The 70903-nt window shown below is 46.1% G+C and overlaps 5 protein-coding genes across 7 annotated transcripts; all 5 read left to right on the top strand.

Annotated features, from left to right (window-relative positions):
• Positions 1-8937: 8937 nt before the first annotated feature.
• Positions 8938-12674, top strand: LOC136467729 (F-box/kelch-repeat protein At1g74510-like). 3 transcript variants are annotated; one of them, XM_066466499.1, is made up of 2 exons: positions 8938-9392; positions 10967-12674. In XM_066466499.1, exon 2 carries the CDS (start codon positions 11047-11049, stop codon positions 12322-12324), a length of 1278 nt encoding a protein of 425 aa, XP_066322596.1. In that variant the 5' UTR covers positions 8938-9392; positions 10967-11046; the 3' UTR covers positions 12325-12674. The 3 variants fall into 3 exon arrangements, with proteins under 3 accessions (XP_066322596.1, XP_066322598.1, XP_066322599.1); XM_066466501.1 differs by having other exon boundaries at positions 8938-9722; XM_066466502.1 differs by lacking the exon at positions 8938-9392 and adding an exon at positions 9714-9850.
• A 4950-nt stretch (positions 12675-17624) lies between these two features.
• Positions 17625-22435, top strand: LOC136464454 (RINT1-like protein MAG2). The gene is made up of 4 exons (XM_066463404.1): positions 17625-18001; positions 18096-18200; positions 20204-20301; positions 20382-22435. Exons 1-4 carry the CDS (start codon positions 17713-17715, stop codon positions 22254-22256), a joined length of 2367 nt encoding a protein of 788 aa, XP_066319501.1. The 5' UTR covers positions 17625-17712; the 3' UTR covers positions 22257-22435.
• A 17156-nt stretch (positions 22436-39591) lies between these two features.
• On the top strand, positions 39592-41124 carry LOC136464453 (transcription factor ILI5-like). The gene is made up of 2 exons (XM_066463403.1): positions 39592-40027; positions 40266-41124. The coding sequence occupies exons 1-2, from the start codon at positions 39914-39916 to the stop codon at positions 40419-40421; spliced, it is 270 nt and encodes an 89-aa protein (XP_066319500.1). The 5' UTR covers positions 39592-39913; the 3' UTR covers positions 40422-41124.
• A 20050-nt stretch (positions 41125-61174) lies between these two features.
• LOC136466132 (protein ALP1-like) lies at positions 61175-62459 on the top strand. Its single transcript, XM_066464593.1, has 3 exons — positions 61175-61642; positions 61710-61935; positions 62011-62459. The coding sequence occupies exons 1-3, from the start codon at positions 61175-61177 to the stop codon at positions 62457-62459; spliced, it is 1143 nt and encodes a 380-aa protein (XP_066320690.1).
• A 240-nt stretch (positions 62460-62699) lies between these two features.
• Positions 62700-63818, top strand: LOC136466131 (uncharacterized). The gene is made up of 3 exons (XM_066464592.1): positions 62700-62736; positions 62788-63203; positions 63279-63818. Exons 1-3 carry the CDS (start codon positions 62700-62702, stop codon positions 63816-63818), a joined length of 993 nt encoding a protein of 330 aa, XP_066320689.1.
• Positions 63819-70903: the final 7085 nt, after the last annotated feature.

Genomic DNA, 70903 nt, shown 5'->3' with positions numbered 1-70903 from the left:
AGAATACTTGTATTAGCCGTACATATGAGCACATGTGCTAAGCCGGAAGCTTGAACCCGACCTCGAGGTTATTTATTTCCATTAACTTGTGAGTCATGGTGCAAATAACATGGCTACCAAAAGCGAATAGTGACAATTCACGTACACTGGTTTACTAACTCGTGCACGATTACATTTCTCTCGTTATGTCATTTTTGTTAGTTGATCTCCATCAATAGGTCCAACGGTCTACTGGGCCTTTGGATCTGTGCCCTGATCGAGTGCGCCCAACCCTAATATGGTTGGTGGATCCCTGTCGCACAGCACTATAAAAAGATAGGTGGGGATCACGGCTCGAACTATGAGATTGACCTGAGCCGCCGTAACCACTAATAGAGAAACACTAATCCGATCTAAAGAAGAGTGCTGCCAGCGACGGGAAGCTCCATCGACTCCGCCGTCGCCTCTACATCGTCTCCACCACCCTGGACTCCACCGCGCCGAGCTCCCTCGACGCCGGCGTCCACGAGGTTGCGACGCAACTACACTAGGGCGAATTAGAGGAACTCTAAGTAAGATGCTTACCCCGATCTACGGTTTAGAGGCACTATTGTCTAACAATGGTATCAAAGCCAAGGTTACCAGTGTGTAGATCTAGTATGTGGTAAAGTATTGAAAAGAAATAAAAGAAAGAACAAGGGTTCGATCCGTTACGGATTGAAACCCTAACCCTAACCGGGTAAAAGAAAATAGAAAAGAGAAAAGAGAACAGGAGGGTGGCGGGCATCACTAACTGCCAGTCACCACCGCCACCGCGCACGGAAAGCTGCCGCACCGTCGTCTTAGTCGGCGCGTGGCAAGAAAAGATCATAGGGTTCAACCGAACCCAAGCCCAAAGAAAACCAAATCGGGTTAATCCTAACCCTAACGAAACCCTAACCCTAACCCAAATCCCCAATCAATAAAGAACCAAGAAGAAACAGACAAGAAAGCAGAGAACCGATCAGATCTAGTTCGGATCTGAGAAGAAAGAGCGTTTTCCTAACCCTAACCCTAATTGGGTGAAAGAAAGAAGAAGAAAGAGGGATTCGTCCTAGAAGAGAATCAAAGCCGAACCCTAAACCCGTGAAGACCCTCTAGGAAAGAAGAACAGTGGGTCGGATTCCGAACCCTAACCCTAGATCTAAACCCTTACCCCAACACCGGTTCAGATAAGAGAAGAAGAAGCTCCAAATCAGAGAAGAAGGGGAAAAAGGGGAAGGGACCAACCTCGCCGTGCGTCGGGCTAACCCTTCACCGGTGCGGGAGAAGAAGGCCAAGCCGGGGGAGCTATTTCGCCCGGGCTTGGCCAAGGGGGCGCCGCGGCCAGGCCGCTCGACGGTGGCGTGCTCACCCGCTGGGGAGCGCGCACGCTGGCGAGGGGGCCGGCGATGGCGCCATGGCTGCCCGCTCCACCGCTTCGCTCGCTCGATGCGCCGCGTGGCTGAGAGAGAAAGGCAGAGAAGAAATGGACTAGGGTTAAAGGGGGCCGGCCGCGCGGGGGAGCGTGGTCTCGCCGCTGCGAATGACGGCGCCATCTCTCTCTCTCGGCTCCAGTCGCTGCTCGTTGCTGCTGCGTTGAGTGAGAAGGAGCGTGGGCGTAGAGAGAGAAGAGGGAGGGGTGAATGACGCTAGGGTTTCAGCGGAGGCGCTGAGGTCGTCGTTTTGATCCGCCGAGACGCGCGCGTAGCCGTCCGATCTTCATCAACAGCATAGATGAACCGAGCCAAAATCAGGCCTGGGCGGGCACGAGCGGGAGGCCGCTTTGCTGGCCCAGGCCCAGGTTGCGGCCTAGGTATGGGCAGCGCGCGTGCGTGGACTGCTGTGGCAGCCCGGGCCGTGCACTGTTGCTGCAGGCCGGGCCACAATGAACAGTAAATAAAGTTACGAGTTTATTTAATTTTTAGAAGCCGATTTTGATGATATTTGTCTACTTTAAATATCTCTATTAGAATTTGAACCAACGGCATAATTTTTCAGAGAATATTTGAGAAAAGTTTAATGCTTCTAAAAAATAGATAATTAATTATTTCATGTTTCCGCTGTTAAAGAAATAGTTGATTCTCCAGTTATTTTGAACCAACGTGATATTTTATTGGAGAAAAAGAGATTTTGATATAATTATGATGTTGTTATTTTCTGACCAACGTTGTTAATAACAATATTGTAATTTTAATGATTTTATGCATTAATTCTATTTCTGTCCAACGGTGATGTAGAATTAGTGTATAAGAACAGTTATAAATTTTAATGATTTATGCATTAATTCTATTTCTGCCCAATGGTGATGTAGAATTAATGTATAAGAACAGTTGTATGTTTTAATTTTGACCAACATTGAAATCAAGGCATGCAATTGTTGTTATTTTTTATATTAAGAAAAAGTTTGACCAGACCTTCATCTTGGCTAAGGTGAACTGGATAGTCACCTCACCATGTTCCATTGAGCCTATGGCATCAGTGAGGGAGACAAACGAGGCTGATGCTGATTGGGCAACTAAAGAGAGAGATTTTGAATCCCAAAAGATGTCCTATGACCTTTAGCATAGGAAGCGGGTCACTGTCAATAAGAAATATTTAGCTATGATAAAGAATACTATTAAGCCTGTAATTGTGGGCTCAATCCTAGACTATGACACGGTCACCGAGTATCTCGATAGAATAAAGAGTCAGTTCACTGGCTCTTCAAAGACATATGTTACCCAGCTGATAAAGCAGCTGGTGACAGAGAGTTACTCTGGAAATTGTGGCATAAGAGAACTCACGATGCGTCGTCAAAATTATGGCACTGTCATTTAGGCCATATTTCGAGGGGGGATAGAAAGACTAGTTAAAAAAGTATATTCTTTCTCTATTGGAGCTCTTAGATTTAGAACAATGCAGAGAATGCATAAAGGAAAGTATATAAAGAAAATTAAGAAAGATGCCAAACAAAGCGTAGAAATTTTATAGATTATTCACACAGACATCTGTGGTCCATTTTCCTATAAAGAGTGTGAATGGTTATGATTCGTTCATAACATTCACAGATGATTACTCCCATTATGGCTATATTTATCCAATCAAAGAAAGAACATAAGCATTGGATAAATTTAAGATATTTAAGGCAGAAGTTAAAAACCAACACAATTTAAAGATTAAGATAGTCAGGTCCAACCGTGGGGGGGGGGAGTACTACGGTCGGCATATCTCATATGGCCAAGTTCCTGGACCTTTTGAAAGGTTCTTACAGGAAAATGGTATGGTAACCCAGTATCCTATACCGAGCGAACCTCAGCAGAATGGAGTAGCTGAAAGACACAATTGTACCCTAATGGACATGGTGCGCAGTATGATAAGTTACTCTACCTTACCGTTGAGCCTGTGGAGGGAGGTGTTAAAAACCGCCATTCATATTCTCAATAGAGTATCAAGTAAGTCGGTGCCCAAAACACCGTATGAGTTGTAGACAGCAAGAGTACCCTCACTAAATCACTTACGTATGGGGGGGAGTTCTGCTGAGACTAAAGTATTTAACCCAAACATTGGGAAGCTAGATCCCAAAACAGTAAGTTATTATTTCATTGGCTACCCAAAAAAGTCAAAAATGTTTTCATTTGTACTGTCCAGACAGACATACAAAGTTTGTAGAAACGAGACACGCTGTCTTTCTAGAGGATGAAATAATGAGGGAGAGCATGATAGCTTGAGAAATTGACCTTGAAGAGAAGTGGGTGTATGTGTCCACTCCAATGATTCATGAGCTATTTTTCTCACTATCTGCTATCACCGCACCAACAGTGCAAGATACTGTGGTGCCAGCACCTGTTGTTATTCCGCCTATGGCAACGATGAATGACGATGAGGAACATGTTCTTCAGGATCCTATAGAACCTATTGCCACACATGAGGGGGAGCAACAACAGACTCAAACAGAAGATGTGCCAAATATGGAGGCCCCTATAAGGTCTCAAAGAGTTAGAAAATCAGCTATTCCTGCTGACTATGAAGTATATAACACTGAAGAATTTCAAATAGAGGATGATCCCATCTTATTTGAAGAAGCCATGAGAAATGATCATTCATCAAAGTGGCTTAGGCCATGGAAGATGAAATGAAATCAATAAATGCCAATAAAGTTTGGGACTTAGAGATAATTCCTAAAGGAGCCAAAACAATAGGCTATAAATGGGTCTACAAAATAAAACTTGACACTTAAGGAAATATAGAGAGATATAAAGCATGACTTATGGCAAAAGGCTTTACGCAAAGAGAAATGATTGATTACAATGAGAACTTTTCTCTAGTCTCATGTAAGGATTTTTTCAGAATCATAATGGCATTAGTGGCACATTACGATTTAGAGTTACATCGGATGGATGTAAAAACGATATTTTTCAATGGGGACTTGGAGGAAAATGTTAACATGGCACAACCGAAAGGTTTTGTTATGGAAGGAAAAGAACGAATGGGATGCCGCCTAAAGAAATCCATTTATGGATTAAAACAAGCTTCAAGACAGTGGTACTTGAGGTTTGATCAGACAATAAGAAATTTTGGGTTTAAAGAGAATATAGAGGACAATTGTGTCTATGCAAAGTTTAAGAATGAGAAGTTTATCTTCCTTGTCCTGTATGTGGATGATATCTTACTTGCTAATATTGATGTCAGTCTACTACAGGAGACAAAGAAGTTTTTGTCCTCAAAATTTGATATGAAGGATCTTGGTGAAGCCTTATTCGTTCTAGGGATTGAGATTCGCCGAGATAGAAGTAAAAGGGTATTAGGACTATCACAAAAGGCATACATAGAAAGGATCTTAAAGAAATTTAGTATGCACAAATGTAGTCCCGCACCTGCTCCTATAGTCAAGGGTGATAGATATGGAGATTTTCAATGCCCCAGGAACCAATATGAGATTGATCAAATAAAAGTGGTTACATATGCTTTAGCTGTCGAAAGCTTACAATATGCTCAAGTATGTACGCGCCCTGACTTGACATTTGTTACCGGGTTACTTGGCAGGTTTCAGAGCAATCCTAGAACAGAACACTGGAAATTAGTAAAGAAAGTCTTGTGTTATTTGCAAGGAACGAAAAGCCTCATGATGACGCATAGATGATATGATTCACTCCATATAGTGAGATATTCAGATTCTGATTATGCGGGAGATGATAGAAAATCCACGTCTAGATATGTATTCACTCTCGTAGGGGGAGCTATTTTATGGAAAAGCTTAAAGCAAACCGTCACTACATTGTGCGTGTTATGAGGCAACGGGGCAGGTGAACTGGCTAAAGAAGTTCATACCCGGTTTGAAGGTGGTTGACGATATCTATAGACCACTTAATTTATACTACGATAATAATCCGGTAGTACAGTAAGCTCACGACAATAAGTCAAGTGGTGCTGTCAAACACATTGACATAAAGTATTATGTTGTGAAAGATAAAGTCCGGGATCATGTCATAAGTCTTGAGCATATAAGTACCGAAAAGATGCTCACGGATCCGCTTACAAAAGGCTTACCACCCAACGTGTTCAGTGAACATATAGCTAGCATGGGTTTAAGGGAAAGCCTAAAATTCCTGGACAAAAGAAGGCCCAAAGTTAAGTATCTATTTCAGAACAGAGTGGTGTGTTGTAGCTGTTAAATCTATCGGCAATTGACCGTGACGATGAAACATGCTCTATGAGCTAATTTGTAATGGAATGAACAAAAGTAAATGATATGAAATTAAAAGATGATAGTGAGATCAAGGGAGAAAATGTTAGTTGATCTCCACCAATAGGTCCAACGGCCTCTTGGGCCCTTGGATCTGCGCCCTGATCGGGGGCGCCCAACCCTAATATGGTTGGTGAGCCTCTGTCGCACAGCACTATAAAAAGATGGGTGGGGATCACGGCTCGAATTACGAGGTGGACCTGAGTCGCCGTAACCACTGACAGAGAAACACTAATCCGATCTAAAGAAGAGTGTTGCCAGCGACGGGAAGCTCCATCGACTCTGCCGTCGCCTCTGTATCGTCTCCACCACGTTGGACTCCACCGCGCCGAGCTCCCTCGACATCGGCGTCCATGAGGCTGCGGCGCAACTACGCCAGGGCGAACTAAAGAAACCATAAGTAAGATGTTTGCCCGGATCTACGGTTTAAAGGCACTATTGTCTAATAATTTTAGCTCATTTACTATCTCGGATTGTACTATGGATGGATGCTTTTGTTCTCACTTTTCTCTTTAGAAAGAAAGAACACAACGGCCCTTTATTTGAATTGCAAAACAATTGGCTTCCCCGTTGCCTAGCGTTGTTGCTTGTTGGTTCTGGCTTTGTTAGAGGCAATTTGCCTACCCAATTGTCCAATCATATGTCCCGTTGCATTCAAACTATAGGGTTCGCCTAACCTTTAGCCTAGGATAGAAGTTCGGCGGTCCACACATCGCACGAGGAAAAACAGAAACAGGCTACGTACGTATGCCACCAGGAAAGAGAGAAAAAAGAATTCGCCAATCATGATTCATGATGAAATACTTTGGTCTTGTTAATAAGCAACAACCAGCTAGAAAGAGCTTGTAAATCTAAATACAGACGGAACCAAAAGCCCTGCTGATCGTCGACGAAAATACCAAGATCTTTGCCGAACCCCACGGCGCGCCAACCCTTCTTTCCCCGCTGCCTAACCGTGCCTCACCCTTCCAGGTAGGAGAACGATGCTGCCGTTTACCAGAAGAGAACCCAACTATTCTCGCGGAGAGCAGAGAAGAAGCGGTCACAGCCCGGATGGATGGGTTTGTGGTGCGCTCGCGAGAGGAGGAGACGTGCTTGGACCCGCGATCGAGCCGTGCACCGTCGGGGATCGAAGGCGCGTGCGGACACGGCGCTCCTCCGATCGTCCACACGACCACGCTGGCCGTTACCAGGGTCCCCGGGCATGGTCGCCGACTTGGCTTGGCTATGCGTGCCGCCAGCTCGTACGTGGTGTAGTTCTGAGTTTTGAGTTTTGACTCGGGTGGACGGCCGAATGCGGTCTAACCGTTCGTTTATTTTTTCCAGCGGTGAAACAGCTGACCAAGGCGGATGTCGCAGGCGGCAGGTGACCAAGCGGTGAAACCAGCGGTCTAACCGTTCGTTTGTTTTTGTTGGGTCAAGGACTCATCAAGGTAAAAGAAAACGGGTTGGAGAGAGAGGTGAAGTACGACACGCCGTGCCAAAGCGAGTACAGCCCGGGGGCGTGCGTGCAGAAAACGAACTGTGGAATCTGGAATGCGACCGCCGCCGCTAAAAAAGATTAGAAAAATAAGGAGGGATCTGAGCAATCAAGGCGTTGCGGCTGTTCCAAGGAGAAAAGTACGAAGAAAAAGAAGATGCGGCGGAAAGATGGATGCCACCTACACGTACGTCAATACCTATTAATTAATTTTTATAGACACTATGTTTAAAATTATGGCTCTAATAAATAGTTTCTGCACAATAATTTTTTATCCAATCATATATATTCTCTCTCCATTCTCTATCAATCACATCCCTTCATGTCTTAGTTCTCGCGTAGACATAGTTTCTAACTTAGACCCACTTTCTATGATTTTTGCTCTCTCTCTTATATAACTATCTTGCCACATCAGCAAAACGCTTAGATAGCGATATAATTAATGTTCATAGAAACAATGGACATTTCTACATTGGGAGTGCCTTTGTACTACGTGACTGCTTAATACTACTACAGTGCCTGTCCAACAACCGTTCAAGCTCGGCTTTGATCGAGAACTCCCGTTGCCAAATGCTAAGCCAAATGGTACGGTATCTTCAGAGAAGCACGTGTGTCCTGACCGCGCTGGATTTCACTTGAAGCAAGACTCTTATTGGCTGCGTCTCGCTGGTACCGAGGATACTGTTCCTGGCTGAATTTTACTATTTATAGATGATTTTTCTTATAAATTTCTTCAAATTCATTCAGATTTCTCTAAATTTCTCCAAACGAACGGGGCCATTGATGATAAATTACGAAACTCCGGCGTCACAAAGACGAGACATGAGCTTAGTATTCACCGAATATTTGGAGGTGCAAATCACGCTAAGCGTCATGCATGGCGGTCAGGCAGTCATGCTCTTGTATAGTCCTATTGGCTAAGCGTGGCTACCTAGAACACTTACGGCGACACAAACAGGTACGCGTCAGATTAATGATACCAATACCATCATCAAGGGATAACAGCAGTCAGTCACCGGCCATCGCATAAACTATCAATTTCAAAAAAAAAAAAAAAGGTTGGATCCTGGACGAGGCCAAGCTACAGCGCATCGCAGGCTAGTTTACAGCACGAGAAAAAACAAAGGTGAAGTCAAATCCGAAATGGAGACTCTCGATCGAACCGGAGCATAACAAACTGCACAAGATCCGAAGGGCAACGTCAAACCGAAATTGAATAGATCAACGCCCGCCTGGCACCTGTGAATCTGTGATTCAGCCTGTTCGCTGGTTGGTTTCAGCCAGTCCAAACCAGCCAGTCAACAGTATTTTTCTCTCACAATAAACCAGCACCAGCCAGCCCAAACAAACTCAGAAACCCACCAGCGAACAGGCCGATTATCCGCGTCCACATGATGGCGACCCGAACAAACAGCATTTTAAATTCCAACAAATAAATTTCGGCTGCGAGTTTCTTTCAATTCCATCTACTATGATGAATTAATTAAAAGAAACTGCATCAATCAGTTTTTAGTTGGCAGAAGATTGATGGAAATCAGACACGCCTGGATAGATGTGGTTAATTGGGTTGCCATCATCATGCCATATTGACATGCCAGCGGGCAGCGGCAGCGGAGAAAAGTTCACGTAAAACGTGCGTGGCTGACCGTCCAAGCCAAGCGGTGGAAACAACGCGAGGCGCCGCGTCAAAACGCAACGGCAGCGCCCGCCCTTCCGCCGAGACCCCGTTCCCGTTCATGTGGGCTTTGGCTTGCCGTTCCCGTTCCCCCATAAAGTCCACCTCCCCCGCATTACTGCGCTCCCTCCCATCTCCGCCTCCGCTTGCTGCTGCTGCTGCTGCCCCTGCTCCAGCTCGGACGAGCCTCTCCCCTCCCTCCTCGTCGCGTCCCACATAGCCGTGCCTCCTCCTCGCCGCCGCGCCCCACCGCTCCGCAGCCCACACTGCCCCGATCCCGCCGGAGTGCCCGCGGCGCCCGCACACGCGCCCTTGCCTGCGCCGACCGACCGCCGGCGAGGGGTCTGGGCGCTTGGTCTCCGTGACCTCCGCAGGCGCGCTTGGTGTCTTCGTCGTCCGGCTGGTTTCCGCCAGCCTCGCTGCCCGCGAGTGGCGTCGTGCCGGCGGCGGTGCGGGAACAAGGCGAGGGCGGCGCGCCTTGTCGTCGTGCGGGCTGACATGACTTGAGCCTTGAGGTGCGTGCGGTTGCTGGCTAACCTGCTGGAAATAACATGGGTGATAAAAGGGAATGGGAATGGGGGCAAATTCAGGAGATGATACTCATACTACCAGAATTTTATCAACCAAATCAAGAAGCTGAGGTCCCTGTTCTAATTTTGTGAAAAACTGGCATGTGTCAAATCTGGCTCCGTAACTGTTCAACTCATCGCCCTCTTCGTCGCTGGTGTACGCGGTGCCGAATCGGCGTCCGGTATCCGTCCCACCGAAGCACGCCAACCACCCCGAGCGCTCTACCCCCCTCGTTGTGGTTGCTGCTGCAACCGGCGCCTCCCTTCCCTTAATTGGTATGTCATGGCGTGGAATGGGAGATTCATCCAGACTTGGATAGGTTTCTTTCCTTGTTAAGGATCCCTACTTGCTTGGAGGAATTTTCCTGGAGTGGGGTTTTGTTCTAGGAGATCTTCTGTGCGATGTGAGCAACCGGATCCATATCGTCCTTATTCTTCATTAGTACTATTAGATTGCTTGCTTCACAGTGGAGTATCCATCCATCCACGGTTCTGGTTTAGTTCTGTTTTAGTTTCTCTTCTGCCGTGCGTGTAAGATCGTCTCAGTTGATGTTGACGCCATTTATATTCCTAAACATAGGACAATTCGCAGTTTTTACTGAATCCTCATGCTCCATGCCAAGGCCGCCCCAGGTTTTCCTTTGTCGGCTATGAAGATTATCCTTCACAACGAGATACTTTTGGTATTATGCCTTAGTCGTACCGAAATGGAATATAACTACTTAATTGCCAATAAGCCAAATTAGGCTGATAAAGTAACGGAGTGGAAAAGGAAAAGGTCCAGAATTGGGCGGTGAAGATATTATTGGCACCCTTCTTTTGTTAATATAAACTATTAGATGCACATTCTGAGACTATGTAATACCATTCTTGTTTAAATCAGGTAACTTCATTAGCTTGGGTTACAGAATAGTAACTAGCACAATATATAATGAACATGTAGTGACACAGATCATACTCTCAGACCTAGTATGCAATGAGAAGGGTGATGGGATAAGGACCAACCTGGAACAATGAGAAGGGGGATGGGATAAGGACCAACCTGGAACAGCTTCTTTTTTTTTTAGCTAACACCAGACTCAACCCCACATAGATATGTTATCTGTTACCCAAACTTATAAATTCATTTGTTTCTAATAGGTATCCTTTTTTGACGTTTCTAGAGAAATCTTATTGTAGTTTCTGTCTCTACGTTTCTTTGGAGGCTTTGGGAGAGGAAGGTAGTTGAGAGTTCTCTATGAATCACAATATATTTCCTAGCCCATCCCCTTTTGTCAGCTATTGGTTGAGAGTTTTGCTTTTAGTTCAAAGACATCTTTCCAGAGTTGATAATTGTGTATCAATTACTGATATAGTGTTGTTTGATCAGGCTTTCCCCTCAACTGTAATCATGAGAATTGAGAATTGATTAAGCTGATTGATACTTAATATCTTACAAATTTCAGTGATTTGTTTAGGTAAACACTTTGCTTCATTGCAATTCCTTGTGACATGTTTGTCTTTTTTTTTATGTGTTGCAGGTTTAGGATGTGTACAGAGGGGCTGTATTCTTGTGTATAGATTCTCTTTCTATTGATCAACTGTTGCTGATTCTGACGGAATGTTGGAGGGTCAATCTTGCCTGATATCAAGGTCGCTGCCGAGTTCCTGTGAGCAGGAATCCAGACTAGCTTACATGACTTACCACCTACTCGAGATCACGAGGAGTAAGCGCCCGCCTGGGACCCTGTCTATTGAGCACGACATTGCTGCAGTGGCAGCATTGACTAAACGGAGCAAGTCCGCTGAGGACCAAAATGGTGAGGCACTGGATTGTCAAGGAAGTAATGATCAGGGCGACTCAGATTCAAGCACCCTAATAAGTTCCATTGGCCGGGACAACTCAATCAACTGCCTTGCTCGTTGTTCTCGTTCTGATTATGGATCTATCGCATCACTGAACAAGAGCTTTCGATCACTTGTCCGCAGTGGTGAACTGTACAAGGAACGTCGACAGCTGGGGAATTCAGAACACTGGGTCTACTTCTCTTGCAATGTGCAGGAGTGGGAGGCGTATGACCCCTACCGTTCACGGTGGATGACGCTTCCAAGGATGCCCCATAATGAATGTTTCATGTGCTCTGACAAGGAGTCACTTGCTGTGGGCACTGAACTTCTGGTGTTTGGAAAGGAGATTCTTTCACATATTATTCTGAGCTATAGCATTCTGACAAATTCATGGTCACGGGGTGTTGAAATGAATGCCCCTAGATGTTTGTTTGGATCAGCTAGTTTTGGAGAGAAAGCAATTATAGCTGGAGGCATGGATGCTGATGGAAGGGTGCTTCGTTCTGTTGAGCTGTATAACTCGGAAACTAAGAGATGGATAACACTTCCAAGCATGAACAAAGCTAGGCGAATGTGTTCTGGTGTCTTTATGGATGGCAAGTTTTATGTAATTGGTGGAATGGCCAGTAACACAGAAGTGCTGACTTGTGGAGAAGAGTATGATTTAGATAGAGGTACCTGGCGGGTGATAGAGAACATGTCTGAGGGGCTCAATGGTGCAAGTGGTGCTCCTCCACTTGTCGCTGTTGTTGAAAATGAGTTATATGCAGCGCAATACGCCGGAAAGTTGGTAAGAAAGTATAATAAAATGGATAACTCATGGACAACATTGGGGGAGTTACCAGAGCGGCCAGAAGCTGTGAATGGCTGGGGTATTGCATTCCGGGGCTGTGGAGAGCGTCTTTTGGTTATCGGTGGACCAAGAGTGCTGGGTGGTGGGATGATTGAGCTCCATTCTTGGATTCCAAGTGAGGGGCCATTGCAATGGAACATGATCGGAAGCAAATCTTCAGGTAACTTTGTTTATAACTGTGCTGTCATGGGGTGTTGATATGTGCACCCTCAAACATACTGTCGACACGAAAGATTGTGATATTGGTTTTATCAAATGGCATAAAGCACTGATTCCACCTGATGGGTAATCTCTGCATTCTTTTTGACATTTCAGATTTTACTCAAGGTTCAATAGAGTAGTCAGTTCCATGTACTCGTTAATAGTTACCCATTGGTTTCTGTTTTCAGCACATTTTATTTGCAGTTGATGATTTGTACCATGCTCCATATACTCTGGTGAAATGAGTTCTCTGAGATGGATGCATATAGGTGATAAATTGTAATTGAGGTAACCGTGCATCTATATGATTGTATCACTGTGTCAACGCTGTAGTTCCATTGTGCAAATGTGTCTTTCCAAGAATTGCATGAAAAAATTGTTTATCTGTACATTTCCCAGCATAATTTTGAGCAGCGACCTCTCCATGTTTGTAGTCTGCCTTTAAATCCTTTGAAACAGTTGGTGCTAAAGCCCTTCCACTTTCCTTTCAGTAGTAGGGATCCTACGCTAACTTTGTTTCTTAGCCTATGAGATATTATCATCAAGTGTTAGGCAGGTGCCCACTTTATTATATCCAAGATGGCGACAACTGCGGAGCTAATCAGTATATCATTGTCTGGTTCGTGCTTTGTATCGTGGAGATTGAGAGGCCATGTTTTCTTTGTCGAGTTGTGCCTATGATTAGCTTGATGGGTTTGTTTGGACCCCATCAGTTTGCAGCATATCTATGAAAATCTGCTGGCTGTGCCGTGCCTTTTAAATTTTTTTGTGCTCTTTCAGTTGTGACTGGGTGCTTTTCGGGTTGTCTTTTGTGCATCCGTTGGTAAAAGGATTATTGGCTAGGATTTCTAAGGCATCATCCTAGAAGATAAGGAAAAAATATAATTCAAACCTAAAATGTGCACTCTATCCACGCACAATCCAAGTGAATCTACTTCTACTAAAAGAATACACCTCATTTGGACTGTTCTAATTATTGTGGTGTCTCTAGCCAATCATCATTTCTGCTCATCGAGCAGTTTTCTGCTTTAGCAGTAGCACTACGGATTCTTGTCCTCGCATTCGATTTCTTGGTATTCCGGTGTTGTTGCTGTTGCATTATGACCTCTGTATGATCATTGGGCAACAACTCCTGGCGTCCTGCTTTCGTTGACGAGAGCCCAAATCATCATCCCCAGGCCGCAGGCCTGTCGCTGTGCAGCTTCCGTTTCTATCGATCCACTCAACAGTCAGATTCACGAAAATGGAAGCCAGTCAGATTCACGAAAATGGAAGCCAGTGAGATTGATGACATGAATCACGGACTCTTATAATCCGTCTTTTTTATGTTTTGTTTTATTTTTTCAGCGAAGCGAACGGGACGGAGAGAGTGGTGTTTTTTTCCCCTCACTTTTTGTTTACAGTCCTTGCCGAGTCGTGCGGTACAGTGCTGCAGCGCCGTGGGCTGGGAGGCTGTTGCTGCCTCGTCGTCCTCTGCCGGCTGCACTGGCAGTCTGGCGGCACTGGGCACTGCCCTGCCCACTTCTTCCGGCTTGGTCCCGTTGCGAGCACGAGTGGAGCCTGGAGCCTGGAGCCGTGGAGGTGGAGCGCACCACAATGGTACGATGGCAGGCAGCGACGTCGGAAAGATACTCCCGTCATCTCCATGCCTGCACCTGCACCTGCACTGTAGAGATGCGACGGGAAAGATACGGTTATCCGCGGGCGTACGCTTCGCAGGCGAGGCACGGGCTGGTAGGCTACAGGCCAACTGGCGTGCACTACTGTACAACTCTTCTGACTTCTGGCAGTGGCTGCGCCTGCGCACCTGGGACCGCACGGCTCTGGGAGTGGGATGGTCGTGAGCGTGACCTCGAGGCTCGAGGGGCGGAGCCGTGGACGAGTTCATGCACTCGAGTGAGTGCTTCGTGCTGTCGTGCGGTAGTCGACTACTAGACGCGGTGACGTACTCCTAGGCAGGTACTAGGCACTGGCATGTGGCGACCGGCGAGTCAACAGCAGCAGTGTTTCCGCGAAATGTGAGCGAGAGGCATGGAGGCCGTGGCGCACGGTGACCCGCGCCATTTCTCGTGCCGTCGTGCGCCCTGCCGTGCCCGAGCTAGCTCTGCGTTCGTACCGGGGCTTTTTGCCCTGCTGCCCCTCTCTGGCACTGGTGCCTGGTCCTCCGGCTGTCTCTACCCCTGCGCGCGTACGCCCTAATCCCGGCCCCCCATGCGGCCTCCTCGTCGGATGCATCCGCCTCCTTCCTCCGGCTGCCGCGCCGATGGATGCAAAGCGACCGCAAACCAGCCTGACGCGGTCCCTGCCTGCGCGGCCGGTCCCCAGCGGGCGTCGAACGGCTCCGAGTGGACTCGGCTCTTTTCGGGGGGCTCCGCGCCCTCGTCTCGGCTGATCTGGAGCAGGACCACGGTCCACGGCCCGCGCGGTTGCGGTTGCCATTTGGGCATACTCCTAGCATGTGTCAATGTGTGCGTGACTGATGCGCGCCTGCACGGCCGCGGGCCGCGGCAGCGTACGCTCGCTACACGGCTACAGCTACGAGCCTTTTCGGGATGCGTGGAGCGGCGCGGCAGGCGGCAGCACGTGGGCACGCGCAGAGGTCGCAGGCTCCCATCCTCATTGCCCCCTGCCCTCTGCCGCAACCGCAAAGCCAGCGACTCAGCGAGGTGGTTTTCGGGGTTGTTCCTTTTCCCATGCTGCTCCTGCCTCCTGTAGTCATGCTCCTCTCCTCCTATCCTTGGTGATCCTTGGTTTGTCCTTTCCTGCGTCCGTCATTCGGTATATTTCTACTGCAAGTTCCAACGATTCATGCGACCGTAATTCTGTTTCCACAGAGTATATTTTTAAGTTCTTTCTGTTTTAGGGGCAGTTTGTTAACAGCTCAAATTAACAATTATTGCAGTCGGGTATCTCTAGATCCAACAACTCATGGGCGTATTGAAGCTTTTTTTTTTTGTGAATCATCTTGTTTACATTTAGACTAAAAATAGAGAATCTATCCGCTTTATTTTAGCCAACATTGTCTAGATTTGATGAAGCAATTGGACTTAGATCTCAGTCACACAGGGTAATTCTGAATTAGTATTGCTAATATGCACTGAAGCTCATCAGTTCTACCGTATCCTTTTTCTTTTCTTTTATTATTTTTTTCTTCGACTCAAATGAATTCTAAAACAGCATACACTGGTATGCTCTAGGGCCACCACGGGCCATGGGTCTCACTCTCTCCGACACTAGCAACTTAGCATATAATTTCATGGGCCTACTGTAAACCACTTCTCTTGTCGAGCAACATTCAGCCCATCGTTTGCAAGAAAAGGCACTATTGCTTTTCTGAGAGGAGCCCATATATTGCATCGGGTCCAAACCCTCAAAAATATATGGAAAAAAGTCCCTTTTGCCTCCAAAACTATCACTACAGTCCATGTTTCCTCTTGAAACTCTTAAACAAGATAAAGTATCTCTATTAACTCTCAAAATCATTTAAATCTTCTCCTTGTCCGGTTAGAAGTGGGTTACAAGGTAGTTTCATCCTGTCTATTAAAAAATTGATACACACCTGATAAGGTTTTTAATCCATGAAAAAATTGTCTGACCTCCTAAAAATTCTGAGAAAATCCTAAAGATGTATCCATGTAGGATAAACCCCAAAAAATACTTAGAGATCATGGAACATATAACTCAAAGCCTCTATAAATGTATTCAGCATGAATGCATCCATTGTATGTTGCATTCATGCTCGTTGCATATCATTTTTTTTGTCGTGGAAAGTATTTAGAAGGGCGTAAATGTTCAATATAATGTTTTGGGAAATTTCCAAAAATTTGGACATTTTTCTCAGGTTTTGAGAGAAATCTATTTTTTAAAGCTTCTAGATATATTTCATGATATCTAAATATTTTAATTGGGGTCCTTGTATCCCAATCTATCTTTAGGGTCCCGCATCTTTTCACGCCGTTGCCACCAGGGTCGAACCGCAGCCTGCGCTCCTCGGTCCACCGCCGCCGTCGACATGCATAGGGCCCCTCTCCTTCTTCTTCCCCGGTGCTTTTGCCGGAGACAAGGAGGGGAGGGGACCCATCTTTTTTCCGTAGTTTTCTAGTGTCTTAGAGTTGAGTCAAAATAAATTTCCTAGGAAATCAGATAATTTTCGGTCAGGGTCGTGTATCCTGCGATGACTTCAGTAATTGCCACGACAAGGTTGTCATTGCAGGCGTCGATTTCATCAGTAGGTGGGCAATTTGTAGCCTTTATCTGCAAGGAGAGGGGTGCTTCTGGGAGCCTCATACGAGGACAGCGACTTCGGGTCATCGATCTCATTATTAATGGTCGTGGAGAGGATTCAAGGTCTTGAAGTGATGAATCTGCCCTATGTCGTATCCGAAGATGCAACTGTCGATATTTTTTTAGCGATTTAGATACGTTTCGAACTGATTCCGAAATGTTGGATCTTGCGGCATGTCTAATATTTTGGGGTTGGTCGTTAGATTCGGTATAAGAACTGCACTTTGGCACCTATGTTCGTGGGAAGCCATTGGGCGAGAAGACGATGGAAGAATTTGGATAGAATATTATATATTTTTTATTTTAGATTTTTTCATGTATAATTTGGGGATGTACTGTCCCAAGATTTAATATAAGTCCTCTTACCTTCGCAAAAAGGTTATCTTTAAGTTTTTTCTATTAATTTTTAGAGCCTTTAGAGAGTGGTTTAAAAATATTATCTGGTGGTTAACATTTTTAACCGGGGTTGGAGATAATTTAAACGGTTTTGATAATTAAGAGAAAACAATTTATCGAGCTTTGAAGTTTGAGGATAAAAATTAGACTCCGGCAATAGTTTAAGTTTGTTTTTAAGAATTACACAGTACCACATAGACTCCCACAACACACACACACTCACCTCTATGAACACACGTATGGAAACTCTACCCCTATGGGCACCTTCGAAGGACTGAGCCGACAGATCTTGAAATTCACAAAGTCACCACAGACGCCTCAGTGTCGATGGGGACGTCGCCTACCACTGAAAGCATAGCTCCGATATATACTGGAATAAATCCAAAAAAATACGAGCACCCGTAAGTCTAAGAAACTTATGTGGGTAGGTTCCACAACAAGAACCCATCCAAGTGTCAAACTCTAAATGAACCATCGTCTTCTTCCCACAATCCGGCCCATAGGGAACTTCAGGCCCTGAGGCAACGGCCCAACCTGTCAAGTGTCAAACTCTCATGAACCGTTACCCGCTAAAAATGAACGTCCGCGATTAGAGCTTGCACAAAGTGAAAAATTGCAGGTCGTCTTCTTCCCCGGCTCAGCTGTTTCCCCATCACCCTCCTCCCCCGGATCCAAACCCTAAGCCGTGGTGTGATCCGTTCCGCCATGGAAGCAGCAGCTCAATCCCATCCGCTCCCGCTCCTCCAAGATATCGACCCCGGGGTCCGCCGTTTCCTCGACGGCCGATTCCGCTCGGCGGCCGACCTCGCGACGGCCTCCGACGTCGAGGCCGAGATCCGCGGGCACTGTGCGGAGCTAGAGGCCTCCATTTCCAACTTGTACGTACGCTTTCAGGAAGCTGCCGCTGCGTACTCGTCTCGCCGCGAGGTCGCTGGTTCGGCCCTCCGTGGCGTCCGCGGCGGGCTTGGTGCCCTCAAAGCATCCGAGTCAACAGGTATGCCGAACACGGAACACACACTAGGTTCTCAAATTAAGAGCTTACTAAGCATATTGCTTCAACAATTTCATGATTCCTGCCTTTTGTTTAGGGGTTGGAGAAGAGGTGGAAGCGAGAACGGAGCAGACGCAGTTCGAGCAACTCCCTGCTCTGGCCTCCGAGGTGGCGAGAGTGGAGATGGTCAGAGAATATGCCGGTGAGTATAGAATTTCTGGAAATCACATTCCTTCTATGCTTGAGATTTTGAATGGCTATCTCAGCACTGCCAATTTTTCAAGTTTGTATTGATTTAGGCATAAGAATTCGTGCTATGAACTTGTGGTGCATAAAGCCTATGTGTCCCATCCAATGTCTGTTTGGTTAAGGTTCAACTACAGATTGAACCATTATGTTAGGCACGTAGGAGGAAACTGTTGTGCATGATATTGAAACTGACGGATGTTTAATTATGAAATTCTGATATGATGTGCCAGTGTGGAGCTGGAATTACTTTTAGCAGTGCACCCTATGATTCTGATGGGATGTCAAACGGGGGTTGCTTGTGGGAGCAAGCTGGCTTTGGTGATTGAAGCTGCTGTTTGGATTGGTTGGTGTAGATCTAGCCCGATACAGCTGGGATGGATGATGGTATCTGTCCTGGTACTACTCAATTAATTGGCATGGGATCTGGTTGCTCTCAAATTGGTGCTTCATTTTCATCACATGGATGTATGTGTTTGCCTTTGTTCATTTAATTAATTAGAAGTGATGGGGGACATTGCATTATGGTGTCCACTGAGAAACAGATTTCATGATTCACAAGTCGCAGCTAGCTACTAGTCCTTAGCTAGTTCTTCTGTACACAATTGTAGTAGTTGATGAGCTTTCAGTAATAGTAACAATATTGAATTGATGAGTCTTCTGCGATAATAATTCTGAAAGAAGAATATTTATTTTGTTATTATCGCAACCTCTCACATATTCAACCTTACCCTTATTATGTACTCCCTCCATACTGGTAAAGAAAGTCGTTTAGCATACCAAGGAGTGATTAATTAGGGTAGAGTTTTCCCTGTCTGCACCTATTAAATATGGTTGCGGGTCCTTCGTAGACAACAACCTCACGCAGCTTGATTGGTTAGCGCAGCAACTCCTGAGACTTGAGGTTCCAGGTTTGATTCTTCGCGGGCGCAATTTTTTGCCGGGCGCTTCGATTTTTGCCGTGCGCGATTTTAGCGTTTGCCTCTGTCTGTTGCGCGTGTGCGTTTGCATGGCACTGTGTGGTTGCATGGCGTGCTGGCGTTTTTTGCGTTTGCCTTCGTCTGTTGCGCGCGCGTGGGTGTGTTTTTGTTGCATCGCGCGCGCTGGCGTTCCGTCGCTTGTTTTTCCTTCTTTCGCGCGTCTGTTTTCGTTGAAGGAATCTCAGATGTTTGCAAACTGGCAGTTCATACTTCATAGTGATGTCCAGGGTTTATCAGTATTATATTTTTGCTGAAAATATGTCGTGTTTTGATAACTGATATTGAAATAATCAAATAATAAACAATTGGATTCCATCTCTGTAATAGTGGTTAGGTAAAAATGTTGGCTTGCCAAGCCTATCGCAACCCTCGCCCTTTATCTGCGCTTTGTACTGGTTTATCGCAACCCTCGGCCTGTAGGTGGAGTTTGTGTTGCAATAAATCTTATATCGTTTTGTGTTGCCATGCAATAAATATAAGATTTGTAAGTTGTTTGGCCATGTTTTATCATCTTATTTACATCATGTTAAATCTAAACAAACAACCCGAAGTTGCTGTTGGTCTCTTTTTCTTATATTCATTATTTTATGCTAGCTCGAATCAAGTGTTCTCTACTTTTGTTGGAGACCTGAAAGAAGATGCACATTATCGGTTACATCATTGGATGAAAATGATGATTGGTCTAAGATATTGTAGGTATACTAATTCAACTATACAATGACATGAAATTTACAGGGAAGGGTAATTGTGGACTTTTATCAAGATAATGAATTTAATAATCAAAACTAATTTAAACAAACTCCCTAGAAATTCTAATTGTTCCACTTGGTATTAGATGATTATCAGTTACCGCAATTCCATTATCTGTATTTACATGCCCTTCTCTTGTCTTAGTATTTGTTTTTTAGTTAAGTTGCTGTAGTACTTTATTTTTAACTTTGTAATTGGTGTGTTCTTAACGGTAGGTTGTCCTATACAGAAATGGCTCTCAAACTTGACAGTTTGGTGGGTGATATAGAAGATGCCGTTTCTTCTTCTGTTACTGGAAAACTTAAATCTCCTGTAGACAATTCAGAGGTATGGATCTTGTCATATTGTGATTCTTGGGAGAGTCAACTTGACAACTGCTAATTTTGGCATTCTCTTTTCTTTTTCAGAAAACACATCATGTTGCTATTGGATATCTTAAAAACATAGGAGATCTTTTAGCTTCTGTAACTACGACTAGACCACAATGGACTCGCCTTCTATCTTCCGTGGATCACAGAGTGGACCGATCTTTAGCTATACTAAGACCACAAGCCATTGTTGATCATCGATCTCTTCTTTCTTCCCTTGGCTGGCCTCCTTCACTTGCTGGCTCAAAATTTTCAAGTATTGATTCAGGGAAACAAGCAGAGATTGTGAACCCATTGTTTTCGATGCGGGGTGACCTGAAAAGCAAGTATTCTGAGAGCTTTCTTGCACTATGCAATTTGCAGGAATTGCAGAAACGTAGAAAAGCTAGACAACTGAAAGGGCATGATGTGGGAAATCAACTACGTCAACCATTATGGGTAATTGAAGAGCTAGTAAATCCAATATCTACAGCTGCACAACACCATTTCTCAAAATGGGCTGAAAAGCCTGAATTTGTTTTTGCTCTTGCTTATAAGATAATTAGAGATTTTGTTGATTCCATGGATGAGATTCTACAACCCCTTGTGGATAAGGCCAACCTTATTGGGTATAGTTGTAGGGAGGAGTGGATTTCAGGAATGGTCATTGTGTTGTCAACATACTTGACGAAAGAGATATTTCCTAAGCAGATTGAACGTCTTCAGGAAAGTAGTAGCTCAAGTGATGCAGGCAGCACGGCGTATCAGACTAGAGTCTCGTGGCTCAGCCTTGTTGATCTAATGATATCTTTTGACAAGCGGATTCAAGATTTAATCTTGAGTACTGGACTGCTACTTACTGCAAAGGATGGTGACAGTTGGCAGAGGATCTCAGTCCTCTGTGTCTTCTGTGATCGCCCAGACTGGCTTCAACTATGGGCAGAGATTGAGAGAGAGGAGAGTCTTAATAAGCTGCAACCAGCAATGGATTTAGAGAAAAATTGGAGCACAAGAATTCAAGGAACAATGCTTGAGTATGACTCAGATGATTACAAGTCTCCAGTAATCACCAGTGCCGTTCATCAGACCTTGTCTTTGCTAATTGATCGTGCTCGTCCTATCCCTAGCATCACGCTTAGGGCAGAATTCATTAGGATGTCTGCTGCACCCATCATATCAGAATTTCTTGGTTACATGCTTCGGAGGTGTCAAGAAGCAGAGGGGCTAACTGCTCTGGCTGATGATAATGCTGTGCTCAAGGTGTCACAATCTATCAATGCAGCTCGATATTTCGAATCCACATTGACAGAATGGTGTGAGGATGTTTTCTTTCTTGAGATGGAAAATTTACCTGTAAATGGTGAGGGTGGGTGTATCTTTCAGCAAGAGATAAATCATCTGAAAGAGTTCAGAGTGGAATGGGCTGATAAGATTTCCACTGTCATTTTGCGTGGATTCGATGCTCGTTCTTGGGATTATCTAAAAACTAAGAGGCAGTGGCTGGAGAAATCAGAGGGACCTGCTGTATCCAGAACCTTCATAGAATCTTTAGACTACATGCAAGGGCAACTATCTAAACTGCAAGGTGGCCTAAATACCGTTGATTTTGTGACGGTATGGAGAAGTGTGGCAAGCGGGGTAGACCAGCTGCTTTTCGCCGGCATTTGCACAAGCGGCATAAAGATTAGCAGCAATGGAGTGGAAAGGCTACAGGGCGACCTGAGCGTTTTGTTTGCTATTTTTTCATCGTGGTGTCTGAGACCTGAAGGCTTCTTCCCTCGACTGTCTGAGGGATTGAGGTTACTGAAGATTGATGAGCAGCAGCTCAGAGATGGGGCGTTTACAGATAAGAATTGGTTGAGGGAATATGGCATTAGGCATCTGACAGCTGCTGACACTGAGAAGATAATAAAAAATCGGGTATACGATGCATGATGAATTGTACTTAACTAACACCAGTCTGAAGTTGGAAAAAGAATTATCAAATTTGAAAGAGTTTACACTGTTTTACTTCATACAGATTTGTTATCTTAAATACAGCTACATTGGTTGGTGTAATAAGGTACATTATATTTTATCAAAATATATGAAGAGAGACTAGTTATGAGATTGCATATATTTTGTCTTGTTTTCACTTTTCCTTGGTACAAGTGGTAGAGTCTTACCGTCTGTGACCGGAATGTCCCTGAATGTCCCTGGTTCGAGTCGCGGTCTCCTCGCATTGCTCAGGCGAGCGTAAGGCTTGCCACTAACACTCTTTCCTAGACTTCGCACAGAGCGGGAGCTCTCTGCAGTGGGTACGCCCTTTATATACAGAAAAGGTTGCCTATTCTCTTCCTGAAAGGACCAAGAAAGCAGCTTTTTCCCTAAAGCTGTTCGGTTCGGAACTGAAGCACACCGAAGGCTGGTGAATCAGTGTGTTTTGACGGTCTGCCTCCTTTAGGGAACCATGCATTTCCCTTTTCTTGGTCCGTTACAGTCGTCGAGTAATTGGTACCGGTACCGGTACCGCTACCGCACCACACAATCATAGAAATGCTGCGATTCAGTTTGAGCTTGATCGCAAGCTCAAGCTCCTCTCGCTTCTCTGGTTGCCAAGCCAACGTGCGTCTCACACGTCGATGGATGTCGACCGTGTCAGCCCCGACCCAACCGGAGCGTTAATGCTAATGCGGCAGAGGGCGCAACAACTTTTCGCTGCAAATCTTGGGCCCGAAAGATTCCGCCTTAATCACGCGTGCCCACATGCCTCCCGGCCCCGAACCACCGCCGGATAACGCTGTCTGTCACGCAGGCCGGAAACCATCGTATACGTGGATTATAAGATAAAATAATATTTTTCTCTCATATTAAACCAGTTAGCAGTAAATAATCCATGATCCAACTTAGCCAGCCGAACGATCGGGAAAAGAGGGACGGAGGCGGAGCCGTCTCGGTCGCTGATACGAGCGATCCATCGGTGGCCTGGCCTGCAGGCCGCGGGCGGGCGCGCGCGGCACCAGTAGGTGCGTGCCTGCCCGCGCGCAGGGGCAGGGGTAGGCAGGCAGGCCACCTTGCCGTGCAGCCCGGCCACCACCACCGCCCGGTCCCCACGGCCCCCCGACGGCATTCGCTTGGGTTGGTCCCCGAACGCGTGACACCGACGCCGCCCGTCGTCGTCCTACGTACGTACTCCGGTACGCTCTGCTAGCTCGTCTCTCCCGCCGTCCCGCGCTAGGCCTAACAGGCACAGCGTTTCCGCCCGCTGGCAGCCGAGCAGTGCAAATCTGGTCTCCGCGTGCGCCGACCCAAACGCAGCGAAGCGAGTGTTACGTATGCGCGCCGCCGCACGTACATACTGCATGCACCATGCTCATGCATGTGACGAGACGACGACCGACCACTCTGGCGGTGCGGCACGCGCGCCTAGGTAGGACCGTAGGAGCCTAGGGGATAAAGGCTACTCGAGTGCGCGCAGGCGCAGCCGCGCTCCTGATTGGCCCTCAGGAGTTGACGCCGCCGCGCTCGGTACTGACCAGTGACCAGCTGCTGATGGATCGAACGTGACGAGCACGAGATGTTCTGCGCCACGGGCGCGATCGAGCAGTGCATGTGAGGTGGACGGTGGACCTCTGCGAGTGTCTACGAGTGCATACATACACCAAGATTTAGATAGTATAAGTGCATACTTAAACCAGACGACCGGAGTATATGTGTATACATTACCGTATGGTGATATACAAAACGAGAGTATGTATTCATACTCACTACCAGAGGCGGCTTCTTTGTCGAGTGTCTGAGGCACTCGGCAAAGGCCGATATATACTCGGCAAAGCCTTTGTCGAGTGTAGTTTATCGGCAAAGACCTCTTTGGGTACTCGGCAAAGGCTTTGCCGAGTGCCAATCCGACACTCGACAAAGAAAAGTGGCCGTGACGGCGGCTTTGCCGAGTATCAAGGTCAACACTCGGCAAGGGTACCCGCTTTGCCGAGCGCCGTTGACTTAGACACTCGGCAAAGGTGGTCACTTTGCCGAGTGCCGCCGACAAGACACTCGGCAAACATGCCACCTTTGTCGAGTGCCTGCCCGTGGCACTCGGCAAATCTGTGATGTTTGCCGAGTGCAATGGCCATTGCACTCGGCAAAGCATGTTCCCAGGTAGTTCCCAGATAGTCACTTTGCCGAGTGTCATGGCCATTGCACTCGGCAAAGTGACTGAAAACAACCTTTTTTATTTGTTTTTTACATCCCATCCAAACAAACAGAAGATATATATAACAAACATCATCAACATCACATATATATCATCAACAACACATATATATCACCAACACCACATATATATCACAAACGTCACATATATATCACAAACGTCACATATCTCACAATATATCACAAATATATATTGTCCTTCGGTACAAGGATGTTAGCTTCCTTATCCCACCGTCCACCATCTTTGTTCAATCACCTACAATTAAAAAGAGTAAACAAATAAGCACAGATAAACAAGAAGTACTTAGAAAGATATGCAAAATAAACAAAACGTAATTACAATAGTATTACATGTATTAGAAATAATCTTCATGATCGGGATTAGCTGCATCATAAGTCTCATCATCACTCTCAATCATGTCAAAATAATCAACACTATCCGAATGAGCAATGCTGCCATTGTCATTGTCTAAATATAATCGCTCAAGCATTTGTAAGTCTTTCCGCGCACTGTAGAAGTCACCGTTTAACTCCTGATCGCCGTCCAGGGTTTCATCTTGGCTCCGCGACGCTCGTTGGCTCGATTGTGAGGCTGGTGTTTTGTTTCGGTGGTCGGTTTCCGCGCGCTGCACCGGCTGGAGTCGCGCCATTGTGCGCAGGCCGTCGGGGACCATCCCGTGGTAAAGGCAGGCTAGTTCAGGGGTCTCTCTGTAAAACGTGTCTCTGTTGTAATTGTGCGCATTGTGCCGCGTAATAAATGGATAGATTGGGGACTCTTCTGAAAATTGTCGGCGCGCATGTGGACTCCCCGCCTTGGGTCGTGACTGGGCCGGCCTGCTACGCGCACCGTGTTCTTCGTGGGGCATTTTGGGCTACCAGGCCAGATCCGATTACCGCCGGCCCTTTCCAATTTCTAAAGTCTTTTCTAATTTAGCTCTTAAGGTAAACTTGTAGATTCAATGAAAAATTGTGTAGATGTTCAAAAATTATGAAACCAATTTTGTTAGGTTTCTAAAATCATGACCTACCTGCTAATGTATTTTGTTCACTTAGTTTCATAGAATTTTTAAGAGTAAACTAATTAGTTTGAAGCACTTAAAATGGGTAAAACATGAACTGATAGAAATTTTTGTGAGAAAATGGTGATAGTGTTGACTCTAAAAATTTTACAGTAAATTCCTAATATTATTATCTGCTCACCGTAATTTTTGTAGCTCCAGAGTGCTTAGTTTGTTAGGAAGATAATGATGCCCTATTTCGAATAGACAGTGAATCGATAGAATAGAATAAAGAAATAACTTGGGCTGTATAGCTAAAACACTCGTTGGGAAATGACGTCTGATTCGGCAATGTGGATACATAGCCTAAGTACGGTCATCGTTAGAACTAGCTCGCTAGCTTGAGAGGCTTAAATCGTACTTTACGAGTCACGGTTGCAGTTGGTTAATCACTTCTCTGCATTTCATCCACGTATACCCTAATAGGAATAATGAGGGATCATGGAGTCCTCTAGGGTATCGAAAGGAGGGTCTGGAGGATCATGCCACCACGATGGAATGCTAACTTTTGGTTATATCTTACCCAGGCAAGCCCTTATGCATAACCCCTATTATTCTGTACTTTATTTTATGCTTGTGCATTAAGTTTAAGGAGTTGAATGAAACTCACTTGTATATATATCTTATCCTATGAGTCTTACTAGTATGACAGGATCGTGTAGATTGGTATGCTAAAGGACTCCGGTAGAAGTCGAGTGATTGTCTGTCACTCGCGAGAGACAGGAAATATATTATTGTGACTATTATAAGGTTACTATCACATGGAATATATGTGGATAATAATTGGAGACCGGACGGAATGGTACTTTGGATCTGGACTTGGTTTGGCATTCGAGCGAGGCTCAGATTGCATTTGTTCCGCCTGTGTCGGTTAAGGACCGACCGTTGCATTGGATTCTAGTCAGGTCATTGACTTATTATCCTGAGCACATACTTGTTTATGGGAGCAGGGAAGGCTCATTGCTCTCTTATCGTGGGTTCTGGCTCTTTCCTGACCGACTAATTGAAGGCGGGGATGGTGGAGGTCTAAGCATCACACTGAGTCTGAGACTTAGGTATGGGGGCTTGGAGTCCAAGTTTGGACAGGGACTTGGACCCCTTGACATGAGAGTGATGGGTTGGTCCCGCTTGTGCTTGGGGTACAAGCGGGGCGTATGTTTCGAGATACCCAGCTGGGCACATTGATTCACGAATCGTCCGGTAATCTGGTACAACTTGTCTACAATCTGGCACCGTAGTAAGAACTGGAAGATAAAAGGTGGTAAAATGGTTCTAATTGCTTACCACTGCTTAAAAGTAGCACAGGTGCTTATATAGAATGGTTAGTTAATGAACTAATGATGACTGCTAATAAAATTGAATATAAGGACGTACGTTTAGTAATGCTTCCTGCAGATGTAATAACCCACGAGCCAGATAGCCTTGCATATCCTTGGAGTCTTTTCTTTTCTCCTGACGGGTAAGCCTTGCAGAGTACAATTGAGTACTCAGGGTTTGTTCTACCCTGTTGCAGATGACAGGAACATGTGGAGTTGGCACTTGTGTGTGGAAACCTCCTGGTGGGCTCAGCGAGGATCTCCTTAACGTTGCAGACATTGAGTTTATTTGAAACTTTCACAAAAAAATGTTTTACAATGGAAAAACTTATAACCTGCTATAATGTATATAACGGATCATCATGCTAATGATTAACTTGTCATTAAATAATTTTATTTCCGCTGAGACTCTGATAACATGATTATATTTCGCTGTTATATACAATAATATTATACTCTGATGTTGCATGAAAAGTGATGTAAGAAATGGCTAAAATGTTGTAAGTTTTATTCTCTCATTTGTAATCCTGATGGAAAAATATGGATTTTCGGGTTCTCCCATGGGGTATGCTCGATGGAATCCACCCGATGTAGCTTGCTTTTATGGTGCTTAGTGTCTGGTGAAAGACGAGCGCCTCCGAAGATGTATTATTTCGGACGGTTCTGCCACATGTTTTGCTTAATAATGGTGATGTGTTAGGTACCCGTGACCTGAATGGGCATGTATATGGGCACAAAATTAAACCTATGATAGGTCATGGGTTTTTTAATAGGTTTATTTTATTTTCATAGACGATATAGATTTGGGTTGGCAAAACCCAGCGAATTTTGTAACCGTTGCCATCTCTTCTCCTTTGCAAAGACCATATCTGAGCTCCCGTGCTGGCTCCGTAGCGGCAGTTTGACAACGTGCGCTTTCGGAGCCGGTGCGAGTGATGTTTTTTTTTTTTTTTTGGAGCAAGTGCGAGTGATGTGTTGTGTGGGAGTATGTGGACGGCCACAGTAAGATAACTGGTCGCCGACCGAGCACATGCATGTACAAGGTCTGACAGACGCTGGAAGTACTTGTGGCCGGGTTCGGGTACCGCGGTGTGTGTGTCTAGCTAAGTTAAGTCTCGATCGACGGCGGCATGCGCAATTAAGTCACTGCAGGATGAAAAATGCGCGGTCGGCTAATCATGTGACACGATGAAACTTAAGAATTCAGAGGTTCATGCATCAAGCTCACCGAGAGTAAGACCCAGAGCTTGAGACCCGCAGCGGGGGAGCCGTGCGTTTATCTGGTCGGATTCACACTCTCTTTTACCCGCAGCGGGGGAGTATCGTCTTTGCAGCGCTCCATGGTCCATGCTGTACCCAGAACACCGCTCCCCAAGTCATTTACCTGGACCATCTCATGCTAGTGTATCTATCTTGGCGAATAAACAAAAGTAAAATTTTAGCCTCGGTCACAGCAGGATTCCACATGATAATTAACAGAAACATCAACTGCAGAGCGCGCCTGGCCGAGAGAAGAGCAAAGCTAATAACCTTTCTGCTAGTTGTATATACACTTATAACCCATTTATTAGGTCATGTTTGGATCCCTCTAGCTAGTTTTTGCCAGTTTTTAAGAATCTAGCTTTTGGAAACTAGGTGAGATCCAAATAGATTAGTTTTTGCTATCAGTTTTTGTCAGATTCTTAAAAATCAGAAAGTTGTTGGTACCTAGCTTTTGCTAGTTTCTCGTGAACCATACAGCGATAAATGAAGCCAGATTCTTAAAAACCGAGGGATCCAAACACCCCAACCAGTTTTTGCTCAAAATCCAGATTTTAGAAACTAGAGGCAAAAAAATGATTTTTAAGAATACGAAACTAATCCAAACAGGACCTTAGTCGACTTACTCCCTCCGCTCCCGAATAAATCAACTCATAGAATCCGTGCCACTCAAACTTTTTAAGTTTAACCAACTTTATAGAAAAGAGTAACAACATTTATATGACATAAAATGAGCACCTTATGAAAATATATTCTATGGTGAATCTAAGGGAAGTCCAAATGCTAGAAACTACATGTAGTTTCTATACTTATTAATTTCCATAGACACTATATATAGAAACCATAGCCACACAATGAATAGTTTCTACGGAACAATTTTTTATCCAATCACATACATTCTCTCTCCATTCTCCACCGATCACATCCGTTCGTGTCTTGGTTCTCGTGTAAACAAGGTTTCTAACTTAGACCCGGTTTATTTGATTTTTGCTCTCTCTCTTCAATAACTACATTGCAACACCAGCAAAACGCTTAGGTGGCAGTACAATTAATGTCCATAGAAACTATGATGATTTCTGTATTGAGAGTGCTCTAATGATACTAATTTAATGTCATAAATCTTAACTTTTTTCTAGAAATTTCACCAAATTTTAAAAAGTTTTACTTAAGACAGCTCTAGGAATCTATTTGTTCAAATATATGGTAATTGACTGACCTACATCAAAGTTATCTATTGTCTGACTAACAACAACAAAAAATCATCCACCTGAAGTATAGGAGAGCTGGAGCAGTTATTAAGCACGAGACCGTCTTCAGAGAGATGTTTTCAGTTTTCACCGCACTCCCGGGCTGGACGTTGCTGGTGCAAACGCAACCAGATGAGAGCTACCGGCAACCCCCACGAAACACATAACCACCGGGCTCGTACTCGTACCGTCGTCGGTGCGATGGAGCATGCAACGCGTGCGTGTGTCCTGTGCGTGCCGGCCGTGACTTCTTGCAGCAGTTGCTTGCACTGGGGTTAGCTCGTGGTACAAGCTAGCGTACACGTACATGTACCTGAGGTAAGAGAGAGTACCTGTGCCGCAACTGCCGTCTGCCGAACGATGGGGGGACAGAGGAGGTGGTTGCTTGTGACGTCGGGCACAGGCACGTGTGGGAGCCCACGGCTGGGGAGCAGCGCATGCAATCGGGTCCGCCCCGCCCCCATGCATGCAATAAACACCGCGACGGCGACGTGCAACTTGGCCCGATCTCCTTGCAACTCGTTCTCTCGTGCTTCCTCCGTCCCAAATTAATTAACTGCCCTTTTTTTCCATGTCGCAAGTTTAACTCGATTTATATAAAATACGTATAATATTTATATCTCTAAATAAATTTATTAAAAAATAAATTTAAAGATCTTTTTAAGATACTAATTATATACCATAAATATTAATATTTTTTCATATTTATTTAGTTAAAATTATTTTTCGAGAAACGAAAACGAGAGTTACATTGGGACAATCCTACCACACCATTACTACTGCTGCTACGAGCAACCAGTAGCTGGCCTCTGCTTCGCTTCTCGCTTCCTAGAAATTGCAGGACCGTCAGGACGGACACGTACCTGCTGCAGCTTTAACGACCATACAGTAGGTCCACAAATGTCCTAGCTGGTGCTGCTGAGGCACTGGCACAGGCCTAATATCGAACCCCAGTTCTAGCTCCAGAGGTAGTACTCCGTAGTATAGCTAGTAGTAGTTGAAAAATGGGCAGATGTTTCTGCTGCAGCATTGCCTTTTCAGAACGAAGGCTTTTTGTTTTTGGGCCCGTGGACAGTGGATCGAACATGACTATATCGAACTTTTGGACACATAGAGTATTAAATATAGACTAATTACAAAATTAATTGCACAACTTGCGACTAATTTACGAGACGAATCTTTTAAGCCTAATTAGTTCATATTTTGACAACGTGGTGCTACAGTAAACATGTTCTAATGACAGGTTAATTAGGCTTAAAAAATCGTCTCGCAAATTAGCCTCCATCTATGTAATTGGTTTTGTAATTAATCTATATTTAATGCTCCTTATTAGTATATAAACATTCAATGTGATATGAATTTTAGAAGCGACTAAAGAACCTAACACCCCTGCAATTGTTCCTAACTGCCTTTGCCGTACTACCATCTTGAGGCTAGGCCCGGCGAGCAAGCTAACCAATCTTTAGGCTAGACTAGATAGACGAGGATGGATCATACATGCGAGAATGCCATCATGGATGCATGGATATGCACGTAACGTGTCGATTGTTGATGGCTTTCATCTACAGTACGTTACACAGCCACCCCGCGCATAACGGAAAAAAACCGGTTTTGGAAACGGCAGAGGGATAGGATCCAGAAAGCAGAGGTGCCGGCATGCACCCCTTACGCGCACACGCATTATCCATGAGAGCTAGCCTGTGATGTGAGCTCCTCTTGCTTGCGGCAATGGCATGGTGTTAGGCGGCAGAGCAGCTGCGTGCGTGCTTCGTGCATCGACCCGGCCAGGGGTTTGTCAAAAACAGGGCCTGGCCTCTGCTCACTAGTAGCACCGTAGCACGCACCACGGTCCACGGGCGGTGCATGTCTACGTACATGGAGGGACCGACTCGTTGTTTCCTGCATTTATACATCAGCTGGCATCAGGATCGGAGTTACTCCTCCCCCCTGATCGGCCGTTTTCTGCTCGGTTAGCTGGTCCGGTCGATCCTTTCACAAGCCTACCACACGTTGCGCATAGCAGGGTCGTAGTAGATGAAAGAGATAGGGCCGTACCGGTAAGAAACATCCATGACCGCGCTAGCTGCGCATATGAGGGTGTCGATCGATCGATCTGGGAGGGACGACGTGCATGTTAGCACGACCCAGCCAGCCAGCCAGCCGGGGCGACAGGCGTACGTGCCGTGTAACGCGATCCAGAGCATCGACCAGCCGCCCGGTGGGTAGGCGCCCGACCTCGGTCGCCATCAGCGAAGGCGAGCCCACCGGCGCTCGCGGCATGCATGCACGCCCCTCACATGGGCCTCCCCTCCCCGCCCGCCGGCCGCCACAAGTGGCAGCTGTCTCGCGCGCCCCCCCCCCCCCCCCCCCCCCCCCCCCCCCCCCCCTCCCCGCGCGGCTCCACCCCGGCCGGCCCTATCACGCTAGCTAAGCAAGGCCAGCAGCAACCAACTGCGAGCGGCCTCCACCCTCCACCCGACCGCGGCAACGTACGTAGCCCTCAGCGGCCGCGCGCCCTGCTAGTGCTAGGCCAGCACACACATGCTTGTTTCGCTCTCGACGCGACGGACGGATGACGGCGGGGCCAGCAGCCAGAGCACCAAAGGGCCGGGCCGCACCGGGGGCGGCCTGTCGTGTCGCCCGGCCGATCGACCCCGTGATGACACACAATTCCTTCTCTCTTTCTTCATTCACGTCGATCGCATGAACGCCAGCCCTGCAGCCCCCCGGGCCGGGCGCGCGCGGCGTCAATCGTCGTCACGTGGTGGCGGCCGGCCGGCGGGCCGGATCGGAAGCGAGCGCCCGCCTCAGGCAACATCGCATGCATGCGCCACGCGACTGTCACGTGAAAGGGTTGGCGCACGCTGTCCGGTCGGGGCCTGATGCGTCCGACATGGCAGCGGCGCGGGGGTTCCACGTCGGCCCCTCCGAGATTTGCGTGCGTTCAGTATACTGGTAGACGCGCGCGTGGCCAACAAGCGCATGCAGCCCGGCCGGGCATGGCATACAGGTAGTCCGGTACAGATACATAGATAGATAGATAGCAGATCATGCATGCATGGTGGCGCGACGACCGCCCCGGCGTGGACACTGGACGACATGGACAAACTCTAGCGTTCGTGTGCTACGCCGATCATGCTCCTTGATTATCGTATTGTGGCATCTAGCTGGCATTAGCATACCTCGCCCGTGTGTGTTAGTTGCGTTTAATTATACGCATTTCTTCTCCTCGCTGAATTAGATACTAAAATAGTGATCATTGGTGACACCGCAGTCTGCAGACATCAGACACGGCCACACGGGGATGGAGAAGATTGCGAATAGATTCAGGGCACCGGGGACAGGGGGCATCTTTTTAGTCTGCTGCAGTGGTGTTCGACTCTGTTTTCTTTAATTTAGCAGACAAATGTAAACTTGACAGTGTTTTATTAAGACTCCCGATGATTAGAGTCGCTGTCGTGCACGTATGTGTGCAGTACAAAATACGTGCTCCGTGTCCCTTCGTGTCTGTGTGCTGTCCTACACATGTAACCTACTAGTAGCATGCTGGCAGTAGATTCCTTTTTGTTATAACGTGGATTAGTATGTGTTTCACTGAGGCCTCAGTTCGGTTAGTCTGCAATGGGTCGTTCCGCGCTAGGAACCATTCCGGTGTTAAATTAGCGAAAGAACAGTATGGCTGGAAATTCACTGAGGCCTCGTTCGGTTAGTCTGCAATGGGTCGTTTCGTGCTAGGAACTACTCCGGCCAAAATAAGAAACTCAAGGTAACTCTGCTGGGAAATCAAACTAGCTAAGTCGGTTTTTGGGACTTTCTCATACCACAAATTGGACTTCACCATTGGATTCCTCCTGTTGATGTGAACAAACTTCATATAGAAAGCCAAGTTTGGAGTACGGGAAAACTAGCTTAGGCCAATTTCCAAATTGGCTAAGTCAGATTTTGGGACTTCCTCATAATACAAATCGGACTTCGCCATTGAATTCCTCCCGTTGATGCGAAAAAACTTCATATAGAAAGCCAAATTTGGAGTACAGACAACTGAGTTACGCTTTTCTGGAAGATGCATCCTAGAAAACCAACCTAGGTTGATTTTCAAAATCGCCTAAATTGGTTTCGGCAACTTCTTCAAATTGCAAAATGGACTTCGTCATTACGTCCCTCTCGTCGATGTTGTTGGAGTTGTTCCAAATTCACTCCAGGATATAGGCCAGGCTTCTGACGGAGCGAAGCGGAGGCCCGTCGCCGGAGGCTTGGGCCGGAGCGTATCCATGAGAGTTTCCCGTTGCCGGAGGGTTTCCCGTTGCATGCTGTCTAATGCCAGGATGAGCAAGCATTTTTGGGCTGAAGCTGCTAATACTGCCTGTTACTTGATAAACAGGTCGCCTTCTATTCCACTAAATAAAAGAACTCCCATTGAGGTATGGTCTGGTACGCCTGCTGATTATTCACAGTTGAAAGTTTTTGGATGCACTGCTTATGCTCATGTTGATAATGGAAAATTAGAGCCTAGAGCTGTTAAGTGTCTTTTCCTTGGTTATAGTTCGGGAGTCAAAGGCTATAAATTGTGGAATCCTGAAACAGGAAAGACTTTTATGAGCAGGAGTGTTGTTTTCAATGAATCTGTGATGTTTACTGACAGTTTGCCCTCAGATCATGCTCCAGAAAAAGAGCTGTAGCGTATGCGCATGCAGGTGGAGCATGTTGATGATGATACAGGTGTGCAGGTGGAGCCTGTTGATGAGCATGGTGACCATGATAATGATGTTGCTGAGGATGATGCTCATGATGATGTTCAGCAAACTCCTCCTATTTTGCAGTTAGAGGAGGATTTACCTATTGCTCAACGCAAGTCAAAAAGGACAATTGCACCTCCTAAGCGTCTTATTGAAGAGTGTAATTTGTCTTACTATGCTTTGAGTTGTGCTGAACAGGTGGAGAATGTTCATGAGCCAGCAACCTATAAAGAAGCTATTCGTTGTGGTGATACTGAGAATTGGATTTCTGCTATGCATGAGGAGATGCAGTCTCTTGAGAAGAACAGTACATGGGAGATTGTACCTTTGCCTAAGAATAAGAAGACCATCAGCTGTAAATGGATCTTCAAGAGAAAGGAGGGTTTATCTCCAAGCGAGCCTCCAAAGTATAAGGCAAGGTTAGTTGCTAAAGGCTACAGTCAAATTTCGGGTGTTGACTACAATGATGTGTTCTCTCCAGTGGTAAAACACAGTTCAATTCGTACTTTCCTTAGTATTGTTGCTTCACATGATCTTGAGCTTGAGCAGTTAGATGTGAAGACTGCGTTTTTGCATGGAGAGCTTGAGGAGGACATATACATGGACCAACCAGAAGGGTTCATAGTGCCTGGCAAGGAAAAATATGTGTGCAAGTTGAAGAGATCCTTGTATGGTTTGAAACAGTCCCCTCGTCAGTGGAACAAGAGGTTTGATTCATTTATGTTAGCACACAGTTTTAAAAGATCTAAGTATGATAGCTGTGTTTACATCAAACATGTTAATGGATCACCTATATATTTGCTGTTATATGTTGATGATATGCTGATTGCTGCCAAGAGTAAGATTGAAATCACTAAGTTAAAGAAGCTATTGAGTAGTGGTTTTGATATGAAAGATCTTGGTAGTGCTAAGAAAATTCTTGGTATGGAAATTAGTAGAGACAGAAAATCTGGTTTGCTATTTCTTAGTCAACAAAATTATATCAAGAAAGTTCTTCAGCGTTTCAACATGCAAAATGCTAAGGTTGTTAGTACCCCTATTGCACCTCACTTTAAGTTGTCAGCTGCTCAGTGTCCTAGTACAGATGCAGAGATTGAATACATGTCAAGGGTTCCTTATTCTAGTGCTGTTGGGTCTTTGATGTATGCCATGGTTTGCTCTCGTCCAGATTTGTCATATGCTATAAGTCTTGTTAGTAGATATATGTCTAATCCTGGCAAAGAACATTGGAGGGCAGTTCAGTGGATTTTCAGGTACCTCAGAGACACAGCAGATTCTTGTTTAAAGTTTGGAAGAACTGATAAGGGTCTTATTGGCTATGTGGATTTTGATTATGCTGCTGATCTGGACAGGCGAAGATCACTTACAGGTTATGTGTTTACTGTTGGCAGTTGTGCTGTGAGTTGGAGGGCTACTTTACAGTCAGTTATTGCTTTGTCTACTACTAAAGCAGAATATATGGCTATTTGTGAAGCGTGCAAAGAATTAATTTGGCTGAAAGGTTTGTACGCTGAGCTTTGTGGAGTTGAATCTTGCATAAGTTTGCACTGTGACAGTCAAAGTGCAATTTACCTCACTAAAGATCAGATGTTCCATGAGAGAACTAAACACATAGATATCAAGTATCATTTTGTGCGTGATGTGATTGAAGAAGGTAAGCTGAAGGTATGCAATATTAGTACTCATGATAATCCTGCTGATATGATGACAAAACCTGTTCCTATTGCTAAGTTTGAGCTGTGCTCAAGCTTAGTTGGTTTAATTGGATAGTCCAAGAGACTATTGTTGGCACCAGTGGTTTTCTATCTTTGTTATGTTCAGGATGAAGGGTTGATTTATGATACAAGATGAATTTGTCTCAAGGTGGAGTTTGTTGGAGTTGTTCCAAATTCACTCCAGGATATAGGCCAGGCTTCTGACTTGCTAGGGTTTCGTGGAGACTTGATTCTCTTGTAAGCCGCCATAGGCGTGTAACCCAAAACTCTTGAGATAGTGAGATTGTTGCTGGCTGGTGCCCATGGTTTTTCCCCTTCACATCGGAGGGGTTTTCCACGTTAAATTGTGTGTCTCCTTTGTGGCTTGATTCTTTACTTCATATTCTTATACGTCGTTCATAACAGATGTGATCAAAAAGCATATGTAGAACGTCTAATTTAGCATCCAGATTAGGATATTACGGCTTTGCAAAGATTCAGCCCACACAAACCGGCCTAGATTGGTTTCCAAACCGGATCGAGTTGGAGTTGTTTTTGCACATATTAGTAAGAGATTTGAAAATCCCCTCAAAATGGGATAAGACCACCCTCCTCTCCATATATATGAGAGGATCACAACTAATTGTGCCATCCTATCGATTAAAAACAAAAACAATATACTATTTTAGCTTTTCTAAACCCTAGCTGTTCTAGCCCCTGTATTTGTTGTTCTATGCATCTCTTGACGAGATTGGTCGACATCCTAAGCGGCCTTTGAGCCTAGGGACCCTTGATTTCCATGGGGTTTTGCGTGAAGAACACAGAGAAACCACCCTATGCTGGTTCTAGAGTCAGCCTCGACTATTTTTCTTGCCTCAGTATATTTTGGACGTTTAAAGCATGTTCAATCTAGCCCTCATGGTGTGACGAGTGCTATGCCAAGAAGACATAGTCTTTATAGTTCATCACCAATGAGTAACATCTATCGAATTACAGCATCAATACCAAGGTAATAAATAGCGGCGGTAGCGGCCCATTGCCGCAACCGCTACGAGGTAGCGCTCTGAACTTTGTAGCCTGAAACTTTACAGCCGCTATTCTAAATAGTGGGGCGATATTGCGGCTACAATAGCACGTAGCAAGCCGCAATAGTGTGGATGCAAATAACTCTTATGCAGACGGAGATGGTTCAAGTGACCGTGAGGCCGATGATGTTGTTGCTTCTCACAATGACAACGAGTGATAGTCCTGTGTACTATTTTATGACTCATAAGTCATAATATGTTTCTTTGCAAACTCTTAATATGATGATTTAGTGAGTGGAAAAACAATGTTTGTTTTCTTAATTTAAGTATATGAGACATAAGTTCTTTGAGTGCGATTAAATGTCTATTTATACTCATTTTTCATGATATATGTACTTAAAATTATGTGAGATTATTAGGTGCCGCTACTGAAACTTATCGTCCGCAATATCGCCCGTTATCCACAATCCGCTACCTCGACACCAATCCACTGTCAACCTGCTATATGTTATTTATTACCTCGATCAATACCAGGGGGGGGGACATGAGGAGTAAACGACTTGTTTGCTCACCCGTGCTTTGCTATTATTACTTTATTTGTGGATCGGTCAACACTCAACATGGCTGCTGGTGGAGTGGTGGTCGCTAGCTCGATCAAGCGAGGGCAGAGGACTACCTCTTCTCTCTTCCGTTTGTGTAATGTAAAATTACGAATACAGCACCGCAACCTATAGTTGGCCAACGGGCCGGCTCGGCCCGGCCCAGCATGGGCCCGGGCCAAGCAGGACCCGTAGGTGGTCGTGCCGGCACGGTACGCCATGCCTCCCGTGCCATGCTCCTCCATGCGTCGTGCCGTGCTGGCCCGGGAAGCACGGCCAGAACTACGGGCCGGGCCGGTCCAAAGCCCGGTGATCGCAAGTCACCTCAAAATTCTTCTCATCCAACAGTTAGCACAGATTCATTCATTCAAATTTTAAAATCTCAATTCACAAGTCAAGAACTTCTAAGTCACAAACTGTCAAACTGATCACAGATTCACAAACTATCAAACTGATCACAAATTCTTTTTAGATTCTAACTTCTAAGTCAAGAACTAAGCAAACTCCAAAATTCTTCTCATTCTCATCCAACAGACCAACACTCAGCCACAAACTGATCACACACAGATTCTAACTTCTAAGTCAAGAACTTAGCAAACTCCAAATAACCAAATCCAACAAAACAAAGGCACCAAAGGAGATAAGATAAATGAGCTGTTTGTGCAATGCTACCTCATTAAAAACCTTTCTAGGTAAAACTCACCCTTGTGAGAAACCCTAGAAAAGGAAAAAGAGTGCAGCACGGCTCTTAATAACTCTTCCATCATTGTTCAAAGGTCCCAAGTCACACTTGTCAGTCATAGATGACAGATACAAAATGGAGATAACAGATTAACTACCAGCAGCCCTAGTCCTAGATGTACCAGCCCCAGCCCTAGATGAACCAGCCCTAGTCCTAGATGTGTTAGGGTTAGGGTTAGGGATGTACCTGCGCAACCGGAGCCCGGTGCCGGAGAAGACGAGAGCCACCTAGAGAAGACGACAGTAAGGTTAGAAGGACGACGAACGGCGGAGGAGGGGCACACGGGGACATGAACTCACATAATCACCCAGATCTCGAGGGGAGATAGGGATAGGGAGAAGGGAGAGGCGGAGAGGGAGCAGGGAGGGGATCAGGTAGGACTTAGGAGTAGTAGGGAGCTGCTCACCGACGACAGGCGGGGTTAGGGTTAGGGATGTACCTACGCAACCGGAGCCTGGTGTCGGAGAAGACGAGGGCCACCTAGAGAAGACGACACACCGGTTAGAAGGACGGCGAGCAGCGGAGGAGGGGCAGACGGGGACACGAACTCACATAGTCACCGAGATCTAGAGGGGAGATATGGATAGGGAGAAGGGAGAGGCGGAGAGGGAGCGGGGAGGGGATTAGGTAGGAGTAGTAGGGAGTTGCTCGTCGGCGGCAGGTGGATCGTCGAGGTCACCTCACCGGAGTCGGGGAGGACGAAGTCGAGAGCGAGACTACGAGGACGAGACCCGAGAGCGAGGCGAGGCGAGAGCCGCGAGACGAGAGCGAGGCGAGGCGAGCGAGTGAAATGAGCTAGGGTTTGGGTGTGAGCCGCCGCGGTCGCGGCGTGCGTATATATGAGGAGGGGGGAGGCGGGGACGGACGGACGCTGGGCCGTGGGGAGGCCGGGAGGGGAGGAGTGGAGTGAGGAGGGGAGGGGGGTGGCCGGGCCGGGCTGGGCCAGCCCACGGGCCCGAGCAGCGCCCCAGGCACGGCCTGCTCCCTCAGGCCAGGCCAGCCCGGGCCGCCATGTCACCGGGCTGTGCCGTGCTCGTGTCGGGCTAAAAAAACGGGCTTCGTATCGTGCCTCGGGCTGCATGGACATTTATACCGCAACCTAGCTTGGGCACGTGGCAAGTGGCGGGTGGTCATAGCATATTATTATAGCTACCTGGGGCCCACGGGCTGCCTACCGGTGGGCCATGCATGAGAGAGGAGCTGCCGCGGTGATTAGACAGAGAGAGACACGCGGGGCCCCAGCTCGCCCTCTCCCCCCTCTCTCGTTTCAGTCGAGCGAATCGACTACTCCACCTTGCCACACACCACACCACCCTTGCTTGCTTCGTCTCCCTCCGCTACACACAACACAAAGAAGTTCCGCTTCCGCTCCAGCCCAATCTGGATCGATCCACCCCGGAGCCAGCTCTAGCTCGCTATAAAGGCACCCTCTCCCTTTCTGTCTCCCTCACAACTCAATTACTCACTCCGGCATCCTCCAGCTTTAATTTGCAGAGCGACCCCCAGTCCAGCGCGCGCGGGTAGCCCACACACCTTCGTTCCCAGTTCCCACGCAAGACACAGCGAGCCAGCGATCCGAGCCGCGCGCCGGTGGACGCACATACACGCGGTAGCTTAGCTTCGTCCTCAAGCTTAGCCCGGTCCTGCGCGGAGTGTTCGTCGTTCGTCCCGGCATCAGGCGGCGGCAGCGGCGAAGCACGACGACGACGAGCTAGAGAGCGAGGATGTCGAGCGGAAGGTCGTCGTCGCGTGGCAACATCTCCGAGGACGAGATCAACGAGCTCATCTCCAAGCTCCAGGCCCTGCTCCCCAGCTCCCGCCGGCGCGGCTCCGGCCAGGTGCGTCGTTGCTTGCCAACTGATGACCGCTCAACTCGCGTTCGCGTCATTATTCATTCGCTCAACTCGTTTACCATGCAGCTAGTAGAGCTAGCTAGCTTCTTAGTCCATAAACAGTGATGTAGTTAGGCTGAGTGGCCAAGCTAATAGTTAAGTAGGTGGTTCCGGGGCTGTGCCTGCTCTGTTTAACTGTTTTCTGTTTAAAACGTCTAATGCGCGCGGCGCGGATGTAATGCAGGCGTCGACGACGAAGCTACTGAAGGAGACCTGCAGCTACATCAAGAGCCTCCACCGGGAGGTGGACGACCTGAGCGACCGGCTGTCGGACCTCATGTCCACCATGGACCACAACAGCCCCGGCGCGGAGATCATCCGCAGCATCCTCCGCTCCTGATCACGTACCACCTCCTACTGCGGCGCCGGCGCCGGGGCTGCGCGTGAGAGCTAGTAAGGTCAACGTACGCCGGCCTCGCCGCCGACGACGACCGCATCCGTTCTCCGGCCGATCCGGCTGGCCACGTGCGGGAGCTGAGCTCAATTAGCTAGCTAGGGTATATATATATATATATATCGTCTCTCTGTCTACAAGTATGTGTATCTTTCTCTTCCTTTTACCTGTCTCCTCCCTAGATCTGAGATCATGTGGCTAGCTCCATTATCAAAATGTAGTAGCTACACGCACACGTATGATGTTCTCTGCTAAGCTTCACTGGGTAGGGTACTACTATCTAGCACTAGGGCCTAAGCAAAGCTGTCCTCCTCAGCTCCTCACTTTAGCTCCTCGCACTCTCTCGATTCTCGTCGTCGTCCTCCGATCCATATGATGGATGGCTAGCTCCATGTGATCTCTCTGCTGTGTATGTCCTCCTCCTAGTCCTAGCTCGCACGTACCGCCTCAGCTTCTTCTTTTCATGTTCCTCTTGTATTGTTTCCCTTGTAAATTTAGTCGGTGGCTTGGATCGAGTTGGCTAGCTCTCTCTACAGGCAAGAGACAACCGACCGACCACTACTACCCTAGAGCAAATTGATTACCATCATGATGATGTACTGTTCAAGCTTTTTATTAACGACTTTAATTACTTGCTACGTACAGTACGTACGTCCTACGAGATTTAAGTGCTTTATTTTTCACTCCCCATGCCATGGTTAAATAAGAAATGCAACCACTGTGTACTACATGTCTTTTATATGTAGCCGAACGGTGCCCTGCCTTTCATGGCTGCTTCCTTCCTGACGCTCGGTCCAGTTTAGTCCGTACGCTGGGACGTGAAACGCCGCGTTTACTTGGGGAGATCTGCGGCAAAATGCCTCTACTTGGCAAGCGGTATATGTAAGCATGGCGCCCGTGGCCCCCGCTCGGCACGCCGTGCACTGTGACACTCATATACCTGCTGCGTACGTCCCCGGCCGCCAGGCGTCGATCCACTGTTGCGATATGCTACTGATACGTACTAGCTAGTAGCGACTAGCCGATCGACGACTGTGCGTGTCTAGCGAGCTACGTCGACGACGAGCGTACGACCGATCGGTGCATGGACGCCGACGCCGACGGCACGCACGGCGTCGTGACAAAGCTCTGCGCGCGTCGACCTCTCCCCCCACTTGGACTTGTCCCTTCTTTTAATTCTCCACAAGCCTGAAAGGATTCGGTGAGCGGATCAGGAAAAAGGCTTGCGACCTCGCGTCAACGACTGAATAGCTAGCTAGCTAGAGCGCAGTATATAGCGCTGTCTTGAAATCGATCATCACATCCTTAGCCGATCGACCGATCGATCACCCGTTGCCCTCCGCGACACGCGCCCCCACATGCCGCGGTCGTCGATCGATCGGCGACCGAGAGCCCCGGCCGGCGGGGCGAGGAGTCACGCACGCTAGCTAGCTCCAGTACGTGCCACCAAAAGGCGCCCGGCTTCCTTGCCGTCTCAGTGCTGTAGCGCCGTCCATCGTCTCTGCGACTGCGCGGCCCCCCTGTGTTTACTGTGTGAAAACTCTCGAGTTTGGCTGCACACCAGACAAGCTAGCCATATCCATCGTAGCAAAAAGGAACGTGCAATTGGCCAGCCCAGAATGCACACGACTCTTTCGTATGTGTGTGAACAGTGCATCTCTTCTGCAAAGTGTTATTTATGGACGCATGTGAGCTATCCCGAGAGCAATTATGTCCGTTTACTTGCTCAGATGATGGCCGTTCACGCACTCGGCCGCCCGGCACCATGGCTAAAGGTCTGCAAGGAACCCAACCCCCCATGCCACCAACAGTGTAGTACGTACGATCTATGCGCGCCGGGGAGGCTAGGGACATGACGAGATGCGAAAAGAAGTAGCACCTCTCTGTTTTGAAATATAAGAGATTCTTAATTTGTCTAGAGAGTGTTTTGGTTCGTAACCAGATCGAACATGCACATGTTGCTATAGCTCTCGACGCCCAATAAGCTAAGCTTGTGTTTACATCATAACAGGACTTGTGGCGCGCCGAACCTTTCTAGCGTTGCTCGGTTTATTTTCAATGCCACATCTCGCCAAATGTTTGGTGCGAAATTCATCAGCTGCACTTGCAGCATGGTCAGAATGAAGCTTGCCGTGGACTAATTATGGTATTATTAACCACATCATAAGTTTATATACAGAACATTATTAACATCTATCACATCAAATAGATAAATTATGAAAACATATTTCATAACGTATCTAATGATACTAATTTGTATCATAAATAGTATTCATTTGAAATATTAGAAAACATTCTTTTTTTTGTCCTAAGTCTAAAACTATTTTTGGTCTGACCCGTTTATGTAACTAACATCCACCATATTGAATAGATAAATTATGAGAAATATATTTCATAATGTATACATTGATGCTAATTTGATATCATAACATTGTTCTTTTCTACTAACTTGATTAAACTTAAGCTAATTTGACTTAGGTCAAACTCATGGTAGATCTCGGGGCTTAGTGAGTACCGTCATTTCTTTCTTCGAGGGGCCATCTACTGATGGATGATCCCTCCATCTATCGGGAGTTACTACTAGTTTGTTGCGGTGTTAGGCCGCGTTTAGTTCCCAAAATGTTTTTAGGTTTGGCTACTGTAGCACATTCGTTTGTATTTGATAATTAGTATCTAATTATGGACTAATTAGGTTCGAAAGTTTTCGTCTCGTGATTTCTCACCTAACTGTGCAATTAGTTTTATTTTTCGTCTATATTTAGTACTCCATGCATATGCCGCAAGATTCGATGTAACACTTTGCGTTGAAAATTTTTGGAATCTAAACAGGGCCTTAGTTGAACCTAGGTACGGTGTAGCTAGCTAAAGCTAGTGTGGTGGCGGCAGTACTTTGCGTTTGGTCGATCTATGTAGAGGCTAGCAGCGAGCTAGGGAGCGGTGCAGTAACTACCACTGCAAAGTCAGAAGAGGTCCATCCTCGATTCATCAGTGATCGTTTCCGATCGACCAGCTAGGCGCAGCAGCATATGCATATGTGTAGTAGCTGCACCAGCCAACGTCGTGTGAATATAGGTTTTTTTTTTTTTTTGAATTCAGTGACTAAAATTTAGGAGATGTCAAACGAGGGTGTTGCATCTAATAAAAAAACAAATTACATAATCCGTCAGGATCCCACGAGATGAAATTTTTAAGCCTAATTAATCCGGCATTAGCATATATTTACTGTAACACCACATTGTCAAATCATGAACTAATTAGACTTTAAAAAATCATCTCACAAATTAGTCACAAACTAAGTAATTAATCTATATTTAATAATCTATACAGATGACTAAATATTTGATGAGACAACTACTAAATTGGTAACAAACACCCACCAAAACTATCGGGCGCGCGGTCAAAAAAATGCGAGGACCATCTGCACTGCTCTGCGCCTAGTCAAGATCTGACCACTCAAAGCTAACGACTGCCAGAGGCATCTTTTCACATGAGAAAGTAATCTCTGTCCAGCACTTTAGGTCTGGACCATCCTACTCCACTCCTCCATAGGTTGCCATCGGGCGCATCAACAGTGCCCTCCGTGAAAATCTCAGGCGGCAGAGTTTTTTCCCCCTTTTCTTTCTTCGTGCACCAGTCCTCCTCGTCCTGCTCACATCACAGGCTCACCACAGCTTTATGTGAAGCGAAGAACGAAGACGGATCGATGGGGACTCCCGCTGCATATTTGCATGTTGCGTGTGTGTCATCTGCTGGCCTGCTGGGAGTATACCGAATCCGCTTGCATCTGCGAACGATATTCCTGACACATGCACCTCTGCAAAAGTCTCGGCCCCAGCTATCCCTGCAGCTTTCCAACGAAAAATGATTGCCCCGTTCTTTGACCCAACACGGCAAGCACACGTCCACGATCGACGACGCGAGTACTTGCATTGGGCCTGCTGTAGTATGCAATGGCAAAACTGCGACGACCTATGTACAGTACCTGGTAATCATGTACGGAGATACGTTCGTGCAGTGCTGCATCTGCATGGCAGCATGGGCGTGTCGTGTCCGTGTTCGCCTGTGGAAAATGTGCGGGACGCACCCGGTCGCTCGCTCGTCCACCGCGCTGCCGCCCCGCGCGTACTCCATCGGATGCAAGGACAGCGGTGGTGGTACGCGGGCGAAGGCGTCCGGGGTGCGGCGTCCCCTGCCCCGGCCTGCGTCTGCGGTTCGTGGAAGTGGCCGGGCCGGCGCGTCCCTGCGCAGGCGCAGCGTCGTGGCCTCGTGGGGGCGAGCACCCAAAGCAAGCCAGCGGGTGGAAGTGGGGGAGAAGGACCGGGCGCTTTCGGCGGCCCCACGCCGGCGGAGGGGACTCGTCTAACGGCCGGCAGCCCCTGCGGCCAACCAGAAACCACCGCCGGGCCCCCGCGGCGCGTACGGGCGCGGTCACAGTCACAGCGAGCGGTTGCGGTTGGGCGCCGCCGAGGTGACGGTTAAGAAAGGCAGAGGCGCAGAGCGAGGCTCCAGGCTCGCGCAGGTTTGGTTGAGTGCGCAATGACGGGGTCGCCCCTACCCGGTGCGGCAAAGCGTGATCGGCTGGGGCGGGCTCGCTGGCTGGGCTGGCCAGCCCCCGATACTGTTCTAGTAAATCAGCCAGCGGAGGATCGGTAAAAGGCTACGCCGCACTTGCGCTCCGTAGGGATAGGGGCAGATCTGCGAAGCGGGGCCTGAAACGACCAGTGAAAAAACTAGCGCGCGGCAGTTGCGCTGACGCGATCGCAAGCGGGTCCGGTAGGAATTGGAAAGGCTACCCTGATAAAAGTTCTGCTGCAGTAGTAGTAGAACAGCCAACGCGTACAGATTTACACGTACGTACGGACCGATACTGCTGCTAAAAACTAGCCAGATGGCCTGCATAAATAGTCTGAGTGGGTACTCTCACTATGATAATTATTTTTTCTTACTTGAAAAATATTTTAGAAATAATTCTGTTTCTTTGTTTGATTGATCAATCCATCGACACGAACAACTATCGTTGATGATTTTTTTTTTTTGTTTAAAGCTAGTTTTGTCTCTCTTTCCCTCTCATTCTTTCATCTTTTTTTTATCCCACTACTATCTTGTGGTTGTGTAATTTCTATTGGTGCCGAATTAAGGTAGGCTTTAGGTCCATTCTAAATAAAATTATTGTTCAAGTGTCTTACAAATTGTTTAGTTACTCAAGCCCTCTTCTAAATTTAATTTTTGTATCATCTTGCACCACTGATGATGTGTGGCCTACTACCTCTTGTATGATGAGTCAAATCCTACTTGGAATAGGACTCAAGAGAGGTGTGCTATAACGGCTTCTAGTTTTGTTAGGTCTTGAGTGTAGAATCATACTAGGAATAGGACTCCTATTTGCTTGTACGAGGGCCTTGAAGAGGACTATATAAACAAGAGGTAGAGGCCATACGCATCAACCAAGCCAACACAAGGGTCTCATCTAAGGCTTGTACGGAGCAATTAGGAGCGCTCAAGAGGATTAGATTATACAGTTCTATTGCACTAGATTCTTGTATAGGGCAAGAATCAGTGGGTCCTAGAGGGTAAAGTAGGGTTGTGAGAGAGCGACAATCACTTGTACTCTTTTGGAGTTGTGCTAATAGAATTTGCGGCCGGCTTCGCCAAATCATAATCTCTTGTTGTGGTTGCTTCATCGTCATCTAGGGCTTTCTACACGATTCGACTACATCGTTCTTGATACGGTGCAAGCTTGTGTCATACTCGCAACATCCTTTCAAAGATCCGAGGGCTGCTGCACATAATTAGGGGTATCATATTCTAACACTACCCATGCCACTTTACTACATTGTTTGTCAATCATGATGTGATCACTTCATTTCTACTTGTGATAAGCTTCTCGCGAAGAAAAAAACTTAATAATATATTTTGCTTTGTTACGAGCTTCTCATGATGGAACAATTGCACGTAGGGTATTACAAGCCAAAAGTATTTTTTAACTTGGTTACAAACATTCTTTTTGCTTGGCCCATCCATCCATGTTAGTGGGACTGCAAAACTTTTCCGCCACAAACACAAGAAAAAATGACTTGTTGAGCTTAGAGCCGTATCAAGAGGGCATGACAAAAAGCGGAATAAATGCTTCGAGATGGTGAACTAGAGGGGGTGAATAGTTCTTTCTAAAACTTAAATGCGTCGGCTAACCGAGACAAAAGCGAAATTAAACTAAACGGTCTAGCCAAGACTACACCCCTCTATTTATCACAATGCACCTTACAAAAGATCCTAATTGAGCAACTAAGGTGCCGGGCTAGGTAGACTCACATAAACAATTTTAGTTGGGAAGGTTACACAGACCTATGCAATTAGTATTTCAAGCAAAAGGGAAGCACTTATACATACTAGTGAGCAAAGCACACAAAGCCTAAGCACACTAGCACTACTCAACTAGCAAAGCTACACAAGCTAAACTAGAGAGCTAAACAATTTAGCTACACAAGCTAAGCAAAGCTACTAAGCTAAACAAGCTTACTAGCACAAGAGAGCAACTAGTGAACTACACGAGTCAACTAGTTACAAGAACAACTCTAGTCACTAGCACAAGTAAGAGTATGTAAATACAAGCTAGTGAAGGGAATTGCAAACCAATAGATGATAGAATTCAGTTCAAGTTGCTGTGAGATTTTAATAAATAATAAACAACACCGCTAGGTCTCTTATTTTCCATGTTCTAGAAACATTTCTATTTTCCTTCATTTTTTGGACATTGTTCCTTATGCTATTGGACAAAGAGATAGAATGAAAGTTAAAGAATGCGGATAACTATTGGTTGTTCACGATCCTTTTGTTGAAATTTGCTTAATGGCACGGAAAAATAATGTAGATCGCCAAGTAACATCCCGTGTGAAAATAAAGACATCGACTTATTATTGTTATGCAACTAGCACAATCTTTTTATACTCTTCTAGTGTTTCCTCTGTTTCTGCCACGAACCATAATGGTTCAGCTGCTCATCATGTTGATTGTGAGTAGTGGCTTAAATATCACATCATCCATTAGCAATGAGAATTCTGTGAATCAAGTTCTATGACTGATCATGCTGAAACATGAATGCTCTTGGGTTTCACGACACTTAATTTTTATTGATCAAGGTTCTTTTTTTTCACGACCATGCTTGGCATGTATATCATTAAGTAGGAAAATGAGTTGTTACAAAGTTAAACGCCGTTGGCCTAGGACGCGAGTGGCACACTATGGCCAAACAAAGTTAACCATGCAACTAGCAGCGGCACAACTAGACTGATATTACATAAAAGAAAATTTGCAACGAAAGGGCAGGTGAAGCTCAACCGCTATCTGTGGCCGCCCAAAGCGCGGCGAGGTGGCCGAACCCCGCTTGAGACCAGCGATCCGCTTCCTCCACAACAGAGATAGCAACCGGGATGGCCGTCGGACAGACACCGTCAAAAACCCACTGATTCCGATCCTTCTAGAGGCACCACGCCCTAAGGATTACGAGGGAGTCGAAGCCTTTGCGACGCGCCAACCCGAGCTGGAGTCGGCTCTGCAACCACCAATCAAGAAACGATGTCCCAGGCTGTGGCGCTAGATGATCCATGCCGATGGGTGCAAGCACCCTGTACCACACTTATCTGGCAAAAATACAACCTCCCGCCAGGTGTTGCGCCGTTTCCTGCTTCTGGTCACAGAAAGCGCACATATCATCATCCTGCAATCCGCGACGCTTCCTTCTCGCCGTTGTCCAAAATCTATCGTGCAACAGTAACCAAAAGAAGAACTTGCATTTGGGCGGAGCCCAAGCCTTCCATAACTCCTTTGCGCCTGTAAGGGATGTCATTCCAATGAAGAAGGCTCTGTATGCAGAGGAGGCAGAGTACGTCCCGTCTGCAGTCCAGCGCCAGATGAACCTATCGCTTGTAAGGTCGTCAAGGACCACCCCGGCAACCTTCTCCCAAACGACGACGTAGTCACAGAGGACTTCGGCGGTAGGTGCCCCTCGGATGTCACGGACCCAGCTTCTGTTGGTGATAGCCTCTCGCACCGATTTCTTACGGCAACGCCTGCCAATGGCGGCGAACAAGTGAGGAGCAAAGAGATAGATCGGCCCGTCCGGAAGCCATTAGTCGGTCCAAAACCGAGCCGACTGCCCGTCTCCAATGGCGACCGTGACGGATGACTGGAACATGCATTGGACCTCACGTTCCTTCCTCCCCATAAGGCCACACCACCCCAGATCAGGTCGAACACTGCGTAGCCACTCCCAACGCAGACGTAGAGCGAAGCCCGTGAGTTACAGGTCCAGGACACCTAACCCCCCATAGCACGTGGGAGCGTTCACAGTCCGCCAGGAGACCCTGCACTTTCCCCGGGCTACGGCTTCTGTTCCAGCCAAAAGAAACGCGCGGCGCCGCTTGTCCAGCTACCTCAGCGCCCAGTCGGAGAGACCAGAGGCGATGGAGACATGAACAGGAATGGCTGAAAGGGTGACCTTGGTCAGTGTTGCATGTCCCGCGTCATTGAGAAGTCCCGCCTTCCAGGTGGGGATCTTGCGCTGCCACTTTGTCAATCAACGATTGTTCATCAGCTCGACGAGGCTTCAGTAGAGTAAGCGGAATTCCCAGTTACTTGCACGGAAAGGGGGCAAGCTGTCCCGGGAATGCCTCCAGGACGGCGATCATGTCATCGTCAGTGCAGCGGATAGGCGAGATCGAGCACTTGTCCATATTCGTGACAAGCCCCGAGGCGTCAGCGAAAAGGTCGAGGATGGCCCGAATGCACCTCAAGTCCGCCGCTGTGGGCGAGACGACTAGATCATCCGCATACAAAGAGGCACGGTTCCTTATTTTTTGCCGATGGCAGGGGCAAAAGCACCCCATGTCTGTCCGCGCCCGAGATCATGTTGTTGAGCACCTCCATAACGACGACGAACAACATGGGGGAGAGAGGGTCGCCCTGCCATAGACAGCGCGCGTGGCAGATTCTCATGCCCGACCTCCGGTTCACCACAACTCTCGTTGTGGCCATGGAGAGAAGTATGGCGATCCATTCGGTCCACCTTGCCGGAAAGCCCATGAACGTAAGGAGTTGGATGAGAAATTCCCAAGAGACTGAATCGAAAGCCTTGGCGATGTCGATCTTCATCAGGACGGCAGGGCAGCGACGGCTATATAGCCAGCGACAGGCGAGCTGAACTGCCGTGAAGTTGTCGTGAATGGACCTTCCCCGGATGAAAGCGCTTTGGTTGTGCTTGATGAGGGCAGACAAGTGCGGTGCCAGGCCAGTGGCCAGCGCCTTGGCAACAAGCTTTCCGATGCTGTGCATCAATCTGATGGCTCGGTAGTCCTTCAGGCCAGACGGGGCGGCAGTTTTTCGGAGCAGTACCATGTTGGCCGTGTTGAGCAAATGAAAGTTTCTTCGGTCGAGCGCCCAGAAGGAGTTAAACACCGCAACAAAATCATCCTTTATGATGCCCCAAGTTGCCTTGTAGAACCTACCGGTAAAACCATCAGGCCCCGGAGCTCGGTCGTTCGGGATCTCTCTGATGACGGCCTAGACCTGATCTTCAGTAAACTCGGAGGCGAGGTCACTGAGGTCAATCTGCGCCATGCCAATCTGCGCCAAATTGATGTTTCTTGCGCGCGAGAAATAGGTGCCCAGGATGTTGTTGTGGTACTCATAAATCACGTCGGCCTTGGTCTCCAGATCCGAGAACAAATGGCCATCATGCTCAAAAGTTGGGATGTAGCTTTTTTTTTTTCCGATGGCACGCTTGCAGGTGAAATAATTTGGTGTTTGTGTCCCCTTCGTGCAGGAAGCGGATGCAGGACCTCTGCCGTGCAATCGTCCTGGACAGCGACGCGAGGCCAAGGATGGTGTGCTTGAGCTCCCTTCGCAGTGCAATCTCATCGTCCGAGAGAGTTCTGGCTTCTTGAGCGATGTCCAATTCGCCAACAATTAGCCTAGCCATGATGAGCTGCGATCGCACGCTTCCGATGGACTTGGCGTTCCAGGCACGCAGTGCCTTGGCCATGTTTCGCAGTTTGAAGTCAAGCAGCCTGCATGCATCGGCGTTGTGCAAGCCGACCGACCATGCCGAGGTGACAACCTCAATGAAGCCTTCCATAGACGGCCAGAACGACTCAAACCGGAATTGTGGTTTGGCCGAGGGCATGGCGTTTAACCTCAGCGACAGAGGCGTGTGATCAGAGCAGTCAGTGGAGAGAAAGAAAGTAACTGGAGGATGGGATCCAACAAACACAAAGAGAAGTTTTTTCCCGTTCTGGAGATCAGTATTAGGGGCTCGGTGTAACATGAGGGTGTATCCATCCTATGCAGCAGCAGATGATAAGATGGTGCTTGATCTTGAACTGCTTCGTAAGAGAATGAGCAATGGGCTTTCTCCAATTCCTAATCATGTTGGGTTAATCGGAAAAATTCAGCATCTGACAAGTACTCGTCAATCAAGAAGGTGCAGTACAGCCGCATTCCAAGCACTTGCGAAAGTGCTAAAGAATGCCTGAGTAGAAAGGTATCATGAGTTTTCATTTTCTTCTTGAAATATCTGAATATGCCAACAAAAAATGCATGCTAGGAAATAATTAGTTTGACACGCATAATAACTGAAAGGAGAATTAGTCTTCCTGCCCAGCAGTTTGTTCGAGCTAGGGATTTGTTATATAATTGTTTACATTTTCCTGCACATAATTTTTCCCTTGTTCAAATTCGATTTTGCTTAATAAATCTGTGTAAATACTAAGATTAACTCCAGTCATATATTTTTTTAAAAAAATTACACAGTACAACGCAGATGCCCACAACACGCACGCATACTCATCCCTATGAACACACGTACGCAAACCCTACCTCTATGAGCACCTCTGACGGACTAAGCCAGCAGATCTCGTGATTCACTAAGTCATCATAGGCGCCTCGCTGTCGATGGGACGTCACCTACCACTGAAAGCATAGAGCCGTTAAATCCTGAAATAAATCCAAAAAAATACGAGCACCCGTACCAGATTGAGGACTTAAACCCGAATGAACATGTTCCATCACAAGAAACATAACCAACTGATCTATGACCAGTTCGCAACTCTAGTCATCTTGATGTCTTGTTTCTTTGTGCAGGTGCCTCATGGCATGCCATGCTATCGATCGTATTTCTGCAAGCTGCTATGGAGTCCGTGTTTCTCCCAGATCGGACTGGTTGGTGATAAGTTCATGTATTTTGAGGTCACACTTTATAAGGAGGCTGCCGACCATATATATGATGTGGCCAAACCATAATTATGTGTCATGCTAAGTTGCTATGGCCTGCTGATGTGCTTTGGTTCGAGGTGTCTGTTCTGTAACATGTAACATGTGATCTGCATATTGTACTTTGCTATTATAGGCGACATAACCGTACTAATCTGCCTCGATGCTCACTTAACATTGAAGATGGTAGACGTGTTGCGAAATATGTGTCTTACCGCACCTATTTATTTTGCTTCCCTGCTCAACGCCAGGGAGCCCGATCTTGACTCTTCGGTGTGGTATTCACTAGTCCATCACGGGCGCGCGTCGGCTATCCAACCAAAGATGCTAATGTAAGAAAGAAAAAAAAACATGTTTTGAATCATCAGTTAAAAAAGGTTTTGGTCAGAAATCAGAATGCGTGGCAACCCCATTTCCATGTGCGTGTGCATGAGGAACGAAGCGGCACAAATTTCAATATGAGAGGAAAGGAAAGTAGCACAAATGCTAACAACTTTGCTGCCCCATTATCTGCATACAATTGCTATCTGCAGGTTTAGTGTGTAACCAACTGCCATAAGCATGGTTTCTATCAATTAAAAATAGTCGTCGTGGAATAAGGACCAGTTTTCAGTATCAACTAATCAAACAACTGTAACAAGCATTTCAGAATTGGGAGCGGATAATGCAATCCTATCAGATGGAGATGTTTCGTAAGGAAAATAAGAGGGAAGAAAAAATAAATAAAATGGCAAACACCATAATGGCGTTTTGAGAAGCCAGCACGGAAAAGAAACAAAGAATTGGAGAAAAAAAGGAGGGGGAGAGGGGGCTTCAACTTGTGAGCAGTAGGTTTGCAAGGATTTAAGTACATTTCTAATCTTCTAAAGTAAAGTTCATTAGGCAGGGTAGTTACTCAATGACTTGTACGGCTGTCCAAATAGTAACAATAATAATATTATATAGTTCTTTCTTTTGTAATGTATTTCAGTCGTTGAATGTCATCTAGTGTAACACCCTAAAATTTGCACTCTTTTAAAATAGCTAAATTGATTTATTTAAGCAATTATGTGTGCATACAAATATAGGAAAATAATAACTTTTATAAAACTAAAATCAAATATAAGATTAGCTACGAGTAATGCATACATGCTGTTGCATATTATTTTGTGAATGTTTGATATTGATAAAAGTTTTCAAAGAGAATTGAAATTTGAAAATCATTTGGAAAATTTATTTGGAAAAAAAATAAAATAAATAAAGGAAATAACCTCCTCTCTCTCTCTCTAATCCGGCCTGCTGGCCCAGCTCCCTCCCGCTGGCCCAATTCCTCCCCGTGGCCCAGCTCGCGCGAAGCACCCTGCCAGCCCAGCTCGGCCTCCCCCTTGCGCGCTGCGCGGCCCAGCACCTGCACCGGCCTAGCCCCGCTCCGGCCCAGCCCAGCCGAGCGGCCTTCCAGCAACCGTCGCCGCGCCTCCCTTCCCTAGCCACTGACGCCCGGGCCCCGCCTGTCGGTGCCGTCCCCTTCCTCCCGCGCGACTCGAAAACCACCCGCGCGTGCGCCTGGGCAACCGCCGCCCACGCCTCCGATCGTGGGAGCGCCTCCCCCCGCGCCCGACCTCTTTTTAAGCGAAGCCGAGCCTCCCCCACGCGTCCCTCTGCTGTTCCCCGCTCCGTTTTCGCCTCGCTGTCGCCTCGGAAGCCCCAGCAACCGCTGCACGGAGGAGCTCCGCCGACCGCCGTTCGCCGTCTGCGTCGGCCGCCTTCCCCGAGCCGACTCCGACACCGATTTCCCCGCTGTGAGCCTCCCCTTGCTCTCCTCTTTCTCCCCGGCCTTTTTCTTTGGCGTTAGGCGGATTCTAGCGCCGTAGCCGCGAGCGCCGCTTGCTCTTGGACGCCGGCCATGGCGACCGCCGCCTCGGCCTTCCCCTCCGGCCACTTCTTTGGCCTGGCCGAGACCCCCTACTCCCCCCGCTTACCCCGGTGCTCTCAGTTCTTCGATTGGTGAACCCTAGCCCCCTAACTGAGCTCGTCGGTGAGCTCTCGCCGCCGTTCATGGCTGAGCCACCGTGCTGCCACTGTTCCGGCCGGCCATCCTTCTTCTCTCTCCCCCGGATTCGTTTCTGGCCATTCCTTTCTAATCCGACAGCTCAGATTGGCCGATACCCCTTCGGGGGTCAATTTGCTAAAGAGACCCTGTAATTTTCTATGTCCAACCCGCAGTCCAAAGCGCATTTCCCCGATTACACATTCTCATTTTGAAAACGTAAAGTTCACTACTTTAGTCTAAAATACGTTTTCAGTATTTACAGAAATGCCATTTGAACTGTTTTGCTTATAAAATTGTCGTTTTAGCTCTGAATTGATCCGTTCAAATCGCGTTAGCTTCGTAATTTCATAATCTACATGTTAGAATCACTGTTAGTCAAGTTTGGAACATTTTAATTTTCTGGTTAGATTTAATTAAATATATTGCTATAGGAAATCCTATTTAAATCATAACTTTCGCATTTTAGCTCCGTTTTTCGTGAACTTAGCGTTGACGTGATCGTAGCGAGATGTAGATTATTTTCACAAACATTTTATCTTGTTTCTATACTGTTGGTGTACTATTCTAATGATAGGAATGTTTGCTTTGCATGAATGCTTTTGGAATGTTGTATGTTGCCGTGTTGGTCGCGTTCAGACGATGAGGAGAACGTTGGAGACCAAGAATTCTTCGACGACCAGCAGGACCAGCAAGAGTTTGTGAACCAAGGCAAGTATAGCATGGACCTACCTTGATGTCCTATTTCACTTTAATCAATTACTCATTTGCATGTGTCTAATTTGATACCCGTAAGGACATCCTAGTGAATGTTTATCCTATTCCTTGTCTCCTATGGGGTATTTGCATATGGGTAGATTGCTAGTGCTCTAAATGAACATGATCTATACGATGATGAATGATTCTATGGAACTAAAAGTATAACATGATTTATAACAACTGTTCCATAGGGCGACGGTGCAAATGACTTTTGAGCATGTTGCTCCTGGCCCTCCATAAGGACTTATCTGTCGGCAAAAGCTGGGACTGACAGTGCAACTGGGAGAGTCATATGGCTCTGACTTTAGCTCAGTAATAGGACCTTTTCTAGCTAGTTAGAGGTTACCTTTTTGGCGCAAATGGGGCTTGCCATGTTGGGTATAGGGCTGCCTCTGTTCCTATGAGTATAGCCGCGATGGATATGTGCCATAGGAAAGGGGGGTTCCTACATCTGTCTGCCAAGGAAACCTAGCGACCCTAACTTGTTAGAGAAACCTATGAAATGGCTTCATAGTGTACCCTGCCCGCTCACCTTGGTAGTGACATGGGAGTAATTAACCCGGGCATATGGGAATCACGACTCACGGTGAATGTGCACCACCTCTGCAGAGGGTAACAAACTGTTATAACAGCCGTGCTCACGATCACGAGCGGCCCGAAAAACTCACAGAATAACTGGTTACTTGTTGTTGATCATTTAAGTTGTTCTATGATGGTATATGGTACACTTGGCCCTGATATATGATCATATGGGAATAAATATGAGCTTAAGCATAATTTGATAATATCAGATAATAAAAGCTTGTCATACTAAAAATGCTAACTGCAGTAAACCAGTGTCAACCTTTTGAGCTTCATAACCCCATGTTAACTTGTTAAGTACGGGATGTACTTAAGCTTGTTTATTCTCTTTATTTGGATAAAAATCCCGGATGGGTAACAGATGACAACGGGTATGAAGAATTTCCTAAGGATTTTTAGGCTTATGGTCAACCAGTTGACCTTCCCTGTGATGGTGTTCCACGTGAGAGAGTTACCTTTTATTTTTCCCTGTGATGTATAAGACTAAGTTATATTATGATTCTTGATGTAAGAGACACCGTGATGATACTTTCTGTAATTTGTCAGCTTATGTGTGTGATTGATCCCTTGGCACACATAAGATAGTGCATTCAATTTTATCCTTAAAATTAGGTCTGACATCTAGCATGGCAAAAAATTAGCATTTTTTATAGGAAAAATTATACACATCATTGTGGGGAATTCAGATCTATATTTATGTACACACAAATTTATCTATGCATATACGATAAACAACAATAATAAGGAAAAGCAAACAATGCCAAAAGCGAAAGAATGGCTGCACAAATTGCAGTGGAAATAGGCAGACTGCCAGGAAAAAAGCAGAGCAAGGCTGAACCAATAACTGTAAAAGTGTGCATAACATTGACTGAACAACTTAATCCTACGTCACATATTGCACGTAGTAGAGCAATGGAGCAAGCTGGAAGATGGTTGTACCTAGGTAGAATTGGGCTGTTGGCACATGTCCTGGCCTCTGCAATTGACTTGATGACTGCACCAAAGGCTGTGAGGGGGGAAAACAACTATTCAATGACAACAAGCATGAACCAGAAGTATCAAAGTAGTGAGAAGCGGAACTTATCATTGCAATAGCAACGCGGTTTCTGCTGACACTGCTCTATTCAGATCAGGCAAGAAGCTCCAACACTGGATAGGTAATGAACTTTTTATCCTCGCTTAACCAGAAAACCTTGTTTTGACAACAGTAAACTAGGAGATGCAGATGAACTGATTTCCCATTTGTCAGAAAGATAAAACAACGAATTTCAAACTTTGAGCGACCCAAATAGGACAGAGGATGACAATGCGCGCACAGACAGTACGTATCTAAGTTTGGGACTAAATGGTGCATTGGCTATAGAAAAATTAATAGGAACTACTGAAATGGCAAGAGCTGACCATGGACACTTAGAATAAGTTAGCAGAGCACATTTACATCCCCATCAACAAAATTCTGAAAAACAACTCATCAGTTGACACCTAGTTGGTCTTGAGAAGCACCCTAATTTATAAATGTATAATTTCAATACAAATCTGCACTGTTCATGGGCTCAAGATATACCCTAGTTTGTCCTAGTTACCTCCCCTAATAATTTCCTTTAGTATAGCAGTACTAAAGATAATTTTAAAATTTCACGGTGAAGCACACTGCATTTCACTATCATTAATATGTTTTAAAAAATGCTTCATGAGTTGACAGCAAATTGTACCTGATGCGGCCTATCGAACTGTAATAATTCGTCATTGATGAGAAATAGCATCTGTTGCTCACAGTACGTATCTAAGTTTGGGACTAAATGGTGCATTGACCGTAGAAAATTTAATAGGAACTACTGAAATGGCAAGAGCTGACCATAGATACTTAGAATAAGTTAGCAGAGCACATTTACATTCCCATCAACAAAATTCTAAAAAAGTACTCATCAGTTGACACCTAATTGGTCTTGAGAAGCACCCTAATTTGTAAATGTATAATTTCAATACAAATATGCACTGCTCATGGGCTCAAGATATACCCTAGTTTGTCTAGTTACCTCCCCTAATAATTTCCTTTAGTATAGCAGTACTAAAGATAATTTTAAAATTTCACGGTGAAGCACACTGCATTTCATTATCATTAATATGTTTTAAAAAATGCTTCATGGGTTGACAGCAAATTCTACCTGATACAGCCTATCCAACTGTAATAATTCGCCATTGATGAGAAATAGCATCTGTTGCTCACATGTTCCTCTTGCGTATCCCTGATGAGCAACCTCACGTAACAAGACCGGAAATAAAGGTCTTACATAGAATGGAATTACAGCCAATAGGAAGAGACATACAAGGGATGCCTGAAGGATTTTTAAGCATTAGCGTCATATAGTATGGCTTGAAAACAGAGGACTATTTTGCTGCAGGTGCTGCCAAACTGAAAAGAGCAGAGGAAAAAACACCAATTACCTAGCAACCATAAGATTTTAGATAATAGTCATAATCTAGCTGTAGGCATACAGGATGACATTTTTTTATCATAGATACTTGTAGGAAGCTAAGAAAGCACACCTATATTCATGGCACAAAATTCTAGAAACAAGCGATAAGCAGAACAGATATTTAACACTTAGTTGTTCTCCTCACATGTCAAGCTCCATAGTAGTGTGTACAATATGAATATCCCCAAATAAGTGCATTAGATATTTAATATTCAGCAAAAAGTGGACATACTCTAAGATTCTCCTTACAGGTCATCCAGTGGTTAGAAATGAATGCATTGTAAGAAAAATCACCAACAGTTATATTCAACATTTTCATATAATTATTCCACAAAAATATAGTGAGAGATCTATGTTTGAAGTAGTAAATTGTATATAAAGGTCAAGAACGTCCACATTTTTTATCAACCAACGGAACCCTTTTTCCAAAAATATAGACAATACACTATTGCTGTCAATAACGGCCGTAGTTTCAAGGAGGCAACCATGTCTATAATTTATATGGAAGAATTAGTTGCTTAGCGGGTATTTCTTCATTTCAAAGTATCAATCATCACAGGATATAGAGAACGGACACAATTTTGACCAGCATTTCATTAGTGCAAACTAAACCTGGAGATCTCGTGAAAAGTAGTAGACATGGGTAAAAAAGCATTAAACATCTCCATTTCAATAAACAAATAACAACTAATAAGTAAAAGGTAGACATGGGTAAAAAAGCATTAAACATCTTCATTTCAGTAAACAAATAACAACTAATAAGTAAAAGGCTCCAGATGTGAAACATAAGCTGCACCTTAAATTATTCAGTTATGTTAAACTACCATGTAAAATAGTTGTACTCGACATTTGAATCTGCATAAGCACAGAATAAACATTCACATGTATTGCTTCCTGCAGGCAACAGAAAATTTTTACACAGCTAAATAGGATGTGACAAAAAATAACTCAATTCATTTAGCAAGTCAATACGCCATATTTGGCTTATTCAGATAGGCAAGTCTGGCAGGGGACAATGCTGCTTACAAAACACACACGAAGGATAGAAATTGCACACAATCATTTTGTCACTCCCGGAGAGTGAGAGAGAGAAAGAGGGAACCAGGCCAAGTCCAGCCCGCGTCGGTGTCTTTGGAGAGGGGCGGCGGCGGCGGCAGCGACCACCAACGTGACGCTTCACAGGGAGGCAGCTGGCACGGACCCCCTGGCACCGTCACCCTGCTCGGCCTCAGCGATAGGGTTTCGTGGAGCACAGCAGCAGGCGCGGGATGACGAGAGAAGGTAGCGCCGTGGGACAGCGACGCTGGCGGCCACTGGCGTGGCCTGCTCGTGCGGAGGAGTCGCTGGCGGCGGTCACCCATTGGGGCATGGACATGGTGGCGCGTCGCAGCCCACGCGCGCCGTCACGTCCCATCAGCCCCTCGCGCGGTGAGGATGCGGCACGGTTCTGGCCGGCAAGACACGAGGAGGAGGAGGTAGGGTTTTGTGTACCGCACGTGGAGCGTTTGGAGGAGGCAGGGCCGAGTAAGCCGCTGCGGCGGCCACCGGAGGGGGCACGTGCGGCGCTGCGGCACGTGCTGAGGGCACCGCCGCTCCGCCCGCGTGCTTCTTTTTTGCGTCGGGGAGGGAGAGAGAGGGAAGAGGATAGAGAGAGGAGGGGGAGAGGAGAAGTGTGTGGAAGCTGAAGCGGAAGCTGGCTAATATATTTGGCTGACCGGATTTGAAGCAGAAGCCAGTGAAGGTAGAAAGAAGCAGAGAAGAAGTCGAGAAAGGGAGAATCACGAGTATCCGGTTCCGGTAAAATCCGATTGAAGAGGTCTGAAGCATGTAACGGGGGATCAAACGACAGGAAGAAATTTGGGCGACGTGGATGCCCTGAACTCTGACCAAAGCAAACTAGCTTAATGGTAGTAGATTCTTGTTCGGCCGTCACATCCAGCAGTGGTTGGAATAGCTCGCAAAATCCAACCACTTCACCTACTTTATTGCCTCCAACTGTTTGTTGTACCCCTATAGAAATAGAAGGGTTTCGTGCTCTTTCTTCGATTGGGTATCCCTCTCTTTTGTATCACTTTATCCAATTACGGTCTCGATAAGATTGAATGGCCAAGACATGGAAAAGCCATTATTCAATTGTTTTAAAAGAATGTTGAGCCGGGCCCGGGTATGTAAGTTCAGCGTCTCAGCTATGCGATCATTGGGTGCTAAATTACCTGTGTTCTAATTGTTTTAGGCAATCTGTGTTATTTTAAGGATTTAATCAGTGACTTGATTTTTAGTATCCCGCGGCCTATCTTTACCCCTATTTTCACCGAAAGTGTCGTCCCCGAAATCGATTCATGTAGTAATCTGCAACGTTACGTTTCTTTAATCGAGTTTATTTTGAATGCACATGTATTGTACTTTCTTGATCGATGAGTGCTTGCCAGTTGCTTAGGGCGCGTTTGTGACCCTGGCCCGGAGGCCCGGTTGCGCCCGTGGGCTGCAAGTTGCCATGTTTGTGGTCGATGGCCCGCAAGCGAGCCTGGCTTTGCAGAGCAACATTCGACCTCTCCGCCTGGCTCTCTGGAAACGACCGAACCCCTCGTTTCTTCGGAGCCGAGCTCATCTGCGACGCACGCGGGCGATTTTGGGCGGCGGCGGGGTGGCTCACGCGGGCTCTGGCGGGAAGGGGAAACGTCTTCATGCACGTCCCCGCTCTCCGCTCCCGCTCTGGCCGCCACGCGCGAAGCGAAATGGCGGCGATTTCGCCGGCCTTTATATACGGGTTCTCACTCTCCACTCTCTCCTTCTTCCACTCGGTGCTTGCTCTTCCACCTCCCTCGTGAGAGACCGACGGTGAGTTGTGGTGTGTGGCGGCGGCGGCGACCTCCGGCTGGTTGTGGGTTAGGTCACTGGCGCCGAGTTTCTTCGCCGCGTCCCCGCTCCGGCTGCTGCTGGGACTCCGTGGCAGCGGTGTTCCTCTTCTTCTCCATCCGCATCTGCTTCATCTTTTTCCCGATCTGCATCCTCTACTTCCAGATCTACCTACTCTCCGTTGTTTGGACCCCGAGCCAAGGTGAAATCGACCCCCAATCTTCTTTTTTGTGGTGCTTCTTGAACCTATTAGGGTTTCTTGTTCGTTGATGTTCATGATCTGTTAGGGTTTTATACTTGTTATAACTGCTTCATGCTCCTATTAGGGTTACTTGTACCTTGCTGTTCTTGATCTGTTGGGCTCGTGATCTGTTAGGGTTGTTGATCTATTTCAGATTTGTATTGTACCTTGCTGTTCATAACTGTTTGATGCAGTTGTTAGTGTTACTTGTACCTTGTTGTTCTTGATCTGTTAGGGATGTTGATCTATTTCTGATTACTATTGCTCTGAGTTTTTTGTTCCATCATTGGTCGATGATGTTGTCCACATAGTACTAGGAGGCATCACATACAAGATGCAGCCATGCTTTTGTTGGCATGCATTCATTTCACATTCATGTTGATGCCTAGTAGGGTACATTAAGCTGAAATCATGTTACATTTTTACATGCTTGTAGATGGATCTGTCTTTGAGCCGTGACATGCTGTGTAGGAAGGCAGCTGCCTTGACTGTTGTTATGGTTACCTTTGTGTCCACTAGGCTGAAAAGGAAAACCCCTGAACCTGAAACCCCACTACCTGATCCTATAGCACTGGCCCTGATTAGGGATGAAAATGAACAGCACAGACAGAGAACACTGAGAATGATATACAATTCCACCGATTCAGAGTGTATTTCTATGATTAGGATGAAGAGAGTTGCTTTTTTTAAGTTAGTAAGAACTTTTAGAGAGAGGAGTATTGTCACTGATAGGGAGGGGGTGTCAGTAGAAGAGCAGGTTGCCATGTTTTTATATGTTGTAGGGCACAACCAAAGATTTAGGGTTGTCCACCAGTCCTTTAGGAGGTCCATCCAAACTGTCCACAAGCACTTCCATCAGGTGTTGTATGCTGTGGGTGAGCTTAGGAATGAAATGATAAAGCCAGCTAGCACTACCACTCACCCAAAGATTCTTGGAAGCCATACATGGAATCCATATTTTAAGGTAATTGTATACCCTGGGTTCATTAGTTACATTAGACCTATTGCAATGACTGACCCATACTTTTTAGGATGTCATTGGCTTTATAGATGGCACTCATTTCCTAGCAAGGGTTCCTAGGCGCATGCAACAAGCTTTTAGGGGTAGGAAAAAGGATCCCACCCAAAATGTGATGGTAGCTGTGAATTGTGATCTAAAATTCACTTATGTCCTAGCTGGCTGGGAGGGCTCTGCCCATGATGCAACTGTTTTGGTAGATGCTGTAGCCAGGGAAGATGGCTTGAGTTTGCCAGAAGGTAATTGCACACCAACACTAATTACATATTCCATGGCCTATTAACACACACTCTCACAGTAGATGTCTTATGTAGGTAAAATGTTCTTGGTAGATGCTGGGTATGCATGCAAAAATGGTTTCCTACCTCCCTACAGGGGGGTTAGGTACCATTTGTCTGAGTATGGCCCAAGCAACAGGCCCACTAATGCAAGAGAGCTCTACAACCTTAGGCACTCATCACTTAGAGTGACTGTGGAGAGGGCTATAGGTGCACTGAAGGGCAGGTTTAGGATCTTGGACAACAAACCCTTCCACAAGTATAGGGCACAAGTGAAGCTTGTAGTTGCCTGTGCCATTTTGCATAACTGGATCCTAGGTTTTGGCATTGATGAAGTAGTGCCTGATGAGGAAGGTTTCACTACTTCTACTGATCCAACCAACCTGCCCCTAGCCCATCAGGACCAAGACTCTGGTGACATGGCTGAAATAAGGGATGCCATTTGCAATGCTATGTGGGAAGGGAGGGGAACAAACATTAGTTGATGTAATATGTTCTTGAATTTAGTTTCTGTACCCTGCTATGGAACTCATGTGTGTGTCATGGTGATGTAATAATTTGGTGGACAAAGCTGAGACCAATTTTATGCTTCATTCATTCTGTTCTTGAAACATTCTGTTCTTCATGATCTGTCAGTCTGTGGTTAGTTCATACAACTGTTAATATTGTTGTCAGTCTGTTCTTGACTAATTCTGTTGTTGATTTCATTACATGGCAGTCCTAGGATGGATTTAGGTGCATTTGAGGGTGGGTTTGTTGCTGGTACTTCAGTGATGGAGTAGCTCATCAATGGTGGTTCTACCCCTATTGTAGCTGGTGCTGGTGCTAGTGCTGCTGCCCCTGTTGCAGCTGGTGCTGGTGCTGGTGCTGCTCCAGGTGCAGCAAACCCTATTGATGTTGCTGCTCCTGTAGCTGGGAATGAGGCTATGAGGGCAATGAGGTGGACCAACACCACCTCTGCCTTTGTGCTAAGGAGGATGGCTACCCTTGTTAGTGATGGTAGTAGGCCTGAGAAGGTTTTTAAGGACAAAGATGTGAATTCTGTGGCCAAAGCCCTCAAACAGTTCTGTGGGGAGGTTGTTAGCCCAACTCAAGTGTACAACCACTTAAGGAAGTGGAGGCAGAAATGGGCTAGGGTGAGCAAGTTGAAGGACCTTAGTGCTGCTCTTTGGGATGACCAGGCTCATGCTATCATGCTTGAGCAAGAGCACTACCTTGGCCACTGCAAGGTAGCAGTTTGATCTCGTCTTTGCCTTGACTACCTACATTTGCCTTTCTTAAACTACATTTGCCCAACTCTACAGGACCATCCTAAAGATGCAGAGTTTCTTAACTGCCCTATTAGGTTCTACACTAAGATGGAGGCTATCTTTGCTAATGCCATGGCCACAGGCAAGTTTGCACTTGGGTCTGGTGAAGCCTTAGGGCAGAACCAGGCTGACAGTGTTAGTGCCAAGGCTGATGGTCCTCCTTTGACCCACACCATAGTTCCCAGTGAACAGGGAGGGGATAGCAAGGCCACTGAACTGCTTCCTACCTCCTCAGCTGCTGGCCCAAAGAGGAAGAGAGGGAACTTCTCTGAGGAGGAGATGCTCATGTTGACTAACATGTCAGATGCTGTGAACAATGTGGCCAATGCTCTTAGGGAGACTGGACCTGCCCATGTTGATGCCAATCTGTACCTTGCTGTGATGGAGATGCCTGGCTTTAGTGAGGAGGCACTTATTGTTGCCTACACCTTCCTCCTGGACAACAAGGCCCAAGGCAGGGGCTTTGTGAACATGAGTGATGCCCACAGGGCCCTTTGGCTTAGGACCTTCCTGGCCAAAAACTACTATGTGTAGTTCCACTATACATGAAGGGCTAGAAGGCCAGGAGGGGGTTGACTGTAGAGATGTATAGTTCCTCCACCCCCCCCTCACCCACTCTCTCTTCTTTTGACAACAGGACCTTTTGTGCAATCTACTTGTTCTTTTGACACCTGACCTTGATGGTGTAGTTTGCCTAGGAGGGTGGCTAACAATAGGTAAGGATTTGGGAACATTTGAGCCCTTGGCTGTTGGGCTGAACTTGGTATTGTAAGAAACTTATTTGTAGGCTCTGTTGGCTACTTTTTATTTGATAACTAGTTGCCTATTTTTGTTGTTTATGCCTCTGGTGGTAACTGTGGGATTTAAAGGCCTATGATGCATAAAACAAACTTGAGGTGGCTACCTTATTCTTGTTTTGATGGTTTTGTTGTTGTGCTTTCTTCTTTATTAGCCTATCCTTCTATTCTACACTTATGCTCAGTTGTACTCCACAGCAACAACATCCTCTTGTGATGGCTGATGGCAGTGAGTGCAACTATTGTTTATTTGCCTCTTTATTTGGTTCTTACAATTCTTGGTAGCCACCAATGACTAAACAAGGAAAATAACAGCTGAGGCTAATTTTTTTATCAAGTTGCCGATGATGTTCACCATCATTCAAACTGAATGATCGACTGAGGCATGACATTCAGACCACTTACATGTTCTACATTTGGTTGGTTTCAGAGAATGCCTCCCTGCTATGTGGTCTTTGAAGGGAAGAAACCTGGGATTTATTTTACATGGTATGAGTGTGCTAAGCAAGTGCTTAGAGAAGAAGGGGCTATCTATCAGAAGTACAACAACTATGATGATGCTCTTAGAGATTTTAATGCAAGAGTACCTCAAGAACCCTTGCTGTTACCAATTCATGCCCCTCATGGGGATGCATCAGCATCCCATGAACTGGTGACAGGTCTAGGTTCTGAAATCTATCCTCATTCACCTAGGCTGCAAGGCTGTTGTAAAAATGTTATCATCTTGATCTTGTTTATGGTTGTAGTTGGTCTGTCACTCAAGCTGTTCATGTGCCACAACTGTTGTTTTAATTAGGCCGATGATGACATAATAGGATGACTGCATTAGCTGGCTACATGCTTTCTGTTAACTTGTTGCCCTTCTCAGCTTGCCAAACTGTTAAATGTTGTATTTTGGCCAATGATGACACAATGGATCGATGCATTAGCTGGCTACATATCATTTTACTGTCTCTTATCTGTTTCTGTGAACTTTTTCGTTTGTTGGCTTCAAAACTTGACTGACCCATGCTTCTGTTTTTCTTTACTGACTTTGATTATCCCATGTAGCCAGTAATGCCATGAATTGTTAAATTAGCATGTCTGAGGCCAACTATTTCATGCTGAAACTTTGATTTGTTGTTGTAACGGTTATGAAAGAGCAACCTCATTCTCCTTTCATTCCTATCCATTTATGTTTGTTGTTATGGGCCTGGCCGACCACAGCCAAATGACAAACACTATCTCGGTGTGGTAGTTGGTGGCGGTTAGCCTCTCAGCCCGGCTGCCTCTTCGATGACAAACACAGCCTCGCCTGAGCCGGGCTCACTGGGTACACAGGCGCAAACAAGAGCTGTTGCACCACTTGGGGCAGGCCTGCCCAGGCTTGGGCCAGTTGGGCTGGCCAGGCCGGCCAGGTACAGGGTCGCAAACACGCCCTTAATTCATCCCATTAATCCAATATGATCAAGCATCGTCCTAACGTTTGTTGCTGAAACCTTCATGTTACACGGAGGCATGGAGCCCTTAATACTGATCTGCAGTTCGGGGAAATTCAATACTCTAGTTTCTTTCTCGGAACCTAGATCAATAAAGTGTTGTCGTGCTGTGAGGCCCCAAGAGATTCATGTTTCAGTATAGTCGGAGAGCTTTGATTCACAGTATTTTCATTGCCCATGGAGGCATGAATGATGTGACATTTTGACCACTACTCACAATCAACATGATAATCGCCCATCGGGGAAATGAAAGACCTCTCCCCTCTCCTCGCACCACCGTGTGTCCCCTCATCTGCTCATCCGCCACGTCACTGCTCGCGAGCGCCTGCAGCGTGCGAGCGCAGCAATCAGAGGCTCCGTGCGTCCGTCCACCAGTCTTCGCTTCACCGGGCTCTCACTGGCCACCACTCTGCAGACCAAAATTCAACACATCATGAACTTTCCGTGGTGAAAGAATACACTCGGCGCTGGTCGTTCCTGCACCTTTCCAGCTTGCTGCGCGACTTGTTCTTCCTGGATTACCGCCGTCCCTCGCTCGTGCACGGGCGGACAGCGAAGAACTCCCCAGGGACCCGCCGTCGCCGAGGCCGTCACCGCCATCTCGGGCATCCCAAACAGACCGGCGCCGAGAGCATGTCCAAGAGAAACCAAGCACCGTGGCAGCGAGGTTCGTCAGCAATTCAGCACGCTCACGTGGAAATGGTGTGGGGTCGGGCCGCCACGTCCGTCGTGCAGCTCGGCGCGGTGGATCACCAGCCGGCGGGTGTGAGGATAAAAGGACGCGGCACGACCCGTAGCCGTAGGTAGGCAGGAGAGGCACTGGGTTTTGCCCCGTTAACGTTTAGAGAACGACGTTTAGCCTGTTCGTTTGGCTGTGGCTTGTCGTAAACGATCGTAAATTTTTAGTCGGAACAGTATTTTTCTCTCACACAAACCAGCAAGCAGTACTTCTTCACGAACCAGCAACGATACGAACCAGCCGACCGAACAGGCTGAAGCAGTACTAGTGATACTTAATCCAAGCTTTTCCCTATCCACAAATTCGAGATCAAAGTCATAGAAGGGTAAAGTGCCTTGATTGATACCAGATTCAATGGCAAGATAAACTAATGAGCGACCAATGCACAGGCAAAGACGGGATTTTTTTTTTGTTTCTGATTATCCTAAATACGTAAGACAGAAGCAAAATTGTGCGCAGGCCAAAACTTGTGAGAATTAGATAGCTACAGGCAAATGAGCAAGCCCACCTCACTGTTAGGCACTACAGGACCACCGAAGTTGAGTGCTACTGTTCACGATGTTTGCAAAGGCATTGCCAAAAAAACAATAGCAGGTGACAGTCTCCAGAAAGCACATCATTTCCAAGTCACATTTCCCATTGTTCAGTTCAACCCTTCACCTCCAGCTTTTCCCTTCACTTCGTCATCTTCTTGTACTCAGCTACACAGCACATTGAACAAAAAATGAGAAATAAGCCACACATCCAATGCTCACAGAATTAGGGTGAGGCATGATCATTTAAACTAATGATACACTCATCGCGATGGAAATGTAGGAATGTCTCAACATTTATCTCATTAATTTTGCTATTCTGTATCTCCTTAACTTCGTCATCATCTGCAAAGATGATGATGCAAGAGTCTCGGTGATAGTAATGAACCCAGGGAATGGAAGCATTCGAAACAACAACTAGGTTCCTCTTTTTTGGGTCCATAGTCACCAAATCTTGGAAGCTTGTCGTCCTGCCAGCAGTATTCATCTCAGGAAACATATCCTCCAACCGCTTCTTGAGAAGTGGTGATTTCTCTTTAAAACCATCGATAACCAGATGCATGCAGTTAGGCAAGAGAAACCGCCTCAACTTCTGCCAACTCCTCAAACACTACTACAGAATGGACTTGTTGTCCCGGGCGGTAACAGCCTTTAGTCCCGGTTACCACGCCGGGACAACGATCCCAGGACTAAAGGTGGAACCTTCAGTCCCGGGTCATCGAGCCGGGACTAAAGAGGGACCTTTAGTCCCGGTTGGTAACATCAACCGGGACTAAAGGCCCTCCAGCCGAGCAAACCTGGCGCACCCTTTAGTCCGGTTCACCCTTTAGTCCCGGTTGGTAACTCCAACCGGGACTAAAGGTTCCTTTTCTTTTTCTTTTTTTTTTGTTTAATTTGTTTTCAGTTCAGTTACACGTATTTGTTTAATATATAATATGTTTTTATGTACGTATTCTACACTGCTAATATAAATACACGCATGCGTATAATTACATCTAATTCTCATCTTGAGCATTATTATATTCGAATAAAGTATGAAACTATATATATTATAGATATATATATATGTATATATACAACACTTTCATAATCTTGTTCTCGAAAATAACGATATCAATAAACATTTAATTTACATCATTTATTCCTTAGGATCGAAGTAGAACTCGTCGTTGGGATTTAGCATTTTTTCTAAAAGATATCCTGCTATTAACTCTTGAACTGCTTTCAGATGGTCTTTTTGCATGACCCTTCGTTTCAACCATTCAGTCTTGCATTTGAAATAAAAGAAAAAGTATTAATACACATATATGTATATATATTCATTTAAAAATAAATAAAAATTGATATATACGTACTCTGAGGACATCTTCAGGAGTTCTTCTTATGTCCGCAGTGATAAATTCACAAACGTAGTATCCACACAAGTTATTACCTGGTTCCTGCCGCAAACACCACTGTACGAGAAGAAGATTATTCTCATCATCTCACACGTAAATTGAAGTACGATATAGTAATTAAACACGTGGGGAAGTGTATATAGTACAACTTACTGGTATTTCAACTACATTAAGTGGTGCCTTGCAATCCTTGCGATGTTGCCGAATAAACTCTTTCCAAACCCTGTGCGACCAATAATGTACGATCGTTAATAAATTATGGCAAAGTCTATTCAATAATAGTTGTGCGCGAGAGATCGAAATTACCCCTGGATAATGTCTATCATATCTTGGTATAGCGCCCGTTCTTTTCTCAACGAGTCAAAGATTAGTAACCGACTTGAGTTTAACTCAATGACAATGAGTATCCAGTGAAAACTGCATTGGTTTATACACACACGTACATGCATATAAGTTGTATTGATATTACATAAAATGTGTAGACTACATTATTATTAACACTTACTCAAAGTTGTACGGGAAAAGTATTGTTGTCTTGTCGTGCTGCTTCACGAAGAACATCATGATATTCTCCTGTGCTTCAGATACCCATCGCTCCTTGACAATAATACCAGTTTTGAATACGATATAAGGATCAATGAAGCCAACATTTGTAGGTCTGAAGTTATCAAATATCCATCAAATTATAGCTCAAAAACTTTGCTTACGTGATCAACTCGGCGAGCATTTCTCCACCAGACGGCACCGTACTTGGCCAAGGAAGAGCTCCGATTCTATGAGAAAGGGAACACGGTCTTCCACGACCGTTGCCGCTCTCCCTCGTAGAATCAAAGCTCCTCCTTGACGTCCGTTACCGCTCGGCAGAGAACATGCTCGCCGACTTGAACACGGTCCGCAAGTTCAACTAGTACGGATTTTCTACAATTTTCTAACTATTTTCTAAGTTTTTCATTTCATGGAAAATTTAATTCTAAAAAATAAAAGGCATGATTTCTAAGTAGTTCATTTCATGGAAAAAATAATTCTAAGTGACCTGCTCGATATCGGCGAGCTCGCGGACGTTTAGGTTGCCGAGGATAGTAACATTTGTAGATGACATTTGTAGGTCTGAAGTTATTAAATATCCATCAAATTATAGCTCAAAAACATGTTTCAGTAAATAACCATCCGTACTAGTTGACCTTGCTTACGTGATCAACTCGGCGAGCATTTCTCCACCGGACGGCACCGTACTTGGCCAAGGAAGAGCTCCGATTCTACGAGAAAGGGAACACGGTCTTCCACGACCGTTGTCGTTCTCCCTCGTAGAATCAAAGCTCCTCCTTGATGTCCATTACCGCTCGGCAGAGAACATGCTCGCCGAGCTGAACACGGTCCGCAAGTTTAACTAGTACGGATTTTCTACAATTTTCTAAGTTTACATATAAAATCATAATAAAGTCCAACATATAAAGTTACACATGCATCTACATCGCAAAATAAGATAAGCTACTAATAAAACATAAGAGGATTAAGTTTGTTACCTCCAAAATCGAAGAGCAACACCAATGGAGGGGGAGAGAGCAAGAACAACAGCAAGCTGAAAAACAGAGGCAGTGAGTTTGAATGGAATGGCTCGGGCTCGGGGAGGAAGAAATGAGCTGAATTATAGGCCGGGATTATTAGTCCCGGTTAGAGGTCCAAACCGGGACTAAAGATTAATCTTTATTTCCGGGACATCACCCAAACCGGGACTAAAAGCTTTAGTCCCGGTTGGTAATACTAGCCGGGACTAAAGACTCCTGCCCCACGGACGACCGTTGGGCAGGGACCTTTAGTCCTGGTTGGTATTACCAACCGGGACTAAAGGGTCCTTTAGTCCCGGGGCCAAAAAAATGCCGAAACTAATGCCAAATTAGAACATCGTTCTAAAGTCTGTTCTCTAGTAGTGAAACTTGCGTTCCCTTTCAACTTTCAAGAAGAAAGTAGTTCTGGGCGAATACCTAAACCCTTTTTTATCTTCCATGTATGTCCATGTTTCCTGTGAAAAACAAGCACACGGTGAGTTTAAAAGGCACCAGAAACAAAAAGAGAGTGCGGGAAATAAAGAGGCAGGTGAGTTCAAAAGGCACCAGAAACAAAAGGAGATGGAAGGAAACAAAGAGGCAGGGAGGCGGATCGATGAAAATAGTACGTACCAAAAGTGTTGATAATATCAGATGTCCTTTTGTTATTGGTTATTCTAAACTGAGGGGATCCTTTTAGACTAGATGACCAAATCTGAATGTCCTTCTTGATAGCACAGCCTGAATAACCGTCCATTCTAAGGAGTTGATTAGCTAGAAACATGATTTCCCTTGGCTTATGAACTGTGACAAGTTTGGTGAACTATGTACGCGATGACCTTAGAAGTTAGAAGCAGGAAAGCATCACGATCAGGATCAGACACCGCATGCTCTGGCACTATCGCTCCATAGCTCTACCAAGGAAAATTGTTTCTGCTCACACTTCATTAGAAGTGCTAATACGAAAATTACCTCGGCGAAATCACTGTCATTACATGGCACATCCTCAAATATCTCCACCCAGGTCAATTGTTTCTCCTTCCAAATGTTAAAGGCTAGCTTGGCTATTCCCTTCTTAGTAAGCCTACCAAGTGCTTGTCCACCACTCTGGATCTACTTCAGTTCATCAAA

This window comes from Miscanthus floridulus, chromosome 7 (assembly GCF_019320115.1).
Source record: "Miscanthus floridulus cultivar M001 chromosome 7, ASM1932011v1, whole genome shotgun sequence".
In the NCBI taxonomy this organism is placed as follows: Eukaryota; Viridiplantae; Streptophyta; class Magnoliopsida; order Poales; family Poaceae; genus Miscanthus; species Miscanthus floridulus.
The sequence above is the reverse complement of the archived record's forward strand: the minus strand, read 5'-3'. Positions and strand labels throughout refer to the sequence as shown.

Excerpts from the sequence above, each read along its gene's own strand:
- LOC136467729 (XM_066466499.1), top strand. The coding sequence starts at position 11,047 with ATGTTGGAGGGTCAATCTTGCCTGATATCAAGGTCGCTGCCGAGTTCC.
- LOC136464454 (XM_066463404.1), top strand. The coding sequence starts at position 17,713 with ATGGAAGCAGCAGCTCAATCCCATCCGCTCCCGCTCCTCCAAGATATC. Across the intron at positions 18,201-20,203 it reads GATGGTCAGAGAATATGCCG|AAATGGCTCTCAAACTTGAC; the intron begins GTGAGTATAGAA and ends TGTCCTATACAG. Across the intron at positions 20,302-20,381 it reads CTCCTGTAGACAATTCAGAG|AAAACACATCATGTTGCTAT; the intron begins GTATGGATCTTG and ends TTTCTTTTTCAG.
- LOC136464453 (XM_066463403.1), top strand. The coding sequence starts at position 39,914 with ATGTCGAGCGGAAGGTCGTCGTCGCGTGGCAACATCTCCGAGGACGAG. Across the intron at positions 40,028-40,265 it reads GCCGGCGCGGCTCCGGCCAG|GCGTCGACGACGAAGCTACT; the intron begins GTGCGTCGTTGC and ends GATGTAATGCAG.
- LOC136466132 (XM_066464593.1), top strand. The coding sequence starts at position 61,175 with ATGGTTACCTTTGTGTCCACTAGGCTGAAAAGGAAAACCCCTGAACCT. Across the intron at positions 61,643-61,709 it reads CATGGAATCCATATTTTAAG|GATGTCATTGGCTTTATAGA; the intron begins GTAATTGTATAC and ends CATACTTTTTAG. Across the intron at positions 61,936-62,010 it reads TGGCTTGAGTTTGCCAGAAG|GTAAAATGTTCTTGGTAGAT; the intron begins GTAATTGCACAC and ends TGTCTTATGTAG.
- LOC136466131 (XM_066464592.1), top strand. The coding sequence starts at position 62,700 with ATGGATTTAGGTGCATTTGAGGGTGGGTTTGTTGCTG. Across the intron at positions 62,737-62,787 it reads TGAGGGTGGGTTTGTTGCTG|CTGGTGCTGGTGCTAGTGCT; the intron begins GTACTTCAGTGA and ends CCCCTATTGTAG. Across the intron at positions 63,204-63,278 it reads ACTACCTTGGCCACTGCAAG|GACCATCCTAAAGATGCAGA; the intron begins GTAGCAGTTTGA and ends CCAACTCTACAG.